A 72,089-nucleotide genomic window follows, 5' to 3' on the forward strand; every position below is an offset into this window, starting at 1 on the left:
AAGACACAACTGAGGAGAGATTTAATAGACGACTGTAAAATCACGAATGGCACAGAGAAGGTGAATTGGATATGATTATTCACTTCTCATAATATAAGAACATGAGAATTTCACATGAAAATAACAGTGACAGGTTCAGAATAAAAAGATGAGATTAGACAAGAGACATACTAAAGTTTAGATGAAAAGAGAGACATTCATGGAAGAAAAAAAATCTGTGATGTGTAGTATAAATACAACAGTAACTGTTTTAAAAAGCTTATCTATAAATAAAGAATAAAAAGATTTAGCAGGAAAAAAGTAGAAAACAAGCTGATTGATTGGTTTAAATCTGTCCTCTGAGAGCCCTGAGTCTCCTACTGAATTCTTTGAAAAGGTCTGAAGAGAAAAAAAAGGTGGTGTACAGAAAATCTAAGTATGTCTGTTCTTAAGGTTTGTACATGGTTTGGTGCAGGGATGAATTCCAGCATGTCCATAGCCTCGAGGGTGACTGTAAAATTCTAAATCCTACCACCTCAGGAGGTACATCACTCATGAGAGACACTGTTCCAAAAGCGTAATAAGATGCACCTGTTCAGTGATTTTACCTACAGATAAGGAGAAACCTTGCAATTTTCAAGGCTGAAAAAATGATCTAATATGCTAAACTATGTCTATTGCCCTATGTTCCTGAAGCAACCAGTGACTTTTTTAACTTTAACTGCAGAGGCAATACATTATTTATGAGCAAACTGTATAAAAATAGTTTTATCTTCAAAGAAAGACCAGGAACTCCCACTGACATCCCTGGGTTTTTTTTTTTTTTTTTAATTGAACTATTTAAGGACCTAATTATGAAATCAAGAACCTCATTTCAAGCATACAGTTTGGAACATCCTGGCTTTCTTTAGCAGAAGCTTTCCAACAAGCAGCAGAGTGGAACCCTGTCAGGGAAAAAGGGCGTCTGTGATATCTCCTCTTTTATTAGTAGCAGAAAAGATTTTTAAAGGAATATATCTTGCTATAGAGCTGCTGACAGTGCAGAAATGTGAGCTTTGCTGTTTCCATATTAGCATAATTAAGCTCCAACCCTGCAAACACTTTTGTAGATAAGTAGTTCTAGACTGAATCAATGTACCCTCATTTAGGAGTCAAAAAAACCAGCATTTAGCTTAAGCTAATCATTCAATCTCACTATACAGTGACCAGAGAGTAACAGACGCTGATCCTAAAACAGTAATCTAAGATGAATTGTCATCTGTAGAATTTTTTCTCTCTCATTGACTGAAGAGGGAAAGAGATAATTATTTAGTTGAACACCCACACTAATACCCAAGTTTTACAGTCTCTAAATCTGGCCTCGTCTTCTAGGCATCTTTTACAATTAAGGAAGAAAAATAAGTAACACCAAAAGACAGTTTCTAATCCAAAGGCACAAGTCAGAGGTAACTCAGATGAATTACCATCTGCAGATGCCTATTTTCCTCTTTTGACATATAAGTGACTAGTTCAGAACTGGATGTCTGTATTTTACTGTTAAAATTAGTTAAATAAATCCCACCCACCTTTACCTTTTAGGTGGCTAAAGCTAAATAATAATATGAATCCTGCATTGAACTCTTCTGAAAAAAATCTCACTGTGCCTCTTTTTGCATCTTCAGGTGTATAAATACATTTAAATATTTAACTTTCTAAAATCTACCCTCTCAATTTCCCACATATAAAAAAAAGATGGTAGGAATTTTCTGCCTCACAAGGACACTGAGAAATTCAAAATACCTTAAAGGTTGTAAGATGATCATTTCTACAAAAGAGGGTAAGTATCTGCATGGTAAATCCACAGAATTAAGGTTTTAGCATTATATTCAATATAATACTGGTGGAGAGAGTTGCTTGTCACGGACATAGTATATGGAAGTCACTGTAGTGCTTTACATTTTCAGTCTGTCTCTCTAAAACTCAGGCCACTCTTTTTAAAAAATAGCAGAGGGCTGGCTGTAATTTTAGACATATACAGAAATTGTGTTATATCTCTCCTCCAGATAGGAAAAGTCATTCTATTCATATAGAATGATACTGATGTTACACTATGATAGACACAGTAAAAATAATGCTTGGGCTCACTTCGGTAGAACATGTCCTACCCTTCTAAATTACACAGTTTTATAGATTTCCTGTCATCTCTTGCTAAAAAAAAAAAAAAGAGAAAAAGAGAAAAGAAAGAAAACTTATAAAAAACTACAGAAGCTTTTTTGTTTGATAGCAAACACTATAGGCCTTTGTTGGTTTGTACTAATCTCACATTGATATATTTGGTATATTTACTGCTGTAAGATCTAGATATTTGAGAGCAGAGAATAGTAAGATATAAACCAAGAGGATTAACCAAAAGGCTATATTGTGCAATAGTATCTGTAAAAGCATTAAAAAAAAGAGTACTCAACAAATGATAATATATTTCTATCTAGCCAGCTTCAGATTTGTCAGACAAGCAAACATAATCTAATGTAGAAAACAAGTACAACCTTTTTAAATAGGGTTGTGTTCTTTTTTTTTTTTTTTTTTCGGTAACTGATTTACCTATTTCAATTGGTATCCAATCCATTTCACCAAGCAAGGACCCTTCTGGTGTTCACATTCTTCTCCTTGCCATTTCTCCTGCTTTTGAGCAGAGCACTGTGCCCTGCCGTGTTGCGTGGTTGTGGCAGTTATGTTGGAAACAATGGTAGCCCTTAAAGGTGTCGAAGGACTGTACACTCACAGAATGGACTTCAGTCTCTGAGACAATTGTACATGAAACCTAACTGAGTGATGGAAGAGAAACAAGTTTATCACACTTTCCCATTCCACTTTGAAATTATATATTTATGTATGTATGTATATATGTTTTATATATACACATACATACACACACACATAGGTATACATACACACACATACACACATATAAACTGGAAATCTTGTCTTTATTTAGGATTTATCTTTTGTATTCTGTTGCCATGAAAATAGATTTTTTTCCTTTTTTTGGGAATATTCCAGTATTTTTTTTTGTTTGTAACTGTATGTCAGGCCGTTGGCCTGACTTGACAGCAAAATGTATATATCAACTTAACATCAACAACATTTTGAAAGGTTAGCTTCTGTTTTATTCTCAGGACTTATTAAAATTCCTCAACATCCCTTATAATGCACTGAATCCAGCAAAAGGATTCTTAGATCTCCAGCTCAGAAACTGTTAAAACATTTCAATAAACATTTTGACTGGGGAAAATGGCATTTTTATATTATTGCTATTGTCTCCATTTTTGATCACCTGTTTGGTTGCAGATGGCTTCACTCTGTTGTGTTACAAAGATTCCTAGGCTTTACTTTTAGAGTAGGCTTTTGCTCAGGAAAGTGGTTAATCTCCATGGCTAATCATTCCGTAAGGGAGATCTGAGATCTTTTAGGCAGAAAAAGCAGGTGTGATGGATTTCTAAGAAAATTACTTTGAAGACCTGTCAGGTAGTGTGATCTTGGGGACAGGACAGACTATTGAACTAGAAGTCTATCTATAGATTTTATTCAGCCACTTCACCATTCGTATGTAGGAAGTCTTTAACAACTGTTTTGAACTTCACGTGCTTCAGTCCCTACCTAAGAATGAGCATAATGACAATCACTAATAATACAAACTTGTGTAATGAACTGATATAAAGAACGGCAAGCAAAATTATTCTCGTTACTAATAATAATTAGTACTAATAGCTAAAAGTTGTTAGCTGTGTGCATCTCACGTGAAACAATTTAGATGATTTCAAAACATAAAGGAACAAAAGCCACCACATATTTACACCTGACACTTCATTTTTTTGTCAGCTGTCTTCCTAGTGAGGCCATTGAAATTAATAGGATGACTCCTATGCTTAAAGTAAGGCATATGCTTAAATTGTTACCTAATCTAGGATGCCATCATGTACTTTTTCAGGTCTACAAGTTGTTTCCTACAAAAAGACAAAGTAAAGAACATTTTATGCAGTGTGAGGATGTGCATAGGCACATGAAACTGGTTTTGGTTATTTTTACGTGTGTATGTGGGGGGACTACTCAAGCAGGTTAAATTCCCTGCTTTCAGACAGAATTTTCGTAGGGCTTTGGACAAGTTTCATATTCTCATTACTGCTTTCCATGAAAACTGGGCATGATAGGCCTTTCCTTTCCATCTGAAGTTGTAAGGAACAGTACCTTTAGTGAGAGTTACAAATAACTTCAGAGGAATACCTTTGCTGGTAGTGACTTGCCATATTTGACTTCAGGCAAAAAAATGAACCAGATAAGCTTTAGTGAGAAGGGAGATAAGAGACAGTTGATATGAATGTCAGCAAGTGATAACACTCCAGAAGGTTCCAGGGAGATTCTGCCAAGTTCAAGAGCATTAACATAAGGATAGAGCAACTAGTCATTGCAGGTGAACACCAGAATTTGTTCTGAGAACAAACAGCTATTATGCAAATTTTATATTTTTTATTTATCTTTGTGCTTTTTGGCTTGACAATAAAAAAATCAAACCAGGCCTTTTGCGTGTTGAGTGCTATTGTCAGCTGGCATGGAGCTGGCCACCTGCTGTCTCTGTCTGATGTAATGAGAGTGAACTGAGTGCTTACTGTAGGTATTTTTCCCTGTAGATATCTGCCCATGCTACCTCTGTAAAAAGAAGCTGTGGCAATAGCTGAAATCATTCTAACCCAGTAACGTTTTAGTTGATAAGTGAAAAAGCCTGTTGGCCTTGACTGCTTTTTTTTTTTTCTTTTCACCATGGAACTTGCTTACTCACTCTCCGTAGAAATTATATTTTATGGATCAATAATGTATTTCAGTCCCTACAGAGCTTAATCGGTTCCCACAGAATCTCCAGGCAGGTTATGCTTTTGTGATTTTTTTTCCCATCAGCTCTTTCCTCTTAATTCAAACTGATGAATGTAGTAAATACTTTTCTCAACTGATGCTGCACATTCTTTTTTTTTTTCCCTTTATTTTGTTCTGAGTAACAGCACCGGCTACAATCCAAAACTATTCTCATATCAGCACATTCAATAATTAGGCATGCCACGTACCAGGACAGCAGTCATAATCAACTTTCAACAGTAGAGGGTAACTGGACAATGCCAAATCATACTAAGTTTTTCCACGCTTCCCAGTCAAAGCTCATGTTAATCTAACTACATCATACTTCTGAGGAGTCGGTCACTTATCTGAAGAAAACATTGCATAACAGAAAAATATAATCAGATATATTGATCTTTTCATTAGGTTCTGGACTAGTTATTTTACAGAAGAAGAAATATCTGTTTGGTTAAATAAGCAGCAGCAGGATAGTGTCCCCTATTCACAGGTGGCACAGAATAAGCCTTTATACAATTTGTGGGAAAATTCTCAATTGTGAATGGAAATGAAAGAACAGGTTATGTCCTGTACTCCGACATACTATATAGGAGAAGAAGTAGCTAAAATATTAAACTACTATTTTTTTGCATGTAATGTGGTTGCATTTGTATTATGAGATGGTAGGTTTTGTACCCCTGAGACTAGTGGGCTAATTCTATCTTCTCAGACTCGCTTGAATCAAGAAACAGGTGAGCAATGAGTTTACTCATAGCCACTGTCCCTAGAAATATTGTTTCTGGCAATTGCAAAGGTCAATAGCCTTTCAACACTTTCCTTTCCATTCATTACTGTGTCTGCAGCATGATTCCTTACTTCACAGTTCTTTAAAGTTAACAGAATCGTCTGTGTTCACTTAATATCTTCCTGATAACACAGCAGGAGAAGAGAAAATTTTCTCCTTGAGTTTTCCACATACTCACTACAAAAGTAGAGAGAAAAAGGGACCGAGACACTTTGGACGCTCTAATTAAACTTGCCCGCAAAAGCAACTTCTATTTCTAGCCTTACCACGTAATCCATATCTACCTGTGAGACCCTTTGTATATTTTCACTGCAGCAGTCTATGTCAAATATTAGTCCTTAATACTTCCTCAGGAAATGCTACAGCTCATTACAAATGGAACTTATCCATCCCTCCAGGCATTCCTCTTAAATTCCATCATCACTCTATAAAGCCAGACAAGTTACACTATGTTAACACAGAAATTTCACTGGCCATGAATAACGATCGCCAAGAACTACGTGTCCTTCTTCCTAACACTAAGCTACTAAGGAGCAGTAGCAGCAATGGGAGGAAAGCTTTTGGCATCTCACACAAAAGAGGAATGGGTTGAAGGACTTTCCTTGTTTTCTTTGCAGAATAAAGCATGTTACATAACACAGCATTTCTGTGTTTGGGATGTGACTGTACATGAAACAGGAACATGTCTGATTCCTGACTCCTGTTTTCTGAAGTTCACAAAATATTTTCACCACAAACCTAATGTCTATGGTTAGATTTTACTCTTGTCTTAGGCTCTGTTTTATTTAGTAAAGCTGGGTCAGAGCATACGCTTCAGCACTGCCATGCAGAGTGACATTGTTCAAACTGTGTAGCTGGCATGGTTTGGGAGCATGCAGAAGCTTGCATCCCCAGCACAGCCAATGCACAGCTGTGGAGATAGCATGTGCTTTCCCCAGCCATTCCCTTCAACAGTTTGGATGAATCTATTCTTTTTGTGGGATAGTAGATTTTAGCTGTATATATGCAAACTATGCTGTGCTATCTGGCCTCAGGTATAGAGACTATTATATTTACTAGGATAGATGCAGCCCTCATTTCCTTCCTTCCACTCCAGTTCCTGGAGCCACAATGTCTGATTCTTTATCAGAGCCATCCAAGAGGCCTGAAGCAGGACTTCTCAGCAGTTTAGACACAAGTGATTTTTTATGCCCCAGGAACGATGGAAAAAAAAAAAATCTTTGTGATGGCAGTATTCAGAATTTGCGGCAGTGGCACAATAATTCTTCCTGTACTGTTTCCCTGAGATTAGCGGGGTGCCCAGACTAATCAGACTAAGGGGGCTCTCTGCATTGAGTATCTTCTCCTACTCTTACCCTCCTTCTCAAGTGCCTCTGAACTGATGTGCCAGGCCCTGCTGGAACATGGCCAGATTGATGAGAGAAAGGAGAAGTCAATTTGAGCAATGCTGGTCTTTCCTCCAGTCCCTAACCCTGTTTCTGAGGTTTCCTGAACAACCCTCTTCCCTCTTCAGTACAGATTCCAAGCTATTCAGTCCTAGTCCTTTAGTAGCCTGTAGGCAAAGACACTCTGAGAGTGCACATAACTTCATCCTAATATAGATGTCTAAACAGGTCAGAAAAGCCCTTCTCTAAAAGCATCTATTTCTCTTTAGTGCCTCCGAAGGGAGTTTGAGATGATCAGCTCAATATGAACATCCATACTGTAGATATCTAAAACTAGGCAAGAAGTATTTCATTTAGAATTTATAGTCAGGTTTTGAAATGGCTTATCAAAATTACTGTATAAAATCATTTGCAATAATCACACAGTTCAAATATGTAAAATTCAAAATATACATATAACTGAAATGGTTTACAGCGGTATAGTCCAGAGCCATTTCAAAGCTTCTCATCAGTGTAGAAAAGATGAACTGTAGTATATCTAGGGTGAGATAAGAGATTAGAGATGGGTTTGTTGTGTTGGCTGATGCTATGGATAGAATTGACTGCCACTGCTGTTAGTGGAAGAACACTGCTCATAAAATTAGTTGTCACTGTACACACTCATCTAAACTCTTTATATTCAGTCGCTCAACAGAAATTAGAGATCAACTGAATGGACATCCCAGTTAAAGGGCATTTCTCTCTACTTCTGGCAGGCTGCTGTTCTGCGCAATGGCCCATTTTGTCTCTTCCAAGACACAACTCTGCAGCAGTCTACAAGCGTGTTGAATTCGTATGACCAGTGAGTGCTTACAACCTCAAAAACCAAGAGTGTGCTTGAAACTGTAACCTCTAGCAGACACATCCTGCAGTTGGTTACGTGCCCTGAAAATCCCTTATGACACCCTTAAGACTGTGTTATGAGAATGCGGTTGAAGCAAAGTAGGGTTGAAGCAAAGGGCTGGCTGGAATATTATTGTATTTTATACCTATCTAAATTTTTACTCAACCAAATCTATATATTCATTTATTAGATACTATACACATTTTGTATATATATATAATTTTATACATGTAATTATATATATAATTTATAAATATAGATCATGTTTACATATATCTATATTTTTAAAATAGATGATCTATGACCTATTTATTTTCTTGACTTTTAAGTGTGCATTTTCCTCCTTGTGTTTAACAGCTGTGTTTGATAATGAAAGAGTACTACAAATTGTCTTGAATCATGCATCCATTTTTTCCAGTGTTTTCACTATAATCCTAATATTTTATTTGAATTTCAATAAAATAGAATTATTTCAGAGGAAAGGCTTTCCACATAAGTTTTAAAATACTCAATATTTTTTTGCCTTGACTTTTTCAAATTTTATTTGCTTGATTCTATAGTTAACCTTCACTAAGAAAATCAAGACAGCAAAGTGAGAAATAAGACAAAATATCAGCCACTCAGTTTTGGTATTTGATAATAACCTCTTTTAGAACAACAAAAGTTGATCTGTTTGGAACCATAAATTGTATAAATTAATAGTGATGTCACTAATGATACTGCATAAGAAGCAAAAGCTACTGGATATTACAGGTCTGTTGAACAGTGTGTTACATATAACCAAAACAAAATCTACCCTGTCATGTCATATTTTAATGAAACTCGGAAAAAGAAAAAAAACTGTTATTTCTTCCTTCCTGCCAAAGTGAGATTGTTCTCCACAGTATAATTTTCTAGTGATTTGCCCAGTTTCATTTTAAATTATTCTAACAATGGTGCTTCCAGCACTTCCCTTAGGAAGTGTAACCATAGATGACAATTTGACATTCACATTACACTCAAGTCCCTAGATGACACAGTTCAGTGTAATGTGACATAAGATTTATTGTGATGGACTCCAACATTTGACAGGCTCCAACACAATGTAATGTGCTGGGAATGGGTGATTTAAACAGAGTGTTTAGCAAAGCTGCTATATCTGTGAAGTAAAGGTGGTTGAAAATGTTTGGAATTTAAAATTAATTAAAATAAAAGCAACACAGAACAAAATCTGAGCATTAATTCTGTGTGTTGTACAGTATCATTGATAAGTGCTAGCAAACACCCCCCCTTAACATACAAATTTGGTCTCCTAAGCTCTGGGTGGGATGAGCAGAAAAGTCAAAAGCTAAAGGTTAAACCTGTGAGTTGAAGAGTCTAAAATCTGAACTGTGAAACATATTTAAACTCTGACAGATGAAAATAAAACCTAGCAGCATTTTCAAAACATGCTTATATGTTTATTGTATATTTAGGTGCTCACTGATTTTAGATTTTAACAGCAGGTATTTGTACAGATTATATCTGCTGGATGTACAAATCTTTGTCCTGGCACGAGAAAGAAAAAAACTTGGAGACAGATACAATTAGCAGAGACCAGGGAAGGAAGGTCGCACATCTTCTGACAGCAGTGCTGGTATGATATTAGCACTGATTGGTGGTTTTGGACATGACCATGTTATAAAAAAAAAAACACTATAAACAAATAAAAAAGAGGCAACTAAGAGGAACTGACCAGTCAGGAAAACAGTGGAGAGAGAATGGAGAAATGTGGTTGTCACAAGTGCATGTCTAGCTAAAATGAATGAGCTCTGAAGAAACTCTGCAGCCTACCGTGCAGAGTGACTAACACTAAGAGGACACTGAGGCTTGCTCAGACATACCGCTAATGAACTACATCTTGGAAGCTGTGGATCCCAGAATACTGCTTTTGCTATGGAACTGAATTTATAAGATAGCCATGTAGTGTAATTCATATAACCACGTTGTCTCTCCAAGCTTCGTCTGCAATTTTCTCTCTCCCTTGCACCTCGGTAGCCCATTCTTTACTGTGTCTGCGGGGGTTGTACTGATCATCCAAGAAGTCTTCAGTGTTTCAGAATATAAATAGGATCTGTCTTGTCCTTATGGTCTGTGAATTACTCCTTCCACTCAAGCAACTCATTCATTCTTCACATAGAAGAAATCATTCTGACTTTTTACAGAAAATGAAGCATAGGACATTCTTTACAGGTCATGGCCACTTGCTGTAAGGCACAGATCCTACTAGTTGAATCACTTATCCTTTCATGTATTCTTACAATGTTAAAATATTGCAACCAGGCTGTCCCTCAGCTAGTGCTAAGGTCAAAGGTCCTCCTCATCTTCCTCCTCAGTCCTTTAGAGCATTATGGTAGGGGAGTGCCCTTTCCAATAGCCAATGACACATAAGGGCATGATGCTGCTAGCATCGCATCCTGATGGCTTTGTCTTCCCAGCCTGCGTGATGAGGGGTCCATCTAAAATTAAGGAAGACATTTTTGGGACAAGAACAAAGCATTGTGCAAACCCAAATCAATATGCTCCTGAAAAATCTCTTTACTCACTGTTTCTGCACATTTTTTAATGAATTCTAGGAGATATTGGGGATTATTTTTATTGTGCATAAGGTGATGATGTATATTTATTAATTTTAAATCCATAAAGTGTTCACACTGAGGAGAGTTCTAAGGCCTACATTTTGCCAACTACAAATTGTACAAAGTTTACAGGGAATTCAGAACTCAGCAATATTTTGCTTTTACATTTCATATCATTTCTCTTTAAATTTTGTTTTGAAGGATGTGCCTAATCATTAAGCAGTATAATTTGAACCTTGAATAAGGTATTGAATGAATGATTTTCAAAGCAAGTAGTAAACCCTATAAATGTCAGATTGTAAATCTAGGGAGTATTGGCTCAAAAAGAAATATGCAACACATTTGTTTTATCAAAACCAGAATGCTTAACGTTTCTAGAAAATACATTTTGGTAAAGAGTGCACTATAGCTTAAGCAATGTGTTACAGAATATCTGTTTTAAGGAGTTATGCCTTTAAAAGCTTTTATAATGTTCTGCTCAGGAGCAGGGAAGAATCCAGAGGTGTTTTGCCAGAATCAAAAAACTACACTGTAAAAACAGTTTGCTCTCTTTTACTTTTTTACTTTTACTTTTCAAGGAAAAAAAAATCCAACTTTTCTAAAGCTTAAATATGTCTGAAAGTTTTTTTTTTCTTTCTTTTTTGTTGAGAACACCTGTCTTCTATAAATGTTCCAAAGCCCTCACTATTGAAACTTTAAGAATCATATTGAGGGCTAGAAAAGTTTTTCTCCTACAATTACAAATGTCTGTTTAGTCCTCAAATAGTCAGAAAACTTCTTTTCTGAGAATCATTTCCAAATACAGGCTTTAAAGAGGTGCCTTATATAAATTAATATAATTGTGATACATCTTATGTATGACAATGTAAAGGTAATTTGATATCAAACCTGAGTATTGTTTGAGAAGTCAAATGACTAGAAAAATAACTGGAAAAATATGTTTTAAAATTCACCTTAAGAAATATGCTTAAAAATATATTTAAAGACTCAAGTAATCTTTAAATCTTTGTCAGAAATCAAGGTTTCCAGATTTTGAATGAAATTCAAAAATTTTACTTTAACAAAATTTTAATGCTTTTTAATGTGGCTGGAAAAAAAAAAGAGAGAGAGAGAGAGAGCGCGCGTGAGATTCCAGCAATGTTTTGTATGACAGAAAAAAGTTAAAACTCATTTTTTAGGTAGGCACTGATTATTTTTGGCTACTTGAAAAAAGGCAATCCATCATGTAATGCATACCCATTAAAAATTGCATATTAATTGGTTGAGATATTACCAAGACCAGCCCACAAAGGCACTGAGCTGATGGAACAATAACAGGGGATACCCTCTAAATCCAGCCAGTCTTGGGAAAATAGGTGTTTTCCTTCTTTTAGCAAGAAAAAATAATATAGAAAATAAATCTAACCTGAGAAACAGTCAAATGCTTTCAATCTCTGCCCACTTTACAGCTTTAATTTCAAGTGGGGGGAAAAAGAGAAAGCGAGCAAAAAAAACCTAACATACCCAGCCTTTGGTCTAACACAGCTCAGTCATTTCTACATCTTTCTATATTTATATATTAATTATACTGTATAATCTTACACTTGGACATTAAAAAGGTACTATAACTTAAAAAAATAACTTCTTCCCTCAAACAATGAAGTACTTGGAAACTCCTTCCTTGAAGAGGCAACATAAGATATTTTTGATATAGAGGAGATTTCCTCAGAGAGGAAAAGGACAATTGAAGTTGGATTTAAGATATTTCTCATTAATTTGTCTGTCTCAGAATGGCCTCCTTGGCTACATAGAAATGTGCTTTGTATTGTCACATGGTTTATTTTCAAGATTACTTACTTCAGTTCAGTTCATTTCTGAACGATTTACTTTAGTTGTACTCACCATTTCTGGACATCTGTCATCTTTAGTGCTAAGAATCATCTTCCTGAACTAGAAAAAGAGACAATTATTGTAATTAAAAAAAAAAAGTAAATTAAAGTTAACAATTTGTCAATTCTCTTTCTTCACCAGCTCCATGACTAGCAGTTAAAACGAATGTAGAAATATACCTACAAAGTGAGCTTTGCTAGTTCCTTCTACAAATTGCAGTATTGTGACTCAATGGTTCTTTCTTGAACCTCAGTGTATAAACCAAAGGAGTTCAAAGTAAAACTGAAGAACCATAGAGCAATAGAAATTTGAGCAAACCTTAATACAGCATTTTCTACTCACTCGTATACATATACTGGGTAATTTCATGGAGACTTGTTTGAAATCTAAGCATACAGACTACAGCTAAATTACTAGGGGGTGGAGCAAATGTCCCAACCTCATTTTCTGTTTGCCATAAGCTACTTCGTCGATTACACACAGCTAACCTCCTTTGAGGTCATTGATACTCAAAGAATGTAAAATTAGGGCAATGCAGCAGGCATCCTCTCTTTAACAGCTAAATGAATAGACGGATAGAATTCACCAGGTACATCTCTTATTACAAAGTTTTCCAGTGTGGGGTGTGTTGAACTCTGGCACTGACCTGTTCAGCATCTACAGTAATTTTCCAAGTATATCCCCCTTAAATCCAAGGATTTTCCACTTATTCTCTGAATATTCATTGCTTTCATTGTCTACTTTAAAGTATTCTCCAAATTGCAGTTCCGTATTCTTTGTGGCAGAAACTGAATGCTCTCTGAATCTATGTACTGCCAGCATTGAATAGCATTGAATAGATGGTTTACAAAAAATACACTAGGACATAGGCAACAATGCAAACATGCAAGGATTTATAAACTGGATGTGAAGTATACAATAAGCATAAAACCTACTTTCAAAAAATGCCTCAGAGTAAAAGAATATTGTGTTAATAGCTCCTAGTTAGCGGATATCTGTTCTGCTTTGTAGTCAGTTCTCATCTTCATTCTAGTACTTGCTGCTGAAAAGGTTAATGATTACCTTCATTAGGACAACTGAGTCATCTTAATGCTTTCTTTTAATGATTTGCTTTTTCTCAGTATTTCTTACTTATTGACTTGAAAGGGAACAGCAAACTATATTCCAGTGTGCCTTCTTTCTTTTTTTTGCCTTTGGTAAATTGTCTTTGTCACACCCTTTTACACACTTCTAGAAATTACTGAATACAGATTTATTTCCTTTGCTAATCATATTTTTGGCTGTTCATGCCTTGCTTAGAACTTTCTTTTTACCTGAGTAATTATGTGTGGACTGAATCATTGCTTGGAGCTTGCCTAAGGCATCGTGTCTCAGCGCAGAGAATTGTCTGAGCCCTGGTTTTACTGCAGGATGAATTCTTGCTGCAGAACAGAGTATGCATTCAAGCAACCAGATTCTTCTGTTCAGCAGTTATAGACTTCAAAACCCAGAGGATATTTTCTTTGCTTTCACTAACTTTCCTTCCATTGTCAGTGAGTTGTTCTTTCACACTTCCTTTCATTTCACTTCATTTTCATTTTTCAGCATTTCCTTGATCAAAACATCTAGGAGTTCATCAGATTATACATCTTATTCTTTCAAATAACACTTCCCATTGTTTTCAGCACTGCTTAGAACACTGAGCCAGTGAAGCGCTAAGCACTCTCAACTCTTTTCAAGTCATAATGCAATAGATTTCAGTGTTATCATCTCTCTACTTCAAATCCTGAATTCTTTGAGCACCAAAATATAATTTAAAATCAGAGGGAGCCCTGAATCACTTTGGATTCAAAAGCAAATGCATTTATGACCATTTGCTGCCCATCTTTTTTTCTTCTTTTAGTATTTGCCTAAGAATACATGTACGTGAAAACTGATCTGAACCGACACTGAGAATCGGGACAGGAGGAGAAATTAACAGGCACAAAAGAGGAAATCCAACAAATAGAGTCTTATTTGCTCACCAGATAAATCTGAACATACTATTTTAAGCATCAAATTATTCCTTAGATATTTTTCTATTCACCTTTTTCCCCTTAGATGGCCCTTTAATTGACAGATAGTCAAGTCAGATATTATTTTATTGAGGCAATGCCAAATACATTTGAAAATGAAACATTGTGTATTTTGCTGTGTGACCAGCACAGAACAGTTTGTGATGTAGCAGACCTGTTGACTTTCTCAGTAAGATGGATTTGCCGCTGATTACTGCGATGTGATTTGCAAAGTAGTTGTTTTCACATGGGAGCACTGAAAATATGGCCAAGACTGTAAATTCAAGTTCATGGCCTTTTCATCTATGACAAATCTCACTGAGTTTAACTGGGATAATTCTTAACTTTTCCTGAATCTTAGAAACAATTAATCAGTTTGTGAGTCTATTCTACAGGTATGACCAACACCGTAGTAGAAGACAGTAATAAAATCTATGCACATCAACTTTCAGAAGAAAGCTTCTTCAAAGACTGTCTAGATGATTCAAACACAGATAAGAACAGTATTCAGAAATGCCTTAGCAGAGCCTTAGCCCTGGCCTTAGATTGTTATTATAAGATAAGTCAGCAAAAAAATGAATATTTTTAAAATTGGGCTCATGCAATCTGGTAGCTGGCCTGGGTGCTACCTCCCTTTCTTCCTCCAGGGAACTTCTTTCAAGTTTTTACATAATAAAACATTATCCCTGTTGATATGATATGCAAATATCATGAAATAATATTAAGTGAAAGTGCAGTTGAAATGTTAATATAATCCTAAAGAAGTTTTTCTATAGCCATAAAAAAACCAAGCTTTGTGTGTAAAGGAGATATTTTATTAGATCACATGACAAAAATAGATGAGCTATAATGTATAACAAGTGTTTCTTCTGATCTGAAAGAAGTCTGAAAGAGAAAATTTTAGACCTAAATGCCAGTTAAGGATCTTTTTTGAGTTTAACTAGAAAGGTTGATCAGTTAGATTATTGAGAGAAAAAGTAGTTTTCACAATTTCAGAGGATTTAAATAAGGACAGAGATGGTTATTTTCTGTAACAAAGGGAACAGGACTTTTTAAAATCTGTACAACATACAGGAGTGAGCAGGCAGAATTAGAACATGTGAAAAAATATAATATGTCATAAAATCATATCTCTATCAAGTCCATGATTTTATCATCTGTGAGAGGTATGAATTTTAGATGTTAGGCTCCCCTTTGCAAATTGTTCTGTAGCTCTCATGTAGAATGAGGTCAGAGATAGAATGGTTGGTTTGCAAGATGTAATTTTCTATGGATAAATAGGTGACTCTGTTCTGTCCTGATCATTTGTGTGTGTGTCAGGGCTCTGAGTGCAACCTCTTTTCCCTGCCAGTGATTTGGTTGCCTGTGCTCAAGGCCAGCGCCGTGGTGTGCAGATGCATAGCCTGGAACGGTGCCAGGGCGAGAAGAGCTATGAGCACCCTGTCAAGGTCTCTGCCCAGGCTGGGGGCTGCCCTGAGGCTCAGGCCCTCGGTCCCAGGTGGATCCAGGACTGACTGACCTGCCAACATGACCTCCTGGCTTGGTCTCATGCCTGCGGAGGTGCCTGGCCATGGCAGGGCTAGGCTGGCCCTGGTGGCCACACTGGCCTGGCCCTGCTCCCCTCACCTGGGCACTGTGGGGTGGTGGTGCTGAGGCCATGGCCCTGCGCCTCGCGGTGCCTGCTCCCCTGCCCTGGCCAGCAGCCTGCCCCGTGGCTCCTGACAGTGTGCATCCACTCGTCATAAGGGGAGGGGCTGTTCCTACCGAAAACTTGTCTTTTCCTTCCCACTGCATTAGTTGGCTTAGCAAACAGTATTACCTCTTTGCACAGATCTTTTCTTCTTTAAATCCTTAGATAAGCAGGACTATAACATTACCATACAGTGTTGTTTCTTTAGATCTTTCTCCCTCAGCTATTTCCCACATCCAAGTCTAGCTATCTGGTATTTCCTCAATACCCTTTCTTTTCTGAGGCAGCCTTTTCAGTCAGCCTTTACCTTGAGGCCATTAAATACAGACAGTTGTTCAGCCTTAAGTCTGAACAACTTTTAGGTTATCTTCAGGTCTCTGTTTATTCTTTTCAGGTCTCTATCCTTAGTTACCTTTAACTCAGAAACTCAAGTCCCACGTTCTCTTTTGCTTCCCAGAGCCATATACCTAAAGGAATGCTATCAAACCCAAACTTGAGAGCCCCATGCTCATTCCCAGGTCTGCCTTTCTTTTCTTCTGAATGCAACAGGCTGCAGAGAAAGCTCAGCTTTTGGACTCCTGTCACGTTTTTGCCCTATCAGTGACCCAGCCAGGAACTCCATCGTAAAATACATCACATAATGAACAGAGCACAAACTTCTTAATACAAATGAGATCATTCAGAATACTTTGGGCTAAATTAATTTCCTGATCTTGTGTTGAATTCTATAGTTATTTTAGGACTGAATTTGTCCCTGTTATTTACTGACTTATTGAAAAGCCACCTTGTGGCTTCCCTAAGATATTGTGATGAAGAAAGCTGTCCAAGCACCCTCCTGGAAGCTTCTCAAGCATGTCATTGCTACCCTTTGGCAGGGATGATCTGTCAGACAATGTGCGGACTGCATGTGATCTAACGTCTTTTTTTTTTTTTTTTTTTTCCCCAGCCTACTATTACTGTTCAGGTGAAAGTGATACCCATGAGGCAGATCTGACAAGAATTCTCAATCTCTGAAAACATACTGTAGGAAATAAACCAAACAAACCAGAACTGGCATTTATCAGAAAAGGAGAATAGAGCTCATAGGGAATGGCTCATAAAGTTGAAGATTTGAGACTTGACGTAAATACCCTGGAAATCTACAGTGTACTTAAGCACATGAAAAAGAGGTCTGTGTCAGCAAGCATTTTGTTTCAGGAAAGGGCAGAAGGGAGTCATAAAGTTTGCAAAGTGCTACTGAAAGGGAAAGCAGCCCCTGGTGCCAAGGAGAGATCTGATGCTTAAGCAGCTGTTAAATGTTATGTTCTAGACTGAAGCCTTACTAGAGAATTTGCCAACTAGAAAGTATTAATAATAAAAAGTATTTGCATTTTTATAAAGACTTTCAGCTAAGAATCTCTATGTGTTTGATATGCACTATGTGATGGAGTTTCAAAATATATCAGGAATATAGATACATAATTGCATGCTCTTTATATAGACTCAGAAATCAGGTTTATATGAAACTGTCAAACTCAAGGTTACACAGCAAACCCTATAAAAATCAGGATTAAACTCCTTGATTTTCTCTATTACATTCCTGTGCAACAAGTAAAGGGCCATGCTATGTTACCCAAACAAGAAAAAGATTAACAGAATGAAATGTGGTGATTAACTTACCATTGCAAGTATGACATTTGCTCACTTTGTGTAAGTTTTTCAGCTCAGGGTATACTCAGAATCCCAATATTTTTACGTATCATCTTGTTTTATTTTTATATCTTGTTAGATTATTTTAATGGACAGTTCTTTTAATTGGCTGTGTGTTAATTTGTTACTGTTGTAGAAGTTATGCTGCATTTCATTTGTAACACTGGTAGCAGTAACAATAATCATAATATCCAAGCACCTTTTTTTTTCTAGCTAAATGCCATCTTCAGTGAATGCCTTCTGAATTACATTCAAGCACCCTTAATGCTGGTTGGACTATTGTGTTCACTGCTTTGGGAAGAAGATGTTCTATATTTTGTCATTCATGTTGCTAGTCCTTCCCACTGGGAACTATTTTCCCCATAAATGAGACCCACTTCACCTATCTTAAAAGTTGAGCATCTCTAGATAAGCATAAGGTAAGCGCAAGTTAGTCATAAACTCTGCCTAGTCAATGAAGAAAATGAGGCACATTTTCAGGACAAGTGACCACATCTGAATAAGCATCTATCTCACACGCCCAAATCTCTCATTTGATTGCAGAGAAAGCCTGAACAGCTAAAGTAACTTGTAGATGATTATGGAAAGTGAGATGACTCCTACCTGGATTTTCTGTTTAGTATGTAAGAAAATGAAACCCATTCTCACCTTTACTTCAAAGTGACATCACAAAATATGATAACAAATAATGACAAAAATAAAAGTTCTTTGTGGAATTATTATATCCGAATAACATTCTGATAATATTTTCTGATAATGTTCCCATTTTAAGTGCTTCTTATAGAAAACTGCTTATAGAGCTACAGAATAAAAATACTGCCAATCTCATTGCTTACATTTTTTCCATATGAAATAAATATTGCAAGTGGACAGACAAATTCGTAGCAACTTTGTTAAAATACAAGGAAGACACACAGATATGGACAATTCCCTTTACTGGCATATCAAGAGGAACTATTAGTCATCTACCTGCCTGGCTGAAATTGCCACAGAGGAATACCTGTTGCCCACTTGAAAACTGTTAAAAATAAATCTCAAGTTCATACTTCTAAAATTTATAAAGAGACATAAGAATCAAGTGTCTGTGCAGCTAACCCAATCATTGAGCTCAGCTACTAAACTGGAGGACTAGAAGGTGTCAAATACTGAGTTAATACTCAAAAAGAAGGCTGAGGTGCAATTTATGAAATTAAGAGTAGCATTAAAATTTGTAGAAAATCCCTTCACTTTTACATCTAACTTCAGAAGGTCTAAGATTTTGCCAAAAGAAATGATCCACTATAAATCCACTTTACAATGAATAAATCCCATTTCAAGGTCTTGAACTTTTGTTGCACACAGTGAAGATTCTGGAGATTCTTTGAGTTGCCATGTAGACCCAAACAGTCTGATTACGCAAAAGTTACATTATTTTATCTCTACCTTTGTTACAGCTAGTGTGCCAGCTTTGCACACGCAATGTTTCCATTTGGCAAAGAGAGGAATTTTATGCAATGTCAAGCTCAGACTTTATAAACTTTCAGGTTATGCTGCTCTATTATGGATACGAGCAATTTTAACCATTGATTCCAGTGTAAACAGGATTCTACTCCCTTTGCCAAATTATGAAAAAAAAAACAGAATAAATGCTTGCCCTGGTCACTGTAAAAATACATATCAAAACAATTTGAGTCAGGAAATTTTATGCATTCTGTAGTTTTTTTGCCAGATTTCTGTAGTTTTATACTGAATACTGTGTCTCATGAAGTGTCTGAGTCTGTAAAATGTTATTTATTGGACAAAATAAAGTTTTATATATCATGCAACATTCCTCAATAAAAACATGTTTATGCTACTATATCAGCAGGGATCACTGTTAACAAAAAATCAGTGTGAACATAATATTAGAGTATTTCTTTTCAAATCTCTTTGACATTCAGTACAACTTCCTTCTAATTAGATATGTTCTGTATATGTACATATAAATTTTGTAAATGACTTGAGAATGCCAAATATTCTTGTTTTAATCAAAACAAATAAGAGTGATGTTTTAAAGAGTGAAATTTTAATGCTAAATTCAACTTAACAGTAAAATGAAAGCAGCAAGAGACACTGAATTTTTTAAGTGACAAGGAAATGAAATACTATGTATTGTAAAAGTTCACAAAGCAAAAAAAGAATTCTAAAATCTCTTCAGGAAATGGAAAAAAAAGAAAATTTTGAGAAGATACAGAGCACAATTTTGTACAAGCATGGAACTATGCAGGTTCTATTTCATTTTTCTAATTTCTCTGAAGAAAAAAGAAACATTCCAGCTGAAGTAGAAATCTTGAAAAATATATATATTGCATTCTCATAGAATTTGTTACAATTGAGACGCATAACAATCAAAAAAAGAAAAAAAAAAGGAAAGAAAAGACCACACCACACAGTAATTCAATTTTACACTTTAGAGATAGGGGGAAATTCAAAAGTTTTCTAAATTTCATTTCTGAAAAGACAATGCTGCTTGCCCTGATGAATGTTAAATAATGACTAAATTCTTGATACCTGGATTGCATATACTTATAAAAAAAGTGTTCTCAATTTAATTTTTTGTCGTATGTTTTAATTATTTTTTCCTTTTAAATTAATTATGCTACAATGTGAGGAGCAAATCTACTACACAGATAAAAATTCTGGAAAAATAAAATTTGCATGTAATCAAAAAAGGTTTTTTTTGGAAATGCAAGCACATTTGTTCTTTCTAGCAGAAAAATGCTAACCATTTGAAAGTTGTCTTATGGTGGTATCCTTACACACACAGAATTGGGATGAAACTACTTTTTAAGCCATCTCCCTAAAATGTGTGATTATGGGTGCTCTGAAACTCAGTACTTGACTTTGAAAAGGCATATTGCTTAGGGTCTAACTCTATGATGTGCTCTGCTGTAAGAACACCACATGGTTCAATGTGCTGGAAGCAGACAGGAAAGCAAATTGTGGCACAGTGAGTGACAAAGCGTCTTTTATTCTGAAGACAAAGGCTTGATTTCACCAGAAGAACATCTGGAATCAGTCTGAGCAGGGTCAGACAGTGGGTGTTCTCCCACCTATCTACTTCAAGTGACTTTTTTTTTCTCTGAAGAAGTGATTTAATTACATGGTAAGCTTCACTGGTCCTGTTATCAACATGTCATTGGGAAGAGTGCTCTATCTGCTTCGAGTAATCATTGTGAATTCAAGGGAATTATTCACAGAAGAAAAGAGTCTATCTACCACTAAGTGTTTTGCAGGATTTTTATTTTATGGTTATGACAGCCTACTGGGATGTTCTATTTTCTTGTTTCCTGCTTGTTAACTGCAGTATAAGGACTGAACTGATTAATGACCATAGTCATCACAGAGAATTGGAGGAGGGAGATGGGTAGCTGGGTGGGTAGATAAATGTGTCAGTTATGGCCAGTTATTATTTTTTTATGTGTGTGAGCATGGGAACTGAGTCAAGTATAAACATGCATCATCACAAGCTGTAGCCAAATGAGGACATTTGTCTATATATTTATGTGTGTATGCATGTCTTTTTGCATGTACATGGTGCTGATTTTTATATATATATATATATATATATATATGGTATATATGTGTGTGTGTGCAAAAGTATTTTTACAGTATATATGTGAATATGCATATTTTAACATGTATTAAACATCTTTAGTACATATAGCAAATATATGGGTTATATATGTGTATGTATATATGTATATATATGCATGTGTATGTATATATGTATTTGCTGCATATAGTATGTGTAAAAATTCTATAAAAATAGGTAGCTTCTATTTTTTTTTACATAAAACCTTGAGTATGTGTTCAGCCCAGCAGCACATTGAGTTCTTCGTCCTTTGTTCAGCACATAATCAAATTCATAAGTAAAATTCATCAAAAAGGACATTTGGACGTGCTTTACTAAAGAGGGGTGTAAGCATTAAGGACGAGGCCAAAGTGTTTCTTAAATGGCCCAGAGGTTTATTAACATCAAAATTTTATAATTTTTCTTTTTTTAAAAAACTTCTCTTTTGCTGAGTTGCCACATGCAATCTACAGTATGCTTTTATTTTACAACAGATGGTTAAGGGCCTGATTAACCTCTATATCTGGGACAAAATTAAGTCCAGGTGTTTGTGAGCTACAAAAAAGAGGAAATTAATGTTAATGGGAAGCCAGATTGATTTCAATAAATTTTGTTTTAAAAATGAAATGTGTTGATTGATTTTAATGATGCAGCATATGCTGCTATTGATCTGAAATCTGCATCAAGTGATTTATCACACTGGTTCCCTGTTCTTAGGGAGAGAGAGTAACTTCTTGAGGACATGAGTCCTAAGTCACATTGGCTTGGATATGGTGAAAACAATTCAAAAGGTAAAGAATGACATCTCCTGTCTACTCCTCTTTTTTATGATCTTTTCTTAGAAAGAACTCATTAGATCTGTAAAGAAAGCATGCTTTACCTCACAAAATGCTAGGAATGACCTAGAGCATCTCAACCACCTGGCTGCAGCCTGTTAACTGCACAGTTATTCAAGAGCAATGGGAGACCCTTCAGACATTAATGAATGAGGTTAATGATGAGAAAATAGTGCAGCAGGATAAGAGAAAGGGTTGTGAACAGCCCTCATAAAAAGTGGCAGGGAAAGCAAAGAAGTAAAAAAGAAATTTTCAAAGAAAAAAAAATTGCTTGTTCAGGACAGGTGGAGGTTATAAGATAAACAAAGATAGGGGGGAGGGGGAAATAAAATTCCAAAACCACTGAGGGTGGACAAGGAAAAGCAGATAAAAATTGTATGATCTAGGAGGTCTTGTCTTATTGCAATGCTAGTGAGAGACTATTATTCCCTGAGTACAGGAATATTTGGGACATATTGACTAAGTCCGTACTAATAAATAGTTAATGGGTCCAGCACTGGAACTCAGTTGCCCACACTCTTAATTCTCATACAGACCTTGGCACTGTCTTGGTTTAGAGAAATTAGTGATCTCCACGAAATTCCCAAGCCTGCTGATGAATTAACATAGGCCAGGCACGGGCTATTCCTGTAGGAAGTTTGGAGGTAGCTACTATGTTTTGGAGGTTACCATTACTAATGCAACTGGACCCTGTCCACTGATGTCAGGGCCAGTGAATAGACCCTAACACTACTGAGTTTACCATAGATGTAGCCACAAAGGTTCAATCAAACTCATGCTTTAAGGCAATTTCTCAGGATGTAAGAGCTGGTTGCCTTCTATCATCCTCGTAGTGCCTGGATAAGACAAAAGAAGCCAAAGAATGGCCATCACCTGCCCATTGAGCAGATCTGAAAAATAAAATTCTACAATGCATGTCACACTATCTAGCTTGCCAACTGAAGCAGTGCCAAAATGAGACTATTGATCCGTAATGCATTATATATCAATGCCAAACAATGTATTTAATGTCTAATGTAACCAAATGTGGGCACCGATTACTGTTCTAGAGATGATCTGGTTCTCTTTAAGCTCAGAAGAAAGCTTCCCATGAAGTTCATTATGATGCATATTAAACCTAAGGATAATAACTTGGCATGTAATTAGTGTAAGAAGGACCAGAAAATTTTTTGTGAAAACAAGTTTTATGCTTATGGGATAGCTGATGATTCGTGCTTATGATATAGTCAGATTTCTGAAAAATCCCATCAGTATGTCACCTGCTGGGATCTTTTAGACAGCTGGTTGCTTAGTTTGGTGCTTCAGTAGTAGCAAAGATTTTTGAAAATTCAGACTTTAAAGTCTTCACCTATACTTAAAAAAAAATTATAGGAGAAATTTTGCCTCTATTGGAGTTCTGTCATTGTCTCCATTTGGAGCAGATTTTCAGACCAGATTTTAAAGATGTTTTATCCCCTCTGTTGCTTCGTATTTGGTTCCTTTTCTTTGCTTTCACTTTTTCCTTCAGATATTTTGCTTTTAGCATTAAAAATACACAGCAAGTTGACCTTGTTCCGACCCCATTATCTCACAGTGCTGAATGCTGTGTTGAGGGAATTCAAAAAAAGTAAGTTTTCTAACGCAATATTGACTTCATTCTGTTGTACATTTCCCAAGCATATTAATATAAATGTAAATGTTAATGTCATAGGTGACTTTATATATATAGCAATAGACTGTTGAGTTATGGTTGTATAATCACTTCCATTGTAAAGGTCTTTTTTCAGTATTAACTTCAAACTATATATAACTGTACACAGCTATCATTTTTCCAGGCTCACTTCAGAATGGACTGGAAATGACTGGAAATGGATCTTTGGGTTTTGGGTTCTTTGTTAGTTTTTTTCTTTTTGGTTTGAACAAAAGTTGTTGAGACATTTTCTGAAAAGAAGAAGAAATAATTGCCTCTCATTTTTATATATATATATATATATATATATGTATATTTATATATATATATATATATATGTATGCATCTTCCAGTGCTGTTTTTAAAGAGGTTTAATATTGTTTTTATATAGCCATAGAAGGGAACTTACCAAACTGAGCAAAGAAAATCAGGAAAATTATTGCTGCTGAGCAGCAATAACTTTGATTATTCCACTGAAAATTGTTTTTCTTCTAATGGTACTGTTAGATTTAGCACAAGTTTATTGATTCCATTATTTCTGGTATGATATTTGTGGGAGACAGGAACGTGATTTTCTTAGCTACCTTTGCCAGCTTTTATTATAATAGAAAATTTTCACCAATGTTCAATCTAGGAAGTGTTTTACTCCTTATTTTTGTTGAAAAAAAAGTTACTTTTCCAATTAAAATTTTACAGAAGAATACATTTTCTAATCTGGGCAAAAGTTTTTCTTTTAAGTTTCTAAATTCCTTCTTCGTAGGTCTAGTATACAAAACCATTGAAAGAGTGCCTAAAAAACAAAAAGTATAATTGCAACTCAAGAAGATATTTTTGCCTAGGGTCTTCAACAGGTTTTTAGTCTTTTGTTGAACATTGGTATGATTACTAATGTAATCATTAGTAGCAAGTTTAAATGTAGCTAGGATATCTCTTGTGCAGCCACGTGTTCTCTGGCTGTCCCCTGTGTGTTTGACTGCAGTATCTGTATGTAGTTCTAGACTGTACCTCTCTACATGCATCCAATTGTATGAATACAACAGAGAGGAATTTACCTTATGAATAATTTTTGAGATTTTTTTTTTTGACTGAGAACAAAATCTACCTACCTACCCTTTTGGTCAAATACCAGAATATTCCTCCTGCCTGAAAAAGCTTAACTCTTTTTTCACCAGTATTTTACTCTAAATTTTGCAAAATATGCTTTAGCCTTATTCAACATTGACCTGTCTAAAAGGTAATTAGGTCACCACTTTGTGCTAGTACTTTGAGGAACCCAAATAATAACCAGAATATTATTCGTTCTGGAGAAATAACAAATATGAACAGACCTGAAAGGAGAGATGTTGTTGTTTAGCAGTATATTTTCAAAAAGATATTTAGCACTTTATTTCATCCTTATCACACCACAAAAGCTGTCTCCTTTACTGAAGAAGATATAGTCAGTTAAGAAAAAGTGACAGAAATGAAGATACATGAATTGGATAGTACTTCTGCAGTGGAAATGCTTGTCTAAATTTGAAATACAACATCAAATTTGAATAGAAGTTTAAATGAAGAATGTCATATCGGTATATTACGCTTGTTGGAGTAATCAGCTCTGTATTGTTCCACTGTCATCATTTATAGCTTGAAAATCAGGGGAAGTGGGGAAGGAGGGGTTCCCAATGCCTATCCACTCCTATTTCACTATTCCAAGTTCCTTACTCTTCAGAGCGAAATACAATTGGAAGTATATTGCATTTTCCCAGTTAACAGCACAGTGGCCCTAGCCCTCAATGGGGATTCTACCTTTCAAGAGTCTAGTCCACTAGCATTTGATTACTTTCTTGCTTTTTAGGGCACAATGTGGGTTTACACTGCTGCCTGACTACTCTCAATAAAGCAATTTTCCCCACATTTATGTATTACCGATCTTTGTTTAGATTCTTTGTTCAGATTCAGATAAGTGGCGATAGCTCAGAAGGAGGGACAAGAAAGACAGGCTATTTTTTTGTATTTCATAATTTAGTGATAATTTCTAGCTCTGTTTCTAAAAAAACCTTTGTAATTTCTGTGTGAATCTAAACCACTCTACAGACTCCTCTGCTACACCTATCAAAATTATACAGAAATATTTAATTACAAAATGACCTCAAATTTGTGGTAGATTTCATATAAATTTGTCCTTCTTCCAGAAGTAGAACGTCTTCATCTCACTGATGTCCAGTGCCCACACATTTTGTTAAATTTCTTTTTCTGAAAGCAGTAACTTGACAGATTTCATCTACCACTTTATTCAGATATCATAGATATATATGTGTGCATGGTACCAAAAGGTGGAGCTATGCACCTTAGCTTTGCACTAATTAGAACATTCTTTTTCTCTACTTTGTTTGTCATTGACTTGTGTTTTGCTGACTAATGGACCAGTAATCTACTGATAGGCATTTCACTAAAGCTGTCTAAATTAGGATGAGCTTTTCAGCACCTGGATTTTTCTTGGATGTGGTATGTTCTTTCCCTTTTGCTTTTTTTGACAGGAAACTTTGGTTCCCTAAAAAAGATATCTCATAAGAGCTAATAAGTCGTTTCCATTCCAACAAAGATTGAAGAGCATGACAGTATATGATATGATTATGCCTTTAGTTTGTAGAAATACAAATCATAAACTTTTTTTTCAGCATGACCTGGTAACTCAAACAGGTGGTAGTGCCCACTCATGACTAGTTGACATAAAAGTGTGGTGGACTATTGTCTGTATCACAAGCCCAGGAAAGATTTTCTAGGCTTTGGGTTCTGGTACACATGCCAAACATGCTGTGGATTCATCTTCGGATGCAGCCCAAATGCATTAGTCCTCCCCACTTTTTTTCCCTGCCCTCCACCCATTTCCTCTCATATTCCAAGTAAGTTCAGGCACTGAGCTTGAAAGGAGCTATAACACATATCAGTAAGTGCCTGTCCTGGTCCAAATAGTCAGAACAATAAAAACCATGTTAAAAAACACTTGCACTGCAATATAGACACAACAGCAGAGAAGAAACAGCTGTTCCATTTATGTCTTTTAAGAAGGCATTCTAAAAAAATCCAATATAAATAATACAATGGATGAAATCTTATATACCAGGTATTTAAATCACTCTCTAGAGCTGCACATGGAGGAAGTACTGAATTCTAGAGAAAGTTATGAAAGCTTTTAAATTCTACTGGTCCATTCCCCAACCATATGTAACAATATTTTTTGCAATTTTGAAAATGCAATATTCTCAAATACGTTCCAAATGATGATTGTTCATGGCTTTTGTATAGGAGAAAACTCACATTTAACTTCTCCCTCACTATCTCCTCTAAATTCATGGAAGCCCTAAATGTAGCTAAGCTTGCAAGCTGCAGAGTGACAAATTTTACCAATGGACAACAAAATACACAAAAATACCCCTCTTCCATATGCATTGTACCTGTATTGGGGGCTGTGGGGGGATGCTCCCAGCTCCCCTCCCCCCCCCCCCCCCCAATCTGGTGCCAGTTACAAGCAGTCTGCATTCCTGTGCTTCACTCTCTGAAAGGGAGGGTGTCAAGGCTTTGAGAGAAGGCCTGCTTGGGCATCGGGAGGACGTCAAAGCTGTGAAATAGGGCCTGCTTGGGCGCCAGGACTCTGGGAAACAAAGCCTCCTCTCACTGCCGGAACAGTGTTAAGTAGGGTGGTCTGGACTATCTCTTCCTCGTCAGGACCTTGGGACGTAACACCTACTTTCACTGCTGGGGCAGTGTTAATCATTGCAGACAGGAACTAACTGCTTCTCACCCGAGCTATGGGATCTCTCCGTGGGACCACCACTGCAAGAGCGAAGCAGTCATTCGCAGTCACCCAGACTCCTTTCTTCAGTGCTGAAGAGTGCTCAAGGCAGCTAGCTTGCCCTTGGGAGTGTTCGGCTATCCCCCCCCCCCCCCCCCCCCCCCCACCCCATGACTGTGGGTGCGATCGTCTGTCGCGGCCCGAAAGGAGTCGTTCAGGACGACCTCCCTCCCCTTGGGACCAACGACCAAGTTCGTGATGCCCTTGGACTGAATTAAGGTGAAACGACACCAGCCAACCAGTTTTAAGATTTATTAACACAAAGATAAGGCAAGTGGTCAAATAGGATAATTCAATGGTGAATACTGCAGCTAGCTAGACAAGTCCCGTGTCACACGTTTCCAACAGATCTTACCAACATTCAACAAAAGAGAGAGAAAAGGAGAGAAAAGGGGAGAGAGAGAGAAAAAAAAAAGATATCACCACCCGTGGATCCAGCGGCGTCCCGTTGGTCCTCGTCCTTTGGGAGTCTCGGCGGTTGGAGGGGCGGGGGGGAGTGGGGACGGGACTCCCGTCTGGTGGTAGGTGGGTCCTCTTCGCCCTGGGTGTAAGTTTTGGCGATGCGCGTGCAGTAATTACAACTCGAGCAGGGTCCGACCCTAGGTTCCCGCTGAAAAGCTCAGAGCCAAATCAAGGCAAATTAAATAAATAAACTGTAATGACACGCGTGCAGTGGTTACAGCTCGAGTTGGGTGCCTCCGAAGAGGGACCCCGAACAAATGGATCCCTGGGCAATTACAGCTTTTTCAAATTAAGTTCCCCCACACACACACGTGGTAGTTCAGACCAATAGTAATTTTGGGGTCTGGGGTCTCCTGCTCCTCATTGGGTGTCATCGTTGTTCCTAGGCAGGCTGCTTTTTTTCTCCCTTATCTTTACTGTTGCAGTTTCTGCAGACAGGTGTGTCTCCATTCCTCGGGTCCCGCCATCATCTCTCAAGGTCCTGACAAAGAGGTGATAACTCCAGCAATTAGCACTGTTTCAGCAGTGCACAGGAATGTAAATTGCTGGTAACTCCCTTATCGTTCCCGCCTGCACCAGCTCTGGGGCCCTTTCTCACTGAACTAGGGAGTGCGGCCTAAGGCTTCAGCAAATTTAGCTACTCGTGCTAAGCAAGTTTTACAGAAGTTGTGCTAAGACGGCAATAATGATTTGGTCCAGGTCCCAAAGTCTCTGCCCGATCATGGTCTGGTTCAGTGCAGGCTCGGTGTGTCCTGGGTGGTCATAGGGAGACCATTTTGGGGGTTGCAGAAGATTAGTCCTCTTTCCGCCAGGGACAGATGGCTTGTTCGGGGTTATGGTTTGCTTACACCTTATGTACCAAGAAATGTTTAAGGCAAAAGTTCACTCATCTGTCTGCCACATCGTCATAACAAGAACGGAGGAGAGTTGAACCCTGCAACAGCCAGGAGCGAGGGACTGCGACTGCACGAAGACAACTGCAACTGGCCTAGCGACTCCACCTCCACCTTCCCCTGAAGGGTATGAATAGGTTGGCCCCGGAGGCCGTCTTTGGCTCTTCGCCGGTGACAGCGGGTCTGCCAGCTCGCGGATCCCCTCGGGACGGGGACGCCCTCCCGCAGTTACTTCCCTGGGACGGAGTGTACGTTGGCTGCTCAGGCAACGTGTGGGTAAGATCAATTAGAATTGGAAAATAAGTATTCTAGTTGAACTAAGTTTCTGCTGATAAGAATTGTTGCTTTGTACTGTTGTAACTTGTGTAGTAAACTTAGACCTTTAAAATAAGTTGTGGAGTCACGCAGTAAATCTCCTTCCTCCCCTCCTCCCCTCCCTCACGCCACACAAAACCCTCATGGTCCGGGACTGTAAAGAAAGGTCGTCCCGCGACAGGGGCTTTTCAATTAGATATAGTTTTTAACTGCTCCAACCACAGCCTTGTAGTGACAGCTTGCTCCTCCCCTTATGTAGTGATGATGGCACTGTAAGAGGTCAGGCACAAGGCGCAGCAAGGAAGAGACCGGAGAGATGCTGTCCTCCAGCATAATTAGTATAATTAGAGTGGCGAGTCCTGAGAATTTGTAAGCAAAGAATGCCCCCTTGTGAGATGGTATCACTGAGCACAAGGCCTACAATTCAGAAATTATGTGGAATTTGGAAGCAAAGGGTTTCTACTTACATGTTACATAATGAATTAAAAGGATCACTTATCAGTATATTAAATCCTACTCTCTTAAATTTAGCATCATTGGTATACAGTATATATACAGTATATGAATAGACAGACTGTTCTGAGTATTTTTCATGAACTGCACTTCAGATTTGCTCTAAGCTGTTTTTGCTCTGCATTTTTTTAACAGGACCTAAACTTCTATTTTTTTTCTTTCCTTTTTTTTTTCTTTTTAAATGGGATTGCATTGGCTAATACCATATTCTGCAAACCAAAATTGGATTCAGAAATTCAATTTAAATCTTGGCAACCCTTCAAGAACATTAAAAAGAAATTAAATCAGTTTTGGAGAGTCAAGCTGTTATATTTTAACTTTATTCTTACATAAATAAAAAAGTCTTTGCCTTTTGGAATCTGTCCATAGCATATGACAAAGCCCCTCTAGCAAAAAACAGTTATTTGAACCCACTTATGTTAATTAAAATATACACAAGAAAGAAAAAATATTTTAAAGGGGTCTTGGGACTGCAATAGCTGGTTTTATGTTTCCTTCTCACTTGCTAAGGATACATTTGTGCAAATAAGTAAAACAGTCCAGGTCTTTGTGTTCTAACAGATAAACTCCCTGATACCCCAAAAAGTGTGATGACATCCAAATTGCCTACTGGCTTAACTCTGCTGGTTGATGGTTGACCCCAGACCAGGGCTGGGTACTGAAAGGCAGAGTGGTAGCTGGCCCAAGCTAGTTGGTGCTACCCAGAACAATTTAACAGAACTGACAATAATATACTTGCACTCATGCACTGTTTTGTTACTAATACAGAGTTTTTCCTTGGTAAGCTATAGGCACATTTCCTCAGTAATATAAATTATGTTTTTGAACCAATAATCAATACTCTTGCTTTTTATGGTAAAGCTACTGCTGATTTCCAAAGAAGCTGAATCATTCTCTTAAGTATTTATAAAGGAACGGTCATGAAGGATTTCTGGCAATATCCACAGTATGTAAAAGAATAAAATCGGTTGCTGATGAATCTCCGCTTGGACCAATGTATACTGCAGTTAGGAAAATTTATGACAGTGAAGAATATGAAGATTTGCTTAATACTGAAAGCAAAGAGTGACCTTATCATGCCAAATGTACATTGCAGAGTAAGTAAAAATAAAAATAAGTGTGTGATAGTGGAACTCTTCAAAGATGCTGATATGCACAGTTTCAATGATAAATTAAAGATGTCTCTATTTAACAAGGTTTGTTAAATTGGTGAACACTTAAAGTTTCAGCTTTTTATTTACCCTGGAATAAGCTATATAGCAAAGGTAATACCAGTGTTACTTCAGATGTAAACCAGTATAAATTGGGTTATAGTTTAGCTTCGGGTTATTAAACTAGATACATTACTATGTATTATTATGTATGGCAACAGTATAAAGAAGAGAAAGAAGCACAGATATTAATGGAAACAGCTCCAGGAAATACATATGGAGGTGAAATATATATGAGGTGAATAATCAGCAGTATAGTTCTCAAACACACATCCTGAGCCAGGACCAGTTCTTCTGTTTAAGTGTTTTGGACTTACAGGCCAGTTTGGATCTGCAGCATCAGTCTACATTAGTTGAGACTGATTTAGTATGGAATTTTGGAATAAATATTTTGCACAGCTCTTTTGTCAGTTAACTCTTCTCTGCAATGGTTGAACATTTTTATTTTAAGTGAAAGCATTTTAATAAACTGCAGCTATGCCAGGTGAACAATTTTAACTGTCCTCGAAGTGTCATAGCATCCTGTTCCGCTTCTGTAGTTTAAAGTATGCCAAAGCTGTGAACTCTAAAGATACAGAGCAAAACAATTTCAAGATATGCACAACTTAAAAGTTTTTTCTGTTGACTTCAAGACACTAGCTTCTACTTACTCTTAGTAGGATTTGGAAAACTGCTCCGAACTGCACCTTTAAAAACGTTGAGTGAACACAGTCCTGTGACCATACAGTCTTATTGCTTACAAAACTTAATTTAGAGGCTCTTCAGGATGCTTTACTATGCAGCATACCACCCCTGTTAGCACTAGCTCAGAAGTCCCTAATACAGCATTGTGTGCATACAGTTGTGCCTAAAATGGAAGTAAAACAGAATGTGCATGTTTAAACACAAACTATTCCTCCCAGAAATGCAGCTATAGTGGTAGCATTTATTCAGTACCTGTGATTTTATTCCCAAATTTCTCTAGTAAAATATATTCCCAGTTATGTCACTCCCACTTAATCTGTTATGTTCCAAAAATAGTATGAACAATAGTATAATATATAAGTATGATTGTATGTAAGGTCCGTAGGTTCCCAGGGAGCTCTGATCCAATACGTATCCCTGCCAGAAGTCCTTGTGCACTGATAGATGCTTTCGCCTGAGACAGTGATGATGCACCTACTTAACTTCTTAGAAAGTCCTGGTGGCTGGAGTACCCACCTTGAAGGCAGGAGGGCTGGGCTCAGAGCCTTCCTCATCCTCACAGAACTTATATCCACACCTCCCACTGCACAAACGGGTACTCTACCCATGGGCTAGAGCTCAGCCTGCTACCACAAGATCCCGCTGGCCACTTCTTGTAATCAACTGGATGCAAATGGTATTGTAATTTGGTAGCTAAGTCCTAGTGAAAAGAGGTTGAGCACAAGCAAAGTGAGAACTTAAAAGCCATCACCAAGTTACAGGAATTCCCCTTTTCCTGTAACAAGAACTGTGACCAGCAATGTTCTGAACAAGAAACAACTCATCCCGGATGTAACACTTGGTGTTTTGTAACCCTATTTTGTTTAATCAGACAATAAATTAATGTGTTCCAATGTGAAATTACCTGGATTCTTACTTACTGTTAACTCTCCACCAACAAATGTTCGTATACCAAAGTATCTTCCTCTGAGGAAACTTACCTGAATGTACGGAAGCGTACATTTACAACCTGCCCTCTTTGGGTTATTCTTCTGGAGCTATAGCTGCCTTTTCATGACCTGTGAAACCAAATTTAGAGATATTTAAGGTATTCAGGTTGTTCTAGGCCCTTTAAAAACTTCAGAGCAAAAGAAATGTTAATGTTCTCACACAGACATTACCCACATCTACAATTTAGCAGACGTACCCTGCAGTGTTGTCTTCCTACAGTTTAAAAATATTCAAGATTTAATGGGGGAACTTGACAAGTGAAGAAGTGGTTTCAAGTGCTGCATATAAATCTTTAGCACAGAGAATTACAGGCTGATTCAATCTCCCTTGTATCCTTGCATTGTACAAATGAAATAGCGTAACACACAGAAGAAAAGCTTTAATATTTTCACTACTATTATTCTCTCTCAAACTGTATTTCTGCTCTGCTGATTATTTGTTGTTTTAACAACATATTATTGCATTCAAGAAGACTTGGCAATTAAGATGAAGGCTTATTTTTTCTAGTCAGATTAATTTCAAAAGGTTCAGCACTTCAGACCTGCTTATATAATCACACTACATTTTTGAACTTCCACCTTTCTCTTCTGCTATGTCAGAGCTCCCATGCTTCTTTCAAGAGCAACCTCTGAGAGCTTGTTCTGAACTCCTCACAACTATCTGAGGAAGCAGAGGGAAGCAGCCTCCCACTGGTCACACATGTAGAAGGAGGTACAGAGCTCCACCATACGTTTTTTCAGTGGACTGAAAATTCCACGTCCAGGACATTCATTTTGCCTACCTGCTTTGACAGCCAGGCAGAATGGCCAACGAGTACAGTCACTGAAGTAGGAAAGAACAGACCCAGAGAGGAGTAAAAAGAAAATTTTCTGTTGAAGAGGAGAAAGCTGTGTTTTCTTATACACATTCATCCTACTACGCTGCTTGGTGTGGTGGAACAGTAGAAGCTGCTGTGGACTTTCAATGTCACAGCTTCTCTCCGTCTCCCCAACCGCAACATTGCATCTCTGGAGTTGGAGAGCAGCTGTATCACTGTGCACAGAGCTCCTCCTGGTTTATTCTGTCCTCGCTGGAGTTGAAAGGCACATCAGTATGTGATGTGAGATGGAAGAAAGGACATGGTTTTAACAAGGCCCGTGTCCATCAAGAAGTACAGAAGTCACACACGAACACACACACGCACTCAAATGCATGTGCAAAGAGACTTAGTCCAGAAATCTGTTTATCCTGCCTTTTTTATGACAGATAAGCTTCCCCAAGTCAGGGCAAATTATGATAAATAGTTATTTTATCATCTTTTTGGAATAAATAGAAAAAAGCAGACTCAATTATGCAGTCTTCCAGATACATGAAGACCTTTCCCTTACCTGCTACAAACCATAGAAGAACTGGAGAGTAATGTCATTTAGTGATTCACAAGGAAAATACATCATGCACAGGATCTTGTCTCCTCTCTCTGCCTCAATCCTGGTTTCAACTAGAGCATCTCCAGTGTTAAAGTTTATGGGCATTATGATATTTTTATGGTTATAAAGGCTCTAAGTGTATGGAATAAGAAAAGGGCTTAACCTGTACATCACTTCTGAAACTGGTCCAATCGATCTAAACTAGTCATGTGACTCACCAGCCTCCCATGCTTATTGGTACTTCCTCAGTATTGCTAAGCTGGCAGAAAACTAACCCTACAGAAAAAAAAAGGATTTAACATCTTTCTGCTAGCTTAACTCCCATAACTTGCTTACCAGACAAATATCCACCTCAGAACAGAGGAGCTATAAACAGAGGACGGGAGAGTGGACAAAGGAAGTCCCCACTTTCTCTGTTGATGACAATTAGGCATTAATTCATTTAAGCTTTACTGTAAGGATGCACTATAAGGTCACTAGTTATATGGTTGTATTGTTTTGTCTTTTTATGTCCTCTTTGTGCTTGCAAGTCCTTCTGAGATGCATTGAACAGACTGACATTGCAGCCTTCCATTTAACTGATGACCAACCACCTAGCTGCCTTTCCCATCATTTTTAGATGTCAGGGGAAAAGTTCTTTTTGAAAGTGGCAGGCAATAAGTTTTCACAAAATAGCATTCACCTAAAGACAAAGTGGGAAAAAGGAGGAAAAAGAATCTTTCATTAAGCTTTAAAGCAGTTCCAGTCAAATTAGACTAAGCAGTGCTTAAACCCACTGACAAAAACTGATTAGGTTTTTGAACTCATCACTTCTCTGAACTAAAAGCATCAGTAACCCTGTGTACAAAAATTAATCACAGAAGAATGTTAAATACCTTTCAAGGCTCCTCTTTTTTTCTTAAATGGAGAGAATCTATTCACAAAAAAAATCATTCTGTTATGCAAAATCCCGTTTCCTACATTTCTCCTTCTTTTCCATTCCATTATGACTATTTGTAGCCAGAATCACTTGGAGAATTTGAAAGTGGATCATTTTGCAGTGTCCTTTCCTTTGAGTGTATTTGTTTCTCATGCAGGTATTTCCTTAGAGAAAGGAAACACTAGTAGATTTGGCCCAGTAAACAAACAAAGCAAGATTCTTAGTTTGTCAAAACCAGCAATGCTTCAGTGAAGAAACTTCTTGGTTCTACTCTGACTCCCCTCAAAGAATTTAATTCCAGTATTTTCTGGAATCTGTATCAAGCCAGGTTCTTAACTGCTATCCACAGGAAAGCCTGTTATTTGATGTTTATAACCTGATTTGTCCAACTTTTGTCCAACAAGTCTTTCAATGTTAAGACAGATTATTTAATCCTAAAAATTGCACTCAGCATGCAATAAGCATGCAGGGGTTTATTTTCTGCAAAATAATTTCCCAAAGGAGAAGATACAACATCAAAACTGATACATAGAGGCAGCTTAAATAAGAAAAACATATTTCAGTTTCAGTAGGTATTCTACCCACTGGTCTTTTGTCTATCAAAAGTGCTACACCCCTGAATTCAGTGCTGTCATAATAGTCCTTAATTCTGATGTGCTCATTATATCTGTATATTAATTATGCTACATAAATTAATTCCACTTAATACTGTTGGCTGTTTTGCAGTAGTGCCTAAAGGTCTGCTGAGCTGAAACTCCATTGTACCAGCATAAACGACAGTCCTTGCCCTCAGAGATTACATTCTAAAGGACAAAAACTAACAGAAGCACCGGGAGAAAAAAAGTAAATGTGGCTGGAATGGTAATGGGCTAGTTTAACATAAGTATAATCAGATGGTGTAATAAAGCTCAGTTCACAGTTCCTTGCTTGCCTATAAGTTAGGAGATGGCAGTATTCTGTACATGACATGCCAAGGAGTCTCCTTTGTTTATCTAATGACTTAGTGAACTCAGAAGTACCTTATTCCTCTAAAATTTATTGGCTACAATTCTGTTCAAATATATGTGATGACACAAACAAATCCCGATAATATTATGCTATTTAGTGTTTCCCAAAATAAATTCCCTAAGCAGCATGCATAATTAGGTAAACATGCTTAAGCTTTGAGGTCAGTTTGGAAAGAGATTTTAAATGACTTGTGGTTAGGTAGATATTTCTGAAATTCAATCTCTATTAAAGTCTCCAGCATTGGGTAAGGAAAAACAAAAAAAAATGGAAAATGATAGTAATGCTATCCCCAAACTCTGATAAAGGTGAATACAAAGTTCGTACTGTACTTAGGATTTAATAAAAAAAAAAAAAAGAAAGAAAAATCCTCAAATAATAAGCAGATATTCAAAAACTATTTAAATACTGTGAGGTCTTGATTAAAAAATCAGTAGTAATTTTTCAGGTCTTAAAGGAGCTTCATGAAAGACATGAATAAACACAAAAGCAAAAGATAACGAACTTCGATTGGTGAGGGCATATGAAGATAGTACACTAATAGATACCAGTTGCTTCTAAAAAGATACAGCTTATGATGCACTTAAAATATGAGCATGAAAACCTTGAGTTTGATTCAATTCATCTAAATTATTTTTTTGCTTTGGTGCCTAGACTTAGAAAAAACATCTTTCTAGAGGCCTCCAAAAGCATCTATTTTTCTTCACTGACTGCTTGAAGAAAGGAGGCACCTACTCATTCCTTAGCATTGTAAATTTAGGAGGAAATGAGATTTCTAAGTAAGATGGACAGGATTCAATTCCTGAACTGAACATATAGGAGAGAAGTCAACATAAGGAAAAATAGAAAAAAATGCAGGAAACAAATGATGAGCGAAATAAGTTCTTAGCGATCAGGATCACTGTCATAAAGATCAGGCAATTTATTGTGCTGGTACTGACACAGAAGTAGCTATACCATTAGGTACGTGTGTAGTGGTGTGACTATTCCACACAGGAGATCTCCGGCATCCTCAGAACAGAACATAGTATTCATTCCCTGAAAGCTAAGGGCACATATTTAGTATGGAGGGCTTTTTCCTCCTAGATCTGAATACTGAAAATAAATATAGGATCATTAATAGCTATCTTTATAAATGTTTTGCCAGTCTTACATTGAGGATGGTGCTACTTCATTCAACAGACAGAAAACAGCAGTAAATCAACCAAGGCAGCTAGCAGAATAAGCAAATTATTTAGCACATGACAGGACCTGTCATGACAAACAAAATTATTAAAAAAGGACCCTCTAGTTATATTTTGGCCATTGAGTTCCATTATCAGCTTCAATGAAGTAGCAAATGCTAATTATCCCTGTGGGGAAAAGGGGCAGTTTCAATAACAGCCACATTGTCGAAGGCAAAAAAAGTTTTAAATGTAATTGATAACTATGCTCAGCTCATAGGCCAAAACATGTGGGTTTTTTTGTTTTTGTTTTTAATCAACACCATCACTTCAGGATGAAAATAAGTGTATAAGAAATAACCAGGTTGTCAGACAAATGCTGCAGCAATATGAAAAAGTAGGCTCACTTGATTTTCTTAGCTGATACTAAAAGTGACAACAAGAAAATAATGACTTTTCCCCTAATGTTATGGAGATGTCACAAATGATTATATTTTCAAGGATTTTAATTTTGATTCCTTAAGACCAGGAGAATTATTTTCTGTTAGTTTCCTGACTTTCCTTTGAGTGGCTCAGATATCCAGATTTTTACATGTGTATATGTTTTCTGAAAAAGACACTTCAGAAAAGTATTTGCACCTTATTCAGTGTAAGAACACATTTTAACATCTCCAGGATTTTCATTATATTTCTAAATATATTCTATACATTCCACAATTAAAAAATAAATCTATGAAAGGATAAAGAAAACATGAAGAATATTAAACAATTTTTCCTTCAAGTCCCTTCTCCAAACTTATGCAGTTTTACACTATTAATTGATAGAACTTCTATCCCTCCTTTACCTGATCTTTGCACAATAACAGTAGCAAAAATTATAGTTCATCCAATAAGCCAAAGGATCTATAAACAAAATATACCGCATTGTTTAAAACTGTAACTTGTGTCTTTTCCTTCAGTACTAGTTTTTTTTCACAATTACTTATCCTTCTCTGGGTCATCTAACCCCGTGCCTTACTACTGAAGGATATTAATTCATTTTCATTATTAATATTAATTCCTTTTCTAAAGTGCGGAGGTTCCATATTAAATTCCTTGTCTCCAGCTTTCCTACTGGAATACTCTATCAGAGCCACACTTCTCTGATAAGTAGATTTTATTCTTCTAATTTCCAGAATAAGTATATTAACAGACAACTGACATATATTGTTATACCAATACTATCCTTTCCCTTTTTTCCCTCACCTACTTGCCTGCATTTGATGACAATATTTTTATCTCTTTCCACGCTTACTTTCCAAGGTTTTCAGTCTCCTCTCTTCAGATAAGCAGTCAAATTTGCTGATCCTTCTGGTATGTCATCTTCTTTTCTATCTCAGTTATTAGTCCATTTTGCTGAATATGAATGACCATGAAAGTCAGTTTTTATTAGATTTACATCAGGATGTCTTGCACCTGCTAGCCTTGTTGAAGATCATTATTCATTGTCTATGTTGTTTGAGACATGGCCCAGATCTGTGAAATGCCAGTTACTTTATATGAGATATTGAACAATCAAAGAATATTCTCATGGACTAAATTCGCTTCTGGGCTGAATCTTCTGTTTCATGACAGACATTATTCATGATCTTGACTAAATAGTTGAACGCAAGGCTGAGGAGCTGAAGTAAGACTAGCATCTAATCTTCCAACTTTGAGAGTACAGAAAAGATTATAGAAAGACAGCAGTCAATATACCTGACCACATTATTATAGTAATGCTTCACCACTGCTATAGGAAAATTGATATAAATAAAATAATATTCTCTGTCCTCTCAAGCTACCTCTCATGTTTAGAACTGAACACATTAGTAATTTATTAGCATTTAGAAAGGCCTCTGTAAAAGGCCTTCTATTATTTTTCTTCTTTCTAGTTGGAGAGAGTACAGAAGAAGAAAAGCCGTTCTCTACTTATTTGACAAGGAATGGAAAAAAAAGAGAGAGAGAGAGAGAGAAATTACAGTTCACATTCTGGTTAAATGGCCTAACATTCTCTGGTCCCACTTTATTTGTTAGTAGATTGGTGCTGCCTGGTTCCTTCCTAATGTTTGTCAAAAATTTGGAGGATTTTTATGCCATGATGAAAATTCCAGTATTTAAACTATTTGACAGTATGCTAAAAATATACCTGGTAATATTCTGTCAGGTGCAAAATGGAGGATGCTGTGACCCTGGATCTGATCATCTGTGGTTTCAGGCCAGTATTGTTATATATTGGATATATTTACAAGAGGAAAACAGACAGAATTTAATTGTAGGCTTAAATACACAGATTCTTTCATGTGTTTAGGATTCTTTTCTAAAGTAATAGAATATAAGTTTTGGAGGGGAGAGAAAATTGGTACAGCTAACAAGAGTCCTGTGACCTCCCTCAAACACATTGACCTTTCCAGTGAATCAGTAAGAGACTCTGCTGACTTAAGCTAAAACCAGTGCAAGTCCGCCTTCCTCCTCCTCCCCACAACAGCTAAGGTTGTTATTTTTATACAGAAGACTGTATTCTTTTCTTGAAGAATTTATTTGAAAAAGTAATTATTCCTGATTTATGCCAGTCAATGAGAGAAGGATATGGCCTTTGGTAGGGTCTTTTTTCAATACTTATTCAGCAACTATGTTAGAAAATAACTTATCTTTAATCCTGAACTTCTCTGGTAACCTGATGCCTTGTTCTGTTCTTGCAGGTTAAGCAATTTGTATTTATCTTACAGAGCAGAAGTACAATGACACTAGATCAACAGGCATGAACTTTTGAGTGAACTTCTTTTCAGTTCCTTCTAAACTGACTTTATAAACAGATTTATCATTTCTTGCTCGGGAAAAGAGATCACCTGAATGAGTCTGGCATTTAAATATTCTGACTTCATTGACAGTTTTACATGCAGCAGTTTACTAATGTCTTCTGTAAACAAAGAGCTAAATACAACATAAGGCCTATATATTTTTATGTGAAAATATGGTTTGCTTTGTGAACATTTATGATCAAAGGTTCTATAATTTGATGTCCACCTTTGTGGCTCAGTGTTGCCATATTGTTCAGTTTGCTTCTAATGAAGTAATTTAAAAAGTTGCAGCAGCAAGCATCAGAAGAGTCTTCTGATCTTTCTGAGAATTAGTAAAAGTATATGTGGAGGAAACAACTGTAGCTCAGGCATCATAGTTTTCTATGTGTGTTAAACATAGATGTATTTCAACATAATCCCTTTGCCTGAGATAGACAGAGTGCAGGGGGGTATACACAGGGAAATCCCTCCTTCCTTTAATTATATATAATTCTAGTTAGGCAAATGTTCTGATAAAATCTGTTTTACTCATTAAAATAGTCACAGGTATTTGCATGAGTTAGAATGTAATTAATAATCTACTTTATTTGGGAACATTAATTTAAAAACAGATTTCTCTGTCCCAAAGAACCCAAAGCTTCTATTAAACTGGAATAAACTTATCATGCTTAATACTCCATCTGATCATTTCCTTTTGCTCTTCCACCTGTCTCTCTGACATCAACTTTTTCTTACGAACTTGTATTTAGCTTAAAATTTTTCCATAATAGGGGACATCTTTTTGTGTTGTGTCCCCAGAACACAGTAGTGTAATGAGTAGCACAATGTGATTTTGGTCTAGGATACTTATTCCACACCATAAACTAAGCACAAAAAAAAAAAAATAAAAAAAAAACACTCCTACTGAAAAAAATCAGCATTCAAAATAGTCTTTACTTGCCCCAAAGCTTTAGTTACCTCTACCTAGGGGGTACAGAATCAGCCAGTTTTTCAATGATAGGAAATGCCTGAGGTTTCCTACTCAGGCTCCTTCCAAACCACTTCTATATGGTGGCTCATCAGATCTCAAATCAACAAAATGTAGTGTGCTGAGAATAAAATAAATGAATCAGCCAAAAAATCCTTTAGAAGTAGTTGTGGCTCAGCCATGGGGAAAGGCAAAGCATTAGTAGCGAAGTGCCAGATAATTTACAGGCCTCTGCCACAGGTTAGGAGTTGATGCTCATGAAAATAGATACTGATTAAGAAACTCAAAGGAATAAAAGATGCAGCAGCACATGCTTAGAGAGATTCTGCTGTATTGGACAATCAAACAGAGAAAAGAAGACTATTGAAAGACCTACAAATAAAAATGTGTTGCATTCACCTATGTTAACCTGTGAAACTGCTGTTTACAAAAAGCTGTATAAAATTTGGGGTGAAAATCATTAAAATTCTGGAAACTTTCACAGAGGAGTGCATAAGAGTCTTATTTAGTTCAGTTTTTATAACACGGGTATAATCTTTCTTACTTTTGCATTGCCACTCATTCCAACATTTAATCTGAATACATTACGCCTGTGGCACAAAGCACCAGCAACCCTACTTGGCAGCCATCGCTAAAATCTCCTGGACACGTACAGGAACTCCTCAGCTACAGCTTCATAGACCTGACAGTCTTAGGCACCTTGCCCTCCTCCAAAAACTCATCCTTCAGTGTTGAAGGAAGATTTATAATGCCACTTGCGGATGGTTGTATCCCTTTGTGGTCAAAATAATCCATTCTTTTCCCAGTGCCCTCACATAGAGCTCGCTGCTGCATTTTCCGTTAACATGGAAAACGTGGTCTTTGTCCCAGTTAAATATTTGTCAACGTGAGTATCTAATGGGTGGGAGTATTCTAGATTAATAAAGGGAAGAGCAGAAATGTGGGTTATTCTAATGGGTTATTTGCCACTCTCGAAAACAAAGGATTTTATGCTGCTAAGAGTCTCTTATTCATTATGGAAATATAAGTTGAAAGTGCCTAAGAAGTTGAGATAATTCTATGAATAGGTGTGAAAAACATTTCACTCTTCTGTCATTATTAGTCTATAAATGTTCCTCTAATAGCTGACTGCTAACATAAATGGTGCAATAATGACCCTTGGTTTTAGCCATGTTTTTTCTGTTCCTATTTTTGCCTTAAATCAGTCTCTAGGAATCTTTTCTTATAACATAGAAAAGTGAACAACATTTATATATGACTTCTCTGTAGATTCAATAATAATTAGAAGTAAAAAGACAAACCTTATTTTGCTGTTATATTTGTGTTTAAATTCATAACATAATAATAAAAGGTAGTTCAAACGATTAAAATTGTATAAGGAAAGGTTACCATGAAAGGAAAAGGTAACTCAAAATAAAAATAAGTAAATGAATAAAACTACATAAACTCCATGAGACAACCTATAGAGTCAAAAGGACAGAAACAAGTTTGGATTTTAAAAAGTTAGAGTTTTATTAGAGTCAATACTTAAAATTCTTTTTAACTTGGACAGAGTGTAAGACCAACATTTTAGGAGTTTTAGGTTAGCTTCTTCCCCTTATCTTCCTACTGATGTACCTTAACAAAACTTTGTTTGACAAAACAGTTGAGTAGCTACCGTCCCAGTGGAGCTTAAAACTTTTGAAAGTAGGACTATTTGTTTTATATAGTAATCTCAGCAAAGCCTATCAACCTTTATTATTTGGCAGGCCAATTCAAAATTTTGGGCTTATGAGTTTTGTTTACATGGAAGTCTTTGGGATTTACAGAGATTTACAGAAGTATGCAAATCTATTCATAAAGCCAAATATTCAAGCAATTGCATGTATGCACAAAACATGCATGTTGTAGTTCATGAATCACAGAATCACAGAATGGTAAAGGTTGGCAGGGACCTCTGGAGATCTTCTAGTCCAGCCCCCTTGCTCAAGAAGGGTCACCTAGAGCACGTTGCCCAGGATTGTGTCCAGATGGCTTCTGAATATTTCCAAGGAAGGAAACCCCAGAACCTCTCTGGGCAACCTGTGCCAGTGCTCGGTCACCCTCACAGCAAAGAAATTTTTCCTCATGTTCAGACGGAACTGCCTGTGTTTCGGTTTGCGTCCGTTGCCTCTCGTCCTGTCGCTGGGCACCACTGAAAAGAGTCTGGCCCCATCCTCTTGACACCTTCCCTTCAGATACTTATATACATTGAAAAGATCCCCCCTCAGTCTTCTCTTCTCCAGGCCGAAGAGGCCCAGCTCTTGCAGCCTTTCCTTATATGAGAGATGCTCCAGTCCCTTATGAAGTTACCTTTCCATATGCAAGGAACATACTATTTCAACCTGCACGTTGACTATGTTGATACAGTTTTGGACTGCACTTTTAATTGCTCACTTTTGAAAATTTGGCCCATGATGTTTTTCAGATAGATACTGCACAGTTCCATTTATACCTTTTGTGAAGAGACTGAGACATACCTCTGTGCAGATGAAGGACTGAAGGCTCTCACCAGAATTTGAGCAGGTAATAGTATATTATTTTACAACCTGAAGTCTTCACTTTTGTATTCAACCTAAACTGAATACAAGAAAATGTGCCACAGCTCAAGATTCCTCTTATCTAGCTCTCACTGCTTGCATTGAAATAATAACTTAATGATTTAGACTGTGCTGCTAAAGTGTCTTTACGTTTTCAGAACTGCTTCATCCAGCTGTCATGACACTATAACTCCAGCAGTGCACAAAACTTTACAGACGGGAAGAATGGCATTCTATTTGACACAAAAAAGAGAAACGCTCGTGTTGAAGGCAGGAAGGGCAGTCAACTCTGACGTGCTTTTATCATGTCTCTTCTCAGATTGAATTGGAACAAATCAGGCATATCAGATGTCCTTCCTTTGGTGAAGAAACAACATACCTTAGCTACCACCAACAGAAAGACTAAATCAAGGCCTGTGGGGTCATTAAGGCAAGTACTCATAAAGCTGAGCTTGAAACCAGCCTAAGCTTCCTCCGTAATCAATTTTAATCAATGGAGAGCAGGGGCCTAATTTAGAGCAATTTTCTTTCTGACTAATTTTTAGATAACTAAAAAGTTTGGTGGTGCATTTAATATAGCGGTTAATGGGGAAAGACAGGTGCCTTCACAGGTTTACATGACACATCATAAGAAAGTTATCTAAACTGGATGACATGAATTGCCCCAAGGCTATTATGAGTGAGCAAATTCCTCTCTCAGAATGGAATAAGCCGGTGGAAATCTTTGTCTTTGCCAAATACAGAAGCAGCTTAGGCAGCCAGGGTATTCTAGCTGCCTGCCTTTTATATGACTAAAGTAAGCAGGTCTGAAGCTCGTTTTTACCCAGGTTGTTTTCTGGAAGATACTATCTCTTTCTGCTGAGCAAAATGGGAATCTAGCCTCAGTAGGCTAAATTTATAAATACTGTCTGAGACTCTTTCCACTGGCTCCAGAGCCTTTGGAATAGTCTGTAGCATAGTGTAAGCATATAATTAAAATCTCTCTCTTTCTCTTCCTCTCCTTTTTTCATGCATAAAAAAGCTATTATTAAAAAGTTCCAGTCTTCAGTAACTATCTGGAACCCTATGTGAATAACTAGTAAGTGGCATTAAAAGTCAAAAGCATAACAAGACGGACATGAAATTATGACAATTGACCATTCAAGGAAATTTCAGAAAGTTCAGCTACTGTGCAGATTGGCCTCGTCATACTGGTATACTGCAATTAGGAGTAAAACTCACTTTAAAAATAGGGCAACAATAAATATCCATAACCCACTTAGAGTAAGCAGATGATCATCATTAATTCCTTTGATATTTAACTTTTGATTGTTAGTGAAGGTAAATGAATTCATATTAATATTATTCATGCTGTGTGTTTAATAGAACTTGAACAATTATGAATTACAATTAAATGTCTTAGAGACATGTGTAGAAACACAAATAAAGGCTGGAAGACACACTGCCATCTAGTGATGTGATATAAATTTAACCAGAATGTATATCAACAAAATTCTTGGTGTTGTTATAGTAAGATAAACATTAATTCTCAAAGAAAGGCTAAGGTATTGAAGCTTAACAGACCCTTAAATCGGGAGGCTTATTTTTCGATCCATTTAAAAAATAGTGCTATCAGTGATATTGTGCCTTGAGTATGAAATAGGCCTGCTTATAAAGAGATAGATACATAGCTCTAAGAAAGTGAAACATTTTCTTAGTAAAAGCATATCTCTGAACATAATTATACTTATGTTTTCTACAATAAAATCAGGCAAATATAAAAGAAAATTAATCAGGCTAAATTAATATCAATTAAATGTAATTGCTTCACTGCTGGCTCTGAACTCCAACATCTACATTACTGAGCTTTGTTGCTGTTACGTTATTCCACAGAAACGACACTGAAACATTCATCAGGATACACATGAGGGTTTGAATCCACTTCAGGGTAAATTTTTGTCTGATATGCTATAAAAAGAAAGCCTGGGCCAGCTGATAACCACAGATCTCTTTTCCTCTTCACAGGAAGAGACTTTCAGCAATCTCACATAATGCCATGTAATACTGGCAAGTATTGACTCTTTAAAGGCAACTCCTGCACCTGATATATTCACCAATAGTGAAACAATTAAAACTCGAAAATTTCTTTACAGTTCTGAGAACACTCTTTGATGAATTCAGGCTGATAGAGAAGCTCATTGGAAATGTCGTATTGCATCACTTGAAAATCTATTCTATGAAGGTAGGTTGCACTAGTGAAAGGGTTAAATAGAATTTTAGAATTTTGGAAGGGAAAGGATTTAAGAACAAAATTAACGGGGGAAAAGCAAGGCTAGAACAAGAGGAAATATGATGCAACATTGAGATAGCTTTTAGATATTATTCTATGCATAATAGGAAAAGAGAAATCAAAATAAAACAAGATACAAGGAACAAGGGAATAAATATTGATATTGCAGCAGCAATTGACTTGACATCGTAATCTCTTGTCAAGCTGCACAGTGTCTCTTACTTTTGCATTGACATACAGCAGCTCCAAATGTCATCCTAATTATACTGGCAGAGCAAAGTGTCCTTAGGGAAATGTGAAGTGGAAACAAACAAACACAGCCTTCCCATGCTGTGGGAACGACCGTTACTCTCTCATTTTAGTATCTGGGAATATTGTGTTCCATTTGGGTCTAAAAGATTAGCCATCAATTATATATTTGGCTGCTTTTGCCTTTATTATACACTATAGATAATTCCATCTGTGCTAGTGGTGTTTCTCTGTAAAAAGTTTAGCTGCTTTTTGTGAAATCTGTCTATGTTCTAGACAGAATAATAAATGTGTTATTAAGGTCCAGATGAATTACTAAGACCAAAAATACACTTTATTGTAACTTTCAGAATTATTTTTCTCTTATTCATTATCGCTAAATATATAGACTTCTGTTGTCATAAGACCAATGTTTTGATGTATTTTTTTCTCACAGGACACTTGAGAAGCAGGAAACTATGATCATCTCCGTTAAATAGATGAGGAATGGAAGCACAGAAGGAAAAAGGCCAGATCCTCAAAAACATAGCCACTGTGATGTTGGCAAACAAGAGGGGAACTCAACCCAATTCTTCTTTGAATGAGAATAGCCATATACAGAGATATTTTCCTTGCAGAGATCTAAAAGGACACATTCCCAGACAGACCAGTGCTACTAAACTGTGCTATATTTTACCTTTAGGGGGAAAAAAAGTAATAATCAGATAAATAGATAGATACTAGTATTAGTAACAGCAGCAGTAGTAATAGCAGTAGCAGTAACAGTAGATGTTTGTGCCTTCAGATATGTCCTGGACTGGCTTATCCTAGGTTAAGAAAGAGTTTCATTGCCATAGCATAGTTCATAGGGCAGAAATCTGCTGGAAGGGCGGAGAGCACATGGAGGTGACCAGCATGTAGAGTTGACCAGCCACACCTGGAACTCATAGATACTTTTTTTTATACCTTCAGTAATCGTGAAACTTTTATCTTCATTCTATGCCTGCAAGCAAGACACTTTTTTGGTTGTGGGTGCAAGCTGCCCACAGCAGATTACTCTCTTCTCCATAGCACGTACAAGCTGTCATAGTTTATAGAGTGACTCACGTTCACTTTCTTCATAAAGCTTTCAACAGGCCAGATCACATAAAGGAAGGCTGTTCTCGGAAGTGAGACAAGATGGTTCCCTCAAAAAGTACTAGCTCCATATGTCAAAATGATTTCCGTAGTGGAAAAGGTTGAGAATAAACGAGAGGTTTGGGCAGGGGCCAGGGGATGCACATTGTCTTCTTTTTTTCACAGTAATTGCGCAGGATGGCTTGGACCAACAATATTTTTCCTACGTAGACTCCTCAATGGTAAGAAATATTTATACGCAGTTGCAGTAGCTCCACAGATGTGCAAACCAGGGCTTTTGGAATTTATTGTGTTGGTGAGCTATATTTCTCCCTTATGAGCTACATCCTTACTCTCTGCTGAGGGTTTATCCGAAGAGGGGCAGCATGCAAAGAATTTTCATTTTGCGTTGGCTTCTCTGACATAGCCTCAAACCAAAGTTTGTGTTTTTTAGTTCAGCTGTTTTTCTTACACATTCCTGTCTGTTGTTAACAGAATAATCTGAGCCAGGAAATATGGTATAGAATTAGAAGATAGTTTTATTATTAAACTGATACAGAGCTTGTGTGCTGAAAAATATAAGTGAAAATTAAAAAAAAAACCAAACTAAAAAACATGAATAAGCTAAAGACAGTGATGTATAATGGCTTGGTGTATTATATTATATGCCATCATATACTGTTATACTATATACAGTACACTATATATGCTGTTAAATACACACATCAAAAGGTGTATTACATTATGTATTCTAGGATTCTAAGTCACACCATGTATTGTTCACTATAAATTACTGTATTATATAATGTTTTTCTTTTATTCTCTATTTTATCCTTAACATATGGAAGCAAAATACAGATAAATGAAACATACTGCAAACTTCAAAATATTTACATACATGATTAATGAATTTCATGGAAAGTATCACTTAGTGGATAATATGCTTGTTTAAAATTGATCTTCTTTGAAAAAAAAAAAGAAAAAACTTTCAGCTGTAGCTGTTCTGGAAAAAGGAATTTCCTTGACTTTTAGGCAGCTCCAAAACTCTGAGCTTTCCCACGTGTCCCATTTACAATTCTTGCCATCCCTATTTGTTTTTTCTTCAAAATGAGTATTGTTACGTTATGAAGGTCCAAGACAGGAAACGAGAGTTGTTTGGGGGAGAATGTTAGCCACTCTTTTTTTTCAAAAACATGGCTATGCTGCCGCTGCCTGTTGCCCTCACCGCTGCAGCCGGCACGGGAGTTCAGACACACGTGGGCCATTCGGCAGCAGCCTGGGGAGTACACAGCTGCCCAGCTTCCCTGAATCACGACAGCTGTTGTGAGAGAGAAAGCCACCAGCCCGTTTGTCTCGACAAGTTTGCTAAATGCTTCTTATGGGCTTATCGCTCCTTTAATGCCTCAGCGAAAGGTAATTTCTTACAGAATGTATGTAGGGAGCCTAATCTGTACATTTAATATTCACAAAATGATGCCCCTCCAGATCTAGTGATTTAAAATAATGATCCCATTTATGATGGAAAAAGGTATTTAAATAAAATATAGTTGCCGTTTATTTCACAGTTGATTTTAAATGCATTTTGAAATGAATGCTTTGGGCGGCCTGAAAAAAATATATAGTAAATGAATGAAAAATTAATCAAAACTGTTATCCTTTGTAATGGTGTATCTGGGACAAGAGAAGGACAGGGGCTGTGGCTGAGTTCCATGTTATCACAGTAAATTCATGTTTTCCACTCTCATATCTACTGAACCACTGGAAATAACATCCATGTAGATAACTACAGCAGTAAATGCTGGATTCAACTGACTATTCCTCCTATCATGTGACAGAGGGGTAATCTTCCCACCCTCTCTCCTGTCAGATAACTGGGAACAAAAATAAGGAGCAGGCTTTGCCTGTATGTCACAGCTATTTTACAATAATAGTTGTTCTCTGTAGAGAAGCTAAAGTTACCAAACTGACACTAATTTTAAGGCATTTTCAAACACTTACTGCTGAGTCCTATATGTATTTCTCATTTGATTAGGCCCACTGAAGTCAACCGAATAACTTAGTCAGCTAAAGTCAAGGGCAGTGGAGGTAAACCCTGTGCAATTAAACCAAATAAAGTTTTGTCTTACATGTGACATTGTGTGACTAACTTTGCTCTTACTGAATAAATGGCCCTGAGGTCCTTTTGCTTTGGATAAATGCAACTTTACTTAAGGAGTCACCACCTTCCTTTCATCGTCAACCCCAGAACTTCGGGCACTTCGAACAAGGCATGAAAAGAACTCTTCTAAAGAATCTGGGAGCTGCAGATATTACATACTGCTTAACCAAGTACATTAGGATTCTTTCGGGCATATACACTCTGAGAAAGAATAACTTTTCAAAATTCAGACTGTTTTTTCATATGATCCACATTAACAGAAAGCAGGCTTTCCCTAGATAGAGTCATAGAGAAAACTGTGTTGCTTCAGTCTGAAATCTTTGAGTGGAAAAAACCTGAATAAAAAAAAGAAAAAGTTTTCTTGGCAAGGATAATACATTTCTGCTGCCTGTGTCTGTGATTTCTGAAAAGTCAAAAAATACCTCACAAATTCAGGATGGGGAAAGAAAAAGCATCAGGGCTGAAATAGAGACAAATGAACACAGATGAAAGAGGACAGTTAAATTATTTGAGTGAAAAGTTTTGAATAAAGTAAGTTAGGAAAAGAGAAATACATGACGGTCTCATACTATAGTATATGAAATGCATAATTATATGTTATTAACATTTGTGGCTATAACTTGTTTCAGAAAAAGAAATGCTTTTAGCTGTCTTATTGTTTAAACAAAAACAAAAAAGAGAGAGAGAAATAAAGAAATAAGCACTGACCAGTAGGTAGCATGTTTCTAGACTGAACTCTTTTTCAATGAATGAAGTAGAAAACTGGTCTCTCTGATATCATCATATGTTAACTTCTGATGCATAGTTGTTTTGAAATGGCTTTTCACTATCATCTTTAACAAACGTGTTCCCTGTGTAAATTCAGGTACACAATTTTCTTGGTAAGGAACACAACACAGGAGGGAAGAAACATTGATTAATTCTGTGTAAGCAACTGTGCTAGGTTTTCAATTATCTCTTTCTGTAGCCTTACTCAAAGCAAGAGAGTAGCCCTGAACATTTTTCTGAACCATTTCAATAGCATCTTGTCCAGGAGGTTATGTAGTGTTTGTTCCTTCCTGTTTGGTTGTAACCTGAACAATGAGATATTTTAGCTCCTAAGAGTTTTCTGCTACTCAGCACAGAGATGCTGGCCCTTTTGTCTTCTTTCTAGTGTAATGACCAAAACACTTGGCTTGAGAAACCTTTTTTCACCTGATTTAAACCCTTCTCACGCTTCTTCCAAGAGTTTCCTGCAGCCCAAACCAATTCAGCTAGGGAGACGTAGAAGGTCAGGCCCTCCTGTGCTCCCCTGGGTTATAGCTTGCTGTTCCTGCTCAGAGGATGCCTACGAGTACAGGACCAGGCTGAGGGACCGGAGGGTGTTAGCAGCACGCTGGGCACCACACTGCTCAGCCTGGCAAGGGCCGAAGTTGTGCATGTGCTCAGCGCTAGGTGCCCAGGAAGCTTGCAGTTTAGGAAAGCAAGGAACGTAGGGAGTTAGGTGACAGCTGGGTGTGCTTTAACACTCACACTGTTGGACCTGAGTTTTTGAATTACACTTTGATCCTATTTTTAAGAGCCTTAACAGCATCTGTCTATAATAAGTGACATATAACTAGAATTAATGAGGTTAAACTGAGAAAGAGAAATGTCTTTACCATAATGTATTCAAAATAAGTATTCTGTTCTCCCAATCTGCCGACAGTTGTCAAGAGCTGACAACAGTATTTTAGTGAAAATTGTAATTGCTTTCTTTTTTAAAAATATTCAGTAATCCTTTTTCAGAAATAAAATGCGAACTATTAGCAATGTCATAGAAACAAAACACTACAAAGCAAAATAAAGCCCAAAATATTCATGAACTAAGCAAAGGTAGTGAAGGGAGAATTCAGAGACAACTGGGAGATGAAAATGATATGAGGGTAAAAGTAGAAAAAACATTTTTTATAACATTTTTTATAACTGTCTGTTCTCTCACCTCTTACTAGAACTCCTTACTCATGTGTGCACTTGTGCTGAAAAAAAAAATCATTTTATTCATTCTTTTATGATAAATACAACCCTCTAAAAATGTTTCATGAATTTCTATTCATCATTTGAATACATGAAATTATCCAGAAGTTTTAGTAAACTGGACTTTGGATAGAAGTCTTAAAAACAGCATTAAAAAACCTGAAATTAAAATACTGATCTACTGGCCTAAACTTTATTGGATTTTCAGATATAAATCTAGTCTTTACAGCCAGAATTCTTATATGTCTGGCCATTAAATCAAATATGATAAATTAACTGTTTAGAAAAAGAATTATATCCTTTCTGTTCATGCAACTTATCTTACGAGGATCATGTTCTACTGGAGCTTTTTAGACATGAGATTATATGCAATATGTTAGGAAACCAACAGAATACACACACACACACACACACACACACAGTAATGCATATCACCTTTAAACAAGCCAGCAAATTCAAGTAACACTATTGTATACATTACTAATATGAGGCAAAGTGGTGTTGCACTTTGTTTTCTAAACTGATTCAGAAATTTTATTACCAAGTATCATTTTTCTCCCCATTGATCACAGGAATTGCCACAGTGTGTTAGACAAGCATTCCAGTAACCTGACTCTGGCAGAGGCTCGTACCAGTTTCTTAAACAGAAAATACAAAAGATTCATAATGGCTGGAAAAACCGACAGTTGACTCATTTTTTGCTCAAATCTCACAGGTGTCCTGCATATATAAATATTAGATAAATAAGATATGCCTCTACAGTGATTGCTGATATTGCTTGAAGGATTTCAAATGATGAAAAGTTAAATATTATTATCTTTTTCTGAGAATTAGACTATTCTTGTATTAGCATAGGGCATAGGCAGGATGTTGGTTCCTCTGGTCCAAAACATTCATTACTTCCAACACCCAGCTTCAAACTGCTGTGATTTCAGGGTGGTTGGTTTGTATTTGGTTAGTGGTTGAGTTGCCTTTTTACTTACTAAGAGGGTCAGATAACTTACATCACAGGGAGTCTAAGTGATGATGTTAATTTGCCAGCAAAATGCTTCGTGTTTGTCTTAATAAATGCCTGTTGCAGCTGATCATATCATTTAGTGGTTAGTTGTCTGCAACAATTATTTATTGTGGATATATGGCAAGGTAATAGATACTATCATTTAGATTGTGTATATATTATGCAGAACTAAATCCCAAGGAAATATTTTGTACTAAAACTTTGTTTCCTCCATATTTTTTGATCTGTATTAGATTACTATTTTAAATAATACCTGATTTTTTTCTTGATGTTTAAAAATTCTAAATGTTTCAAATTCCAGACTCTTCAAAAATAAATTTAAGACAGAGAGGGAACTGGACTAGAATAATTAAAAATAAAATGTTGCCCTGATAACTCTGAAAAAAAAAATCAGTTTCAATATTTTTCAGCTTTATTTTGCTTATTTTCTTTTAAAAATATAAGCTGATTTCCAAAGAAAGAAATCCTTTTAATTTGGAAAATGTTGAAACAGGAATTTTGGCAGGTCAGAAATATTTTTGCAAATAGGAAATAGAAATACGTCTCTTTCCCACACATAGTTAAAATTTGGGCAAAATTATATGGTTGAATAAAAAAAACAAACAAATATTTTTATCAGACATTCTCAGCCAACTCCATCTACCTCTCACTGGTATCAAAATGGGAAAGTAACAGATATTCCCTTCTGGACTGGTATTTGAGTCAATACTTGTTTAATGATTGTTATTATAAAATATCTTCCTGCTGATTTAGAAGTTGTTGCTATTGATGTTTGTGAGAATATATATTATTGCGTAATCTCCCTAGAGCTACAAAATTCACAAGTTCTAGTTGCAGTGGAAAGTTTTGTATCCCATGAAAGAAACTTTCAATATATAAGAACAGCTCACTTACTATGCAATAGAAAGTATCTTTGTGATACCTCATTTTTATACCCAGGTAAGGAGATCTATCAGGTCACGTGGAATTTGAACAACAGTCTACTTACTGCTGTAAGATTTTATTGGCTCAGTTTCGTGGATGTGCTATTCTGCCATTAGCTTGGAAAAGACTTTTGTAAAATAAAAAGGAAAAAAAAAAACCAAGCTAAACAAATATACCTATCTATAAATATATAATTTATTGCATCTATTTAATCATTGCACATTACATTATATTTATCAGTAAATTAAGGCATATGGTTAGCATTTGTTCTTAATAGATATTTAATCAGTGAAACTTCAAGGAGAAAACAAGTCTGTCTGAAAAAGCATACCTGGGAAAGAATGGTCCTCATTCTCCTACCCACATAAATCTGTTTTCATGACTTAGGAATGAAAATCCTGAGCTGGAGTTTTGGTCAAGGCCATCTCATTTAACTGCAAAGCACAAATTCTCTCACTTCTGCTGTGCTGCATCATCATAATGGGAAACTGAGACTTTCAAAATACCTCCTGCTCAATCAAAGAATGGGCATAATGGCACTATAGATGTGTAAACACTGATCATGATTAGACTGAAGTGTCTAAAAGCTTTCCAAATGCTCCCAATCTATCTATGAATAATTTAAAATAGTATTTCTTTAGTTTTTTCCTAGTGAAAATTTGAAAAAAAAAGCTTTCTTTTTAGTGTTTTCTTGTCTAATCCTTCCCCCCCACCCCCAGCTAGGTTAGAGGACTTCTGACTTCTTGGTAGACAGCATTTGATATTTGGTCTCTAAAGAATTTTGTTGCATAAGTATAAAGTGTATAACAAAGAGTGCAAAACATATAATGGATGCTGTATCATAAACTTGTCTGTTCTAGAAACAAGAGTACTGAATACAAAAATTTTACACGGTACCTAAGAATAGCAAACATTTCAGTAGATCCTTTGAAAGAAGAGGAAAGATTGAATTTTATCTTTTAGAGGAAAAATCAAAATAATTGAAACATTTGCTATAAAAAGCCACATTGCCCAACAGAGAAGCAGTGAGGTAGGAGAGCTGGGGCTCAGCCTCCTTCAACCCACCAGTAAACCTCTCCTCCATTTGGTGGCAGTGAACTAGAATGAGATTCAGCATTTACAGTCACTTAGAATAGGCTGAATAGGTAGGAGCTGTGCTTTAGGCTCCTCATAAATTGTCAGAGTCCAGTACTCTCTGACTAGGTTCTTTTAGGTATTCCACACATATAGAGAGTACAATGTTTAATATAAAAGTTTATTTTGAAGACATTTGATGTTACACGGGATTTTTGATTTAGCAGAGTGATTCAGCAATATGCTGAAATCACAATACAAGTGTACACTTATACAGTTCAATTGCAATACCAATGTGATTGCCATTACTGGTCTCTATAATATGCTCACCATCACAATGTTGGGTGTCCCCAGTCACCACGAAGGAATATGTGGGTTGAAACCAGCTCAAGCCCATTGCCCTCTTTGAAATTCCTTTGTTAGTTGTTCAAGTTTCATACCTTATGTCAGCCTGAGCCACGTATACACTTCCCTCATGCTGGTCTGGCTAATCTCAGGGAGACATTCGCATTCTTCTGATCAACTCAGGGAGAAACGTTTACACCACTTGATCCACTCAACAGATACACGAAGGGCATCCTCTGGTTCCCTGTGTGTCGAGATAAAGTCAGTTCTCTGTGCGACAGCTGTGATTAATGGGTCACATCCTACACGATCCTGAGTTTCATGGGCACCTCACCTTTGCCCAGCTCCTCTGAGCCTTCTTCCATTGTAGGTGTTATTGGTCAGTCACCCAAATGCAGAGTTGTCTATATTCTACACTGAGGAAGAAGGACTAAAGTTCCACTGCTCACAGTGTTATCTGATGTCCCTGCAAATGAGCCTGTCTGCCACCAAACAAGTAGAGATATTACATGGTAGTATATACTGGTTTTCTTTATTTATTGAAGATCTGACACTGTGATACCGAATTCAGTGGGACTCCTGCTCTTGGTTTCAGCAGCAGAAGTTGTGAGTCCCATGAGCATACTGAGATGTAGGCAATCAGATAAAATGTAGCCTCCTCTGCTCTCCAAAGAGCTTGCAGCCTTGCTGTAAGCTCTTTGACAAACCCAACAAACCTGAAATAGAAAACAGGAGGTGAGCTAAGGGAAATGAAAGACATAGGTTTCAAAGAGAAAGATGAGTTCTCAGAGAGGCTGCAAACATCTGGGGTTGTGTTTTTTGTTTCGTGTGTTTCTAAATTATGATGTAGATCATTTCTGTGGTGAATCTCCTATTCCCTCGTCTTACAGAGAAACAAATACAGTTTCAGAAAATGCAGCTCCTTTTTCACTAAGCCTGTGTCTGCAGCATGATTACAAGTGCAGCAGTTTAGGGGTTGGAATCCCCATGAGATCTTTAATCAAACTAGAATGTGTTAAAAGCATGAGGGTGAGGATATGGAAGCACAGATTCCATCTCAGGCGCTACTGTACATACTGTTATTAGTCTCCTACTGTGTATATGCATTTAACTCTTTCCTAACTGTGTTAACTAGATTAAAATAGTAGGTACCATTAGCGGAAATCATTAAACTTCACCATAAGCATCTCTTTGTACTGCGTTCGAGACTGCAAGGGCCTGCAAAGCCATGACAAGAGGCAGGATCAGATCTTCATGTTCTTATACTGGGTCAACAGACTAGCACTCCTACCTCTGACAAAAGGATTGTGCGTGGCTGGGACCTCTTAGATGGCTGGCAACTTGAAACTATAATTCACTGATACATCACGTGCATGTTGGACTTCTCTATCACTGATATTTAACTTGGTGCTAAAAGGTCTTTGAAGCATAATCAAAAGTTATAAGCAGTAATAATTAAAAAAGCATAATACTGCAATTTATCTTTCTTTTTTTGTATAATTTTTAGTGTATTTTGAAAGGGAGTGTGAAGGGAAAGAAAATGTAAATGTTTTTCTCTGCAATTATTCCATCTCAAACAGTAACATTTAGCTTCCAAAGTACTATAAAGGTGTTAAGTTCTATCTCTGTAAATCTGCAGAGGAAATACAGATGCAGACTTAAAGGCTATTTATGGCAAACAAATCTAACAGCTCGCTGCTATCAAAATGGGGAGGTCATACCCTCCTATTTTATCTATTTCTCTCTTCTGCTTTTAAGCTGCACCCATTCATTTTGCTAGACCTCTCAAGTAAGCCGGTTCAACCTACATGGCCAGAAGAAAACTAAACCAGGGAAAGTGTGGGCACTCTTCTGTCTAATTAAAATTTAATTATCTCTTCAGCAGAATGGCGTCTCGAGGACTTCAGAATTGAGGTGATGAGAGGAAGTGAGATGACAAAACAGTGAGCTGTTAGCTTAATTCAGCTGCTCGTACATGCAGTTGTGACAATAGCATATCGAAGCCTCTATTATTCCACCTAACTTTAGGGGATTAATTGAGTTATGTAATTAGGTGAAATTAATGTGAGAGCGAAGGGTTGCCCTAGGACCTAAATGGCTCATTTTGAGATGCGGAGACACGTCTCTTCTTATTCAGGAACTTTGTCCTGCCTATGTCATTCCTATCAAAAATAGAAAAGTGCCAATCACTTTGGCAAAACATGTCCTGAAGAGGACTTTTCTATTTTTGTAAAGCATCATCTAAAATGTAGATGGGTTTATTCTTCTCCTTTTGGGGATATGACTCCAAATCTCCTACCACTAAACCCTTCCCACTGAGCTATAGAGTTTTCTGAGGTGGGGAAGCTCTCATTCAGTCTATTTGAAGTTCTGAATTGTGTGGCCCAATGAAGAGTCTTGTGAGCTGAGTTGAAGAATTTGTACTTGGTTGTTAGTACATCTTTAATCTGTACTCAATATTTATTCATTACGTTATTATTTTAACTATTTCCAGGATTTGACCACAGAGAAGTGGAAAGTCATAGAATCCAAATATTGGCTTAAAAATGTAAATATCTAATATGTAAATAAAATTCATAGATCTGGAAATGTTCAATAAAATTCAAAAAGAGAAGGAATAACAAGAGAAAACAGAGAGGTTCCAGTTAGGAATGTTGCTTATGGAAGTTGGTAGAAGGCACAACGTGCTACTTGGGAAGAGGGAGGGAAAAAAAAAAGCCATCTAAAAAAAATCCATCTAATCTTTTTTAAGCTTAATTAAATAAATATTATTGAGACAAGTTTCTTATCTTCATAGAAAATGTTTGCTTTGAACTTTTTCGGCGGCACTGTGATTAGGTTAAACTTGATGATTACAGGTGGAAAGTCTGAGAGACCCTACAGCGAGAAATGAACTATGGTCTTCATTTGGTTTGCTGCTTTTAAGAAACTAAATTCTTGAACTGAGGTAGTGTTTGAATGAGAGCTAAGTATGTTCTTCTGGGGCAAATGATATAGTTGAAAAAAACAGACAAGCTTTCAGGCTTTCAAGCCCTCCTTCAAACTTTTTTATTCTCAGCATCTTCTTAGAACAGCCCTACACACATTCACACAGCCGAGTGGCCTTAAACACATGAATATTAGCTCAGTGACACTCTTTGCATTCATAAGCCAGGCTAGGACTTAAATCCAATATGACAAGGGTCAGATTTTTTTTCAGATCCCGTCAACTGCAGTTTAAAATCAGTAAAGATAGTTAATATTTTTATTTTCTGGGATGGCCAAAAATGTGTCTATCAATCACCTACGATATCTTTAACCTTGAGGTCTTACAAGTGAGTCACTGCACTCTTCATGGCCTAATTAGCAGCCTGTTCCAAATGCCTAAAGTGACCCTAAGGGAAATAGGTTAAGATAGTGATTGTTATCTTTCAGCCTCTTCAGATAAACTTTAGGAAAACTTTAGCTTATCAGCTCTGTTTCCATTATCAATTAAACACATACTTTAGCACTGTGTTTTAAAATGTCAGCCAAATGGTTTGAAAATTGTATTCAGCAATATTAAAGAGCAGTTGGTTATTGAATTAGCTGAAAGGTCAGGAAGCATTATTTTTAGCTTCTTTGTTAATGTGTTCCTAGACAGTGTTAAAACCACAGACTGAGAGAGCAGGCAGGCAAAGTACTTTGCAGAAAACAGATATAGCCATGTTACAATTGGGAAACATAGGAACTGGGGATGCACGTAGAAACTCAGTTATTCATTTACAATTTATAACTGAATATTAATAGATATATTACATAATATATACAGTCAGTAAGGTAATCTTTAGGGATTATTCTAAGTATGTGACATTGACAGTACAGTTATAGTGTCTATTGCACATACTGTCCCTATCGTATACAGTATAGAAAGGAACATGTAACTATAAGATGCACAGAAGAGAAGTCAGAATCAGAAAACAGAATAAAGAAGGGCATAGCAAATTAATTTCAGATAGAGAAGAAATAAGTTGTATCATCTGCATTATCTAATTATCATTGAATATAGTATGTGAAACTACAGAGTTGTGGAGATCTAGCTAGCTTTTAAATTTATCTCTGTACTCACTATGATTTTGGCCATACAAATTAGGAGAGGAATTTAGTGGACAGGAAGAAAAAGTATTAGGTATATTTGCATTAGTATTGAACCAGGAAAAACTCCATTTCAGTCAGGAAAGTTACACTGTTACTGCTGAATTATTATGAGAATAGGATCATGCCCTCATCATTAATTTCATAAGCATGACAGGGAAAGTATCTTTAGCTTTTGAGATTAGGTTGTGATGTCACATGTGAGAAGTGTTGGATTCACATGTGAGGAGAACATGTCAGAAATGCCAGATGTAGAAAAGAGTAGGAGAGTCATGCTAAGAATGCTGAAGAACAGGCAGCTACAAATACATATGTAGTGGGAAGAAAAGACCGAAACAGAGTGGGGGAGGCAAAGCAATGCAGCAACAGTACAGGCTAATGTCATCTTGGGTTAGAGGCAGAGGGATCATGCCATGTTTCAGATGCTATTCCTATCTCTTCTGTAATGAAAATAAATTAAAAACAGTATAGTCAACTAGCAATGTTCTGGCTTTAAGCTGAATAAACATAAATTGTAATGTATAGTTCCACTGAAGTCGGTGGAGCGATCTGAAGTTTTAATCTGGGCCAGTGAATAGAAACATGTAAAGTCTTTGATGGCCAAAGAGGATGCTAGAACAATTTTGTTTCCTCTTACAAAAGCAAAATATTAGAAATCTTAATGAGCTTGACCTCCAAATATGTATGTGAGACAATGGTGTGAAATTGTCATTTGACAGTCTTGAGGAATAGACTGGAAAAGCATGATTTCTACCTTGTGTAGATCTACATTTTCTGTCAGGTTGCTGGCTTAGTGACCTCATTAGTAAAAATGTTAAAAAAATCTGAAAACACTTTATTTCAAAAAACCCAGCATGGTCTTTAAAAAAAGTGTGTAAATGTTAAAATCTTAAAATAATAATGACAGTAATAACAGTGACATTATTTTATAGTGGATATGTTTGATTTCATTCAAAAAAATGGAATTTTCTAACTAGGTCTTTTTAACCCTTTTTTCTGTATGCTGCAGAGTCTCTCACTCCATAAGTCATGTAATTTCAGTGCAATTGCTTCCTTACCCCACTAGCAGTGGTGATACTGAGTCCATCTTAGTGTGGCTTGATCAAAAAAATATACCTAGTTTCTGCATGACCTGCCATCTGCTTTTCCATTTATTTCCACCCCCTCACTTGGGAACAGCAATAACCAGGCACAGCACCAGTCTTTTCTCCTCTTCTTCCCTTCATACCACCAAGTCTTGGACTCAGAAGTTCACTTTCTCCAAGAAGGTGAAAAATGCCATTCTTGCTGTCAAGTTCCTTTGATCATTATACTTTTCCAGCCATACTCCCAAATTTACCAGAGGTCCCCACAGTGAATTGATATTCAAAGGGCAGGACATTGCCAAAGAAAAGGTGTTTCATTACCACTGAATAGAGCTATCTAATGCAAACCTTTCTGAATCAAAGAAGAAATACACAAGGTTATGATTTCAAGGTGAAAATAGATCAAAAATTAAAGTTTGTAAGCCAAATCCATCCCTATAATAATTCTAACTAAGGCAGAGCTCAGTTCGGCTTCACATATATAGTTTCTAGGCCATACAAAAAGTGATAGTCTTTATTAATGCACTTCCAATGAATACTGTCTACAGATTTTTAAGAGGTAAATGTTCATAGATGTAGTCTTTTCCTCCCAATTTTCATTAATCAATTTATGTTTAGTGTAAACTGGTCACTCATTTTACATAACAGTAATTAAAAACATATATATTAGAAATAAGATACCCATCTATCATGCTGTCTTCACCTACCATGCACACAGAAGAAGAAGCAGACAATGAACTGGCATATACTACTAAATAAACAGTTCACAAATAAATGTTGTTACTCCCAGTTCTTTTACCTACAATACTTGCCTCCAGCATGTTTGCTTCCGGCTTTGCAGTGAAAAATTCTAGGATATTGTTTGGAACAAATTATGTGTAGTTTCACATGATTCAGTCTGGCTTTTGGTGTGCTGCATATACTCACAGTCTTTATAATTCATGTACAACATGATCTGTCGTTAATCTTACATTACAAGATAAGAAATAGATATATTTTGAATGCTGGATGAGTAAGAGGCCTTAGAAGGAAACTGTAATAGATGTGATAGCATGCACACAAAACCATTTGCAAGGCAAAATTTTAGAAGACACAGCAGCGATGAAATGGCAAGATAAAAAAAGACAAGTAACATTAGTACAGAATGATTAACGAAACGCTATTCCATAATATCATGACAGTATTGTAACATTATCACCTGAAAAATCAAGTAAAAACTTTGAAGTGGCAAAGGAAAGGATATTGGCATAGCATCACTGGATTGGCAAGGTGAATATTCATCGTAGAACACAATTATCTGTAATATAAGTATGTTAATTAGTTAATTAGTAGATATTAACCAAACTAGAGAGATCTCTGTAGATGTAAATGCTTATCCTTCTAGAGAACTAGTTTCTAGGCAGAGACTGACTTTCATCATTCTAGAGCATGATGAAACAATTTTATTGCATGAGCTATTTTCTTCAAGAGTAGAATGGGGAAAGTAAAGTTTTCAAAATGCAAAAGAAGGAACATTTCTCTTTATTCAGACAGCTGGCTGAACACTCAACTCTGAAATATGATTATAAATCCATACCTTCCATCAATTACTGAGCTACTTTCAAGGAAGTACCAGATTCTAAAAAGGAATCTCTATTATTGCTTACACCCATTGAAACAAATGGGTGGATTTTTGTCAAAATAGCATGGCCTTGATTATCCAGACCAAAGCAGTTCTGAAGCAGACATTTCATAGAATCACATTGTGAAATACCAAAAAACAATGACTTATCTGTCATGACATCAGATTATGTCACTGAGTTGGGATAGTACTCAATATCCAGCATAAACTTCTGATTCTTCTGGTGGTACTCTTACTAGACTATTACTTCCTTGTAAGGTAGCGGTTACAAAAGGCCATAAGCGGTTGTAAGTCACAGAAAATCTACTATGATTCCAAATCAAATAAAAAATCTCCATAATAATGTCAAAACACTTCTAAATTAGAGGAAGAACTCATATTCTCTACCAGAATTAAAATGAAGGTACATTTTAAACACTTGCTTATAGCAAATATGAGGAAGGAAAATGTAACAAAAACCTATAATCCTAAATAAAAGGTTGCTATCCCAAAACACACTAAAAAAAATGGGAGTACTTATCGTCCATACTATTTTAACAATCATCTTTTCACATTAGCCATGCAGGTAGCCATACAGAAACACAGCATACACAGGCTGGAGTGTAATTTTCAGACTAGTAATTCTGCAGTGTGCTAACTGCCTCTGCTCAAGGGATGCCAGCAGAACTCAGTGTTCACCTTTTGGTATGCACCAGCAATTTCCAGTGTTAAAATGGACTGGATCTTATGATTTTAAGGAAAAAGTGTTATAAAGAGAAATGATACATGAATAAGAGTGAACAAATAACTTTGTTAGAAATACGCCAGATAATTTTTACAAATCTGCATAATTATAATTAACTCTTCATTGCTTTTAAAGTCAGTGATAACTACTTTATAATGGATAAGTGCCTATATGAACAAATAAAAGAACTATTAAAGAACAACAAGAGACATACTACATTCAGTTGTTTTTTTTTTATTCTTCCCCTGCCCCTCCCACAACAAACAGATAGTTTCTGAACACTGAAAGCAAAATAAATGTAGTTACTTCTAGCAGCCTGCTTCAGTGGTTTATGTCTTGTTTTGGAAATACATGATCCCCACTTTGATACTGATCCTGCAACTTTCTGAGAATTTGGAGGTCTAATCAAAAATCCATTGAAATCAATAGAGGAGTTATTGGCAATGCTCATATTGCCAAGTGAAGAGAAGAGGTGAGGACTAAGCAGGCTGAGGACCCTGACCCTCACGTTTTTCTGTCCACACTGTTGGTGATAGCCTGGCCATGTCTTGGGCATAGTGTTGCGAGTGAACAGCAGAGCCCAAAATCATGATTTCGATAACGCCTGAATATCTCATTGCTACATCTATACCAAAAAATGCCAGCAGAGTTTATAAATGCTGCCTCACAGAGTTCTCACTGATACAGCTAATGTTCCCACTCTCATACGAAACAGAGTGGTCCTGTTCAAGCTGCCCATTAGGAAAGATGGTTGGTTGCTCAGGCATCGTGCGGCAGTGTTTGTTGGCCCAAGCCAAAACCCAGCCATGTTTTTGACCATGTTAAGGTTTTGATGGTATGGACAATCACGTGCTAGTCCTCAAACTTATTGGTACGCACACAATCCAAGCCAGTGAACATACTTTGGAATATAGTCTGAGCAAGCCTTTTAATGTGGGCTTGAAAGCTTACAGTGTAGATATCAGGTAAATTCTGTTGTTGAGTGAAGATTTGAGCTTCAGTTTAACCAGTGGCATGACCCATTGTATTCAGCAGATGATCAAGCAAACCTTTTGAGAAGTATGGGGGAAATGGATCCAAGTGACCTAGAATGTAACCTGAACAGAAAGGGCTTGGTCCAGCTGGATGCAGCAGCCTGTAACCAGATGTGTGAAGACTACTGAAATGCAGTACCACAGGAAAGCAACATATGTCTGTTAGTGTATCTATACAAATACACACACACACACACACACACCCCTCTGAAATCTATCTATATGTATACATACACAAAATACAGTATGTTCAGTATCATTAGAAAGCATATGTGTTGCTCTATATATTTACAGTCGCAGCATTTGGTCTGAAATGCAGAATTTGGCATCCTGGCAATGCACAATAAAAGTCCTTTCTTCTGAAGGTGTCCTGCCATGGTTTATAGTGTGAGAAGTTAACACAACTGTTAAGTTGATTACCACTGCTGCATCCTGTCTTCCAGAATACATGCTCTCTTTAGGCATCTGTCTCTCTTCAGGCATCTGTTATTCTTTCATAGCTATTTAATTTTTTAAACAAACAGCAGTATCGCTAATTTAGCAATAAATGAATTCATGTGCACTTGTTTGGAAAAGAAAGTCCACAGGCACCTTGATGACAGTCAATGGATTTATTTCTCAGTTGAGAATGTAATGCCCATGGCAACCTTTAGCTACATTAAAAACATAAAGTAACTGAAACACACCAGTTATTAGGGCTAATATCAAAATACTCCTAAGAAAAGTCTGTTTAGCAATTTTGGATTCCAAAATAAAAGTAGATGAAATAAGTAATTGCAACTGAAAGAGAGGTCTTTGGCTATTACAAACTGTCATATCTTAAACAAAGTCAATGTGATTAGTGGCAAAGATATGTAGTTAACCTTAGAGGACAGACCTTGATGTTGCTTTGTTCATTAGCATAATAGTAGCCATTGAATACTAGCAGATATTTCTGCATGTCCTTTGTGGACAATTCATAAACAAATTCTACAGAAGCATCTGGGAATGTTGTGCAGATAAATAAATAAAAAAATAATAACAGCAACAATACACTTCAAATTAGTTCACTCAAAGGAATAGCTATTCTATAATCAATCACCTGCTATGAAAATTGAAGACAAATGTTGCATCATAGTAAAAACAATAATAATCCACATTTTACAATTTGTCCTATGTAGTGGAAAAGATAAGGAAGCCATTTTAATAGCTAGCTAAACCATTGCCATAAGATAGAGTGGCAAGATCAAAATTTCATATTTTCAGTGACAAGATCAAAATTTGATTTTTCCATTTAAGGTGTGTTATTCTGTCATGCAGGAGTGATAACAAATAATTTTGGTACCTGAGTATCTCTTTTCTTTCTGTCTCTTTTGAGCTGTTGTTTTGTCCTGCTGCAATTGCAAATTTGCAATCATTTTTCCAAGGCAGTAGCAACAATAGCCAGCACAGCTTGGACATTTATTTTCATTAAGTAACTCTTAGAAACAAAGCATCCATTTTGCCTGTCTCAAGCTATGACAATAATAAGCATGACATAATATGATCTCGGTTATCGACACTTTGGCGAGGGATGATTTTTCACCCAAACGAGTTACAAATATGTAAACTTTCTGCAAAGTTGTTAAAATTAATAGTAAATATTAAGTGCAATGTGCATTGATCTTCTGGTAAAATGGATTTAGAAAAGACAGTCAATAAAAAATTTAATGTCCAAAAACATTAAAAAGTTCTTTTTTCAAAACAATAGTGAAAATGGTTCTTTATATCCACCAAAGGTGGACATGAATATTAATTAAAAATCATAAGCCTAAATTAATTCAAAATATTTTTGATATAGACTGGGAAATCATAGTTCAGTACATTACCTAGGAGACTGTAGAATTCACAACATTAGACATTTTTAAGAACAGCGTGTACATGCTCTGGGAGACCTGGTCCAAGCTGACATGGGTATGCCTCTGAACAGCAGTCTGGATGACAATCTCCTGAAGACACTTCCAGCCCCATGTTTCTATGGTTACATTATGCAGCTCTTTGTTTCTTTCCTGAAAAATGCCAGTTTGTATAGAAAATATAAAGAGTACTGGAATATCTATTAATATTTCCTAAAGGAATGATTTTGAGCTAGAAGTATTCTCTACAGTTGTGCCTGCAACTTTTACAAGACTAAAACAAAAAGCATGTTCAGCGAACATGATTCTGAGCACTGTTAATTATTTGTGTTGGTGGCTGTCACTTTGGCAATATTCAGTAATGCACTGAGATTTTATATGCATATATTTGGAATTGGTGCTTGTAGTGCTACAGGGATTTTTTTCACTTGTTTTTTCTCCTTCTTGTTTCCAGTAAACCTCAAATTACTTTTTCCTTAGCATTGCTATCCATTATTGCTGATTGCATTTTAAGATGAAATAAATAATTCTAATCCTTTGCTCTTCCATGATATAACGTACTGAATGCTTCATGCTCTTACATGTAAAGAAATAAAGAAAGAACTTCTCATGTTGGCAGTATGAAAATAAATAAATACATAAATAAGTTAATCCATTCTAGAAAGGCAAGTGATTTTCTTTTGATCTGAGTAGCACTAATTTTTCTTTTCTGAGATACTTTCAAGGCAGCTGTGTAGGAGTTGGTTTGTTTAGATTCCATTGTTTGTCTTTTTTCTCTTCTACTTCTTATGTTTTCAAAAATTCAGTTGCATAAAATACAGCCGTAAGCTTATGGCTATCATTTAAAGATACATACAGATATGATCAAATGAAAATATGCACAACCTCTTTTAGCATAGTGGAAGAACTAGTGTGTGCAGAACTAGCTCAGGACTAAGTTTGATTTATCCAGAGGACTCTCTGAAAGACAACAGAATTGGCTGAGAAAAATGTGATCTATGCAGAAAAGTGAAAAATATCTGGATTCCTTTGGGCAAGAAAAAGTAAAAACCAGAACTACTATGGTAGTTTGGAACCATCGTTAAGCTTTTTAAAGAAGTATCATTTGTATTTGAATTAGTGATAGCTTGGCTGCTCTAAGGAAACATGAGCTTTTTGCAAGATAGGCCAGTGTGCCACAGCATTATAATCTTGAGTCCTTAGCTCAGCAAATGGCATGCTAAAATGCTTTACATCATTATGGCTCCATCTAATATTTCTGTCAGCCCATGAATAGTTTTATTTTTGCAGTGCAGTGCCATGCAGAGATAACTGGTTGTGAATAAGTGGGCTTTAGTACTGAAAATGATAGCATTGAATTATGCTGCAGTTTTCCCCTTGCACAGCAAATACATTAGCAAGAGATCTCTGACCCTCAGGCCAGTGGGCAGAGTGAAGCAAGCCCATGCTGTTCAAGGCTACTCCCTCTGCAGGCCCAAATAGAGCATACAAAATAATAGATGCCGCATTTTTTACGGAATGAAATTGAGCCTGTTGATGCTATGGGGTGTACTGGGAGAGCGTGTAAAGGTACTTGAAGGTGCAAAGCCTGGTAGACTAGTGTAGGAAGGCGTTACGAAGTACAGCAAAAGCCGGAGCTGGTGCAGTCTTGTCTATGTTGTCTGTTGGTAAAGGTTCCCCTAGGCATGAGCCAACCATGTAGTCAAAAAGATGGAATCTGGGAGCGAACTGTGAAGTTATCAGTGAGGGTAGACAGAATCACTGAAAATGTCTATAACAGCTCTACATACAGCTCCTAAAATTAACTCAGGAATTTTTACATACTTCTGAATTATGTCAAATAAACAGCAACTTATTTTGTCACTGTTTCCAGACTAGGAGTGTTAGGCCTATGATGGGATTTGAAGAACATACATGAATTTGTAAGAAAATAAGTATTGTTCTGGAAGCTGTTTTTCACCATCCTTGCAGAACAAGATGGATCCTTTTGGACCTTTTGAGAAAAGATAAACACACTTTTACATCTAAATGGAAAGACAGGAGGTCCTGCTTCAAGTCTCTGCTCTGTTTCATGGAATGTTTTATGGTAAAACTTTTGATCTGATGTTAGCACAAGCCCATGGTTTTCCTTAGCCAAAAAATTGTATGTCATCCCTAAATTAAATTTGCATCTTAATAGGAGCAATACTAAGATGTAATTTAAAATCTCACTTTTACCTCTATTTCATACCGTAGTATTCCCTAACATGGGATTTTATAATGCATTTTTAATGAAAAAAGAAAATTATTCTTAGATTTGATTAAAACTAAGTCTGTCTCTTGAGGAATGAAGACTAAGTCACAATTAATGATAAAATTTAACTGACACCTAAAACAGAAAAGTCTTTGAAAATGGATTAAAAATAAATAGACTTCATATTGTCTATTTTTCTAAGAAAACCAATTATTTAAAACATTATCATTCCATGAAATGGTTGAGGGCTGAAATTCTTGTTTCCTATGTAGGGTTTACCTGTTTATTAATGAATTCTCTTTAATGAAAGAATAACATACCATTTTAGAAGTACGAGCTTCATTTTTTTATAATTTATACTACTCTCTTTGAATTAGAGACTCCATATTTTTCTGAACAAAATCATTAGATTCCCCACATCCTTAATTCTTTGAACTACTTTTATGTCCATTTTCTTATTCTTCTAAAAAAAGTGTTTGTTTGGATTGCAGTACTAAAGCTAATGTTGTCTATTTTCATCAGTCACCTCCCAATTCCTAAACAAACCAGGACCCTGACCTATCTTTGTCTATACAACTCCTTTGATCATGGTAGCCAAGCACCTCCCAATTTTGAATCTAATTATCCTCCTAACACCTTGTCTTGTATAAGAAGACAATTGCATTTCTTTAAATATTTTGCAGTATTAAATTAGATGTGCCTCATCATGCCCAGAGTTTTAGTAATTATTTTAAGTAACAGTATCTAACTGCACAAAATATGAATCTATGGCATGTCTAATATAGATATCCAATAATAGAGTATAAAATATAGCTGGGTCTTCAAGAAAAGATGGAACCATCCATGCAATACACTGGTATCTGTATATTACTGACTGGGAAGAGCTAAGCAAATAGACATAGACCACAGAAGAAACCTGCTACGAAGCAAGGTTCCTTGTCTCAACCTTAGGCTATAGATTTAAGCATGGAATTTGCTGGTCTCTAACCAGTAGCTCTATGCTGTTGGCTGTTTGCTTTTTGTTTGTTTGTTTGTTTGTTTTTGTTTTTGTTTTTCCAGAAATTAATGGCAATCTCTTTTCACAGTAACTTATATGCATAATTTGTAACTGCAGAAATTCTTCTTACCCAAGAAGTCCAGGATAAAGGTTGTCATAATAGAGAGTTAAACAACCTACAGAAATAAGCAAGGGATGAATATATTTGTTTTTGTGCAAGTGTAAAATGATAATGAGAAGTTCAAGAAGTTTCTTCTCAAGCAATACACAGAGATCAGCACCTCTAATAAATTGCCCGTTTTCTCATTTCCTCTTTTTTTCCCACATTTTATCTTTCTCCAGTTTTCCAGGTCAGTTAACTCACATGAGAGAGTCAACTCACTCTTATATCTCAGAAGACAATCAAACACCTATTTCAAATTGATTTTGAAGAATCACTTACAACTGCATTAGTAGGCCCCAGATATTACACAGGATCTGTTCCCAGATGCACGTAAATAAATTTAATAAAAGGAATGGGCTCATGTATATGCAGAGTGGTTAGACAATATGAATCAGTGGCAAGTTATGTAGCTCCAGTCACTCCAATAGTACAAGCATTCAGAGTAAAAAGGATTCCAAGGGGTCCTCTATATTACTAGTGCCTTCTGCGGATGATTCTATAATATTTGGACACCTCTGAGGTATGGTAAACAACTCATCTACTCTAAAATTAATATCTTAGATGTATTTAACTTTGAGCTTTAAATTTTAAGACTCTCACTAGCCCCTTTCCTCTCTCTCACCTTTGTTTTCACTGGTTTATCCTGGCATGGTATCCTGCTATTTATCCATATTTTGACTAATCATTTTCCTTTTATGACTTCCACCTGCTTGCTTGGCTTTTTTGTCAGAGTTATCATCTGGTACTTTCTAGACCACTGATGGAGCCTTTTTAAAAGACTGGTGCCATTCTTGCAAATATTTGTTCCTCCAGTGATAAGACAGATTGGACTGACAGATTATATACTAGTTAATTTTTCAGCAGTTTTATACCTGAGTTACTTCAGAGCTTGTGGATGAGTACCATCTGGTTGTGATGTTTTATTACTCCTTCATTTATAATTTTTATTCTAAAACATTTTGTATTGATATTGAAATTTCTTCTGATTGTTCCTAAGGATCATCTCTAACAAAGGGCAACTCTGAGGAAGGAACTTCCCTGAAGACAGCTGTCATGAGAACATAGGTGCAAAAAAAATCTCAAATAATTCTGCTTTTCTGCAATAAATCTGTAGTTCCTTTATGCTGATTTTAGCTTCTTTTTGTTACACTTTCAGAAGTCACTTTCCATCTCTTTTCTGAGCAATGTTTTCCATTCCTCTAAAAGAGCTATTGTCACACATGATCAAGTATAATATGTTCAATACTTACGTACTTTTGAACCTTGCAACTTCTGCCCATTAAACTCTTTGGAATAAGAGTAATAACTTAAGGTGTATATCTAGAAATAATCTTTCCTAGAAATAAAATTACTTCAGTAGAATGAGATTTCATTCAGTACATCTGACTTTAGGCACCAGATAGCAATCAAAATAAAGTTTGATATTAGAATTAAGAGCCTTTCACCATGAAAGAACATTTTATTTCTTACATCTTGTCTTTTTTGATTTTACCCAAACTGTTCATAAATATTTTGGTAGAGTGACAAGTCAAAAACAGTAAAGCCATCTGTCTAGAAGATGGACTTCAGGCTTTCCTCAGACTGTGGTCTGAATATGTCCTGTTCTATGCATCATAAATGTTTCTTCTAGTCCCTTATGCTTACAAGATCAGGACAAGTGAAATTGGTAGCTACTACTCATTATGTGAGCCAGCACTCATTATAAAATTATCAACAGCAAGTAACAGAATTTAGATAAAATATATTTAAATCACCTAGCTGGATTTTAATTTAGGTATCATAACCATTTCATTGCACTGTGTAGAGAGCTACTGTCTGACAGTACTGAACAGAAAGCTTTTGAAACTACTCATGAGTTTGCTAAAGCAGATGCTTTAACAGTTGTAGCACTAGGCTAGTAAACTCTAATAAGCTCTGAAAAAGAAAACCAATACTTTAATGTTAATCTTTGGTATATTTTTTAAAAGAACCTTAAAAATCTCATTTGCAAAATCAAATACTACTACTAATCCCTCAAGATCATGCAATATTAAAACAACAATGTCACATAGGACTGGCCCAAATATCATTTTTTCCTTATCTCCCAATGTGCACCATTTTGGGAAAGAAGAGGCTGAAATGTTATATAGGTACTAAAAGAATGGAAGCTGTTAAAAAGTCCATCAGAATGCCAGCAGCCTTCCAACAACAATGCCAAAAGGTTGGTATCTCACATTGAGCAATTTATCAGCAGTGTTACTGGTAGACAGATTCTTATATAATCCAATTATATAGTTTCAGTCTGTATTCATGTATGATTTAATTTCTGTGTATGTTTTTGTGCATGTATAAGCATAAACATACACAGAAGAAGGCACATATGCAAATTATATACTCCATTAGAATTTTGTATTATCTCAGAGATGCCAATGATTTGTAATTATATAAGTGCATACTCTACTTCTAATGGAACAAGTCATAAAAGCCTGCATGAGTTTCACAGAGATATATGTCTTAAAGAATTATGAAGTGCTAATGCTAGAATGGTGTTTTTTTTATGTTACACTAGGTGTGCAGAGATGGGGAAAAAAGAAATAGGAGTAGCTCCAGGACAACCTGAGAAAGAAGTCTCTAAGACTCACTAATGAATGTTATTTTTTTCTTTAAACCATTCTGATGTAAATTGTATGAAATGCTTCCTTGACCAGACTGAAAAGAATTGTATTTGTGGGGGAATATACAATCTACAAAACCACTGAAATAAAATAAATCATATTAGAACTCCTTTGTGTTCAGTTCCTAAGAACACAAAATCCCTGAGTTTTGCTTCCTTACATCTCATTTAATATCAATGCAAAATATTTGTAAAACTCACAGGCTTACCAACTGCTTGGTTGCTCAGAACCTGGTATAGTTTCTAAGCCAGTTTCCCCTCGCAACATGTACAGTGACTACTCTGTACAGCCTGACAGAGTTGCATTGGGACCAAATTTGGCCTTGAGGTTTATAGTGAGGATATACTACACACAATATTGAAATGTTTTTTGTAACATTATAAACCCCCTAATTAAGTTATACATGATATGCCCTTACTGGAGTTTGCCCATGTACATGAGCTTTAATTGGTCAGTGTCAACAGGATGTATATTCAGATGCATTGTTTTTCTGCACTTTATTTGTAAAAACACAGGAAAAAGACATTACTTGTATGTTAAATAGTGTCTATAAACTGCTGCATTAAAAAAAAATCTTAAAAATTGAAAAGATTTATCTCCTTCCCTGATTGTATGCACTTTCCATATAACTCTTACTAGATCTGGTCCACTAATAATACTTTCCAGCCTGTCCACATCTCTCAGTCTATTCCCCCAGCCCTTTGGGTAGAACACTCTTCCAGATCTCACAGACAACTTTCTCCTTCACAATTCTCCTCATCATCTTATTGCATTCCAATTTATTCAGTGTTAACTGACCAGGTGTATTAAAAAAAAAAAACTGTATATTAAAAATCA

At 36.5% G+C, this 72,089-nt stretch overlaps 1 long non-coding RNA gene across 1 annotated transcript; it reads right to left on the reverse strand.

The window, feature by feature from the left end:
• Positions 1-9,329: 9,329 nt before the first annotated feature.
• LOC135328005 (uncharacterized) lies at positions 9,330-28,644 on the reverse strand. The gene is made up of 3 exons (XR_010388723.1): positions 28,149-28,644; positions 12,391-12,438; positions 9,330-10,389 (listed from the first exon to the last, which is right to left on the reverse strand). It is a non-coding gene; the product is annotated as an uncharacterized LOC135328005 (long non-coding RNA).
• Between the last annotated feature and the right edge of the window lie 43,445 nt (positions 28,645-72,089).

The sequence above is a fragment of the Dromaius novaehollandiae genome, chromosome 3, assembly GCF_036370855.1.
Source record: "Dromaius novaehollandiae isolate bDroNov1 chromosome 3, bDroNov1.hap1, whole genome shotgun sequence".
NCBI classification, from domain to species: Eukaryota; Metazoa; Chordata; class Aves; order Casuariiformes; family Dromaiidae; genus Dromaius; species Dromaius novaehollandiae.